Genomic DNA, 72,089 nt, shown 5'->3' with positions numbered 1-72,089 from the left:
CTTGAATCTGCACCCTTATTCCAAGAACTTATTTAAAGAACTTGAAAATCTTTGCACAGAGATAATATTTTTATTTATTTATTTATTTATTTTTTCTGTACGTGGGTCTCTCACTGTTGTGGTCTCTCCCGTTGCTGAGCACAGGCTCCGGACGCGCAGGCTCAGCGGCCATGGCTCACGGGCCTAGCCGCTCCGAGGCATGTGGTATCTTCCCGGACCGGGGCACAAACCTGCCTCCCCTGCATCGGCAGGCGGACTCTCAACCACTGCGCCACCAGGGAAGCCCAGTAATATTTTAAACTGTGAATCATCAAGGTTTCCCCTTCATTTAGTGTTTCCACTAGAGAAACACGCAGTTTTTCCCAAACTTTTGGTGTTTGTAAAATTTCCCTAATAAATGCTGGAGAGGATGTGGAGAAAAGGGAACCCTCCTACACTGTTGGTGGAAATGTAAATTGGTACAGCCACTATGGAGACAGTATGGAGGTTCCTTAAAAAACTAAAAATAGAGCTACCGTATGATCCAGCAATTCTACTCCTGGGCATATGCCTGGAGAAAACTGTAATTCAAAAAGATAAATTCACCCCAATGTTCATAGCAGCACTATTTACAATAGTGAAGCCATGGAAGCAACCTAAGTAACCATCAACAGATGAATGGATAAAGAAGATGCGGCATGTATATATATATATATATACATATATATGTATATATACACACACACACACACATATACACACACACACTGTGGAATATTACTCAGCCATAGAAAAGAATGAAATAATGCCATTTGCAGCAACATGAATGGACATAGAGATTATCATATTAAGTGAATTAAGACAGAGAAAGACAAATGTAATACAATATTGCTTATTTGTAGAGTTTAAAAAAATTATACAAGTAAACTTATTTACAAAGCAGAAATAGATCCCCACAGACATAGAAAACAAACTTATGGTCACCAAAGGGGAAAGAGCAAGGAGGGATAAATTAGGATTTTGGGATTAACACATACACACTACTATATATAAATTAGGCAAACAACAAGGACCTACTGAATAGCACAGGGGACTATACCTAATATTTTATAAGGGAAAAGAACCTGAAAAAGAATATATATATATATATATATATATATATATATATACACACACACACACACACACACACACACACATATACATATATACATTTTGCTGTACACATGAAACTAACACAACATTGGAAATCAACTACACTTCAATTAAAAAAAGAAAGATAATCCTAAATATATCTGGGAGGGCTTCCCTAGTGGCACAGTGGTTGAGAGTCCGCCTGCCGATGCAGGGGACACGGGTTCGGGTCCCGGTCCGGGAAGATCCCACATGCCGTGGAGCGGCTGGGCCCGTGAGCCATGACCGCTGGGCCTGCGCGTCCAGAGCCTGTGCTCCGCAATGGGAGAGGCCACAACAGTGAGAGGTCCGTGTACCGCGAAAAACCCCAAAAAACAAAACTTGCCTCTAAATATCTCTGGGAAAATAATTTCACTACAAATGCTTGGACATTACTCCCATCAAAAGGCAGAGATTATTCTCTCCCCCCTTGAAACTGGGTGGATTTGGGAGTGCTTTCACTAACACAGGATGGCATGCACGTTCTGTGACTTCTGAGTCAGGATCACAAAATGAATGCTGCTCTGTCTTGCACACTGGAAAACTGACCCTTTAAATCTAAGCCGCTATGTACGATGCCCAAATAGGTTTCCAGGCTGTGAAGAGTCGAAGCCACATGGAGAACCCCTGTTGATACTCCTCGCTGAGCACAGCATTTGGGTTGTCTCTGCCCCACATCACACATGTGAGTGAAGAAGCCTCTAGATTATTCCAGCCCCCAATAGTTTGAATCACTCTCCAGCCATTTATGTTTTGCCATTTGAGGCCCCAGACATTATGAAGCAAAGAAAAGTCTTCATTACTATGCCACAGAATCCATGAGCATAACAAAATAGTTGTTCTTTAATGCTAATAATTCTGGGATGGTTTGTTACACAGCAGTAGACAATGGTAACACATCTCATACTTCAGTGTTACATGTGGCCAAGGTGTCATGAGGATGAGCAAGATATTTTATACATGAGAGACCCCTCTGCAAATGGCCTAGGAAGATAAAGAGAAAAACTTTAATCTAATATGGAATATAGGGAAAATTGCTCATTTTTCTCAGGCCATGGAAGATCTTCCTAAGATGCAACTTTTTCTCATTGTGGTTTTTAGGATGCTTATACCCTCTAGATTTTTAATTCACATCTTAAAAATTCAGGCTTCCTATTTACCCTACTTCTTTAATAAAAGAATATGAAATTTTTCCTGCCTCATTTAAGTTAAGTTAGCCCAACAGAAACCCAAGGCCACCCACTTATTTCTGACACACAGCTGGTGGATGGAGCAATGTTTACATTGGCCACTACATCAATAAGTCAGGTAATGGCTGGTGTAGTTCAGATGGAGAAAGGGGTCGGCAGGAAGAAGATGGTAAGGGAAAATTTCCCCTTACTCTCTAAACCTGACCACTGTACCCCCCATACCCCAACTCCCTAAGGGAGATCTGGGTCATGGAGAGACAGACCCTGGAAAAAGAACTGCAGTGCTCAGGGAACACTGTCCAGACTTTGCAAAGGCATTCCAAACAGAAAGGCTGGTCTGAGGTGTCTCAGAGTCTGCACCTCTCTGTATTTGCCGGCTGTCAGCTTTAATCTGGTGTGGGGCTGACATGCACAAATAGGAGCCTGGAGAGAGATTTCCAACCAAACACATACCTAAAGATTCTAGCTTTGAGCATTCAACTGTACTGAACAGACTTAGTTCCCATCTTTTCCTCCAAATATCTGTAAAATAAGAAAGTGCCTGTCAGATAGCAAAGCTCAAATTTCTGTGGTCATGGCTACCACACGTTATATTACTCTTGATTGAGATTTCCTCATAACTACCACACTTTTATATGTCTCTTGATTGAAATTTCCTCACATCTTCTCATCTCCTTAGATCTTTAATCACCCACTTAATATCTCAGCTGCAACAGATCACCCACATTGATTTATACATGTCGAGTACCTTCTCCTTTTCACTATATCTACACTATGGATTTCTGCCCATTCTATCTGAGGTGGCCCATAGTTACAGGTGGAAATGTTAGGAGTAGAGACACTTCTTTGAAGCTTTGTGAAAAATTATCTGCAATGAGAGTTATGTGAACAATCCTTTAAGAGTCCTGAAACCAAAAATAACCAAAACATTATAAGCGAAGAATTTGAATAGACATTTCTTTAAAGAAAATATGCAAATGGCCAAAAAACACAACTGAACATCACGAATCACTAGGGAAAGGCAAATCAAAACTGTAATGAGATACCACTTCACACCTATTACAGAAAATAACAAGTGTTGGTAAGGATGTGAAGAAATTGGAACTCTTGTACACTGATGGTAAAAATGTGAAATGGTATAGCCACTATGGAAAACAGTGTGGTGATTCCTGAAGGAACTAAAAATAGAATTACTATATGGTGCTTCACTATCACTTCTACATATATACTCAAAATAATTGAAAGCAGAATCCTGAGCAGATATTTGTATACCCATGTCCATAGCAGCATTATTCACAATAGCCAAAAGATGGCAGCAATGCAAGTGTCCATTGATGGATGAATGGATAAGCAAAATGTACTATTTACATACAATGGAATATTATCCAGTCTTAAGAAGGATGGAACATTTGAAACATGCTCTAATATGGATGAACCTTAAGGACATTATGCTAAGTGAAATAAACCAGTTACAAAAAGACAAATGCTGTTGACTCCACTTATATGAGGCATCTAGAGTATTCAAACTCATAGAGACAGAAAGGAAAATGGTGGTTTCTAGGGACCGGGGAAGGGGGAAATGGGAAGTTATTGTTTAATGGGCCTAGAGTTTCAATTTTGTGGGAAGAAAAGAATTCTGGAAGTGAATGTTGATGATGATTACACAAGAATGTGAATGTACTTAATGTTACTGAACTATGCAATTCAAAATGGTTAATAACATTTACGTTAAGTGTGTTTCACCACAATTTTAAAAATCCATTTTAAAAAATACAGTGGGAATGGCATGAGCAAAAATATCAAATTAGGAATAAACACAGTATGTTATGGGAACAATAAAAAGACCAACTTCTCAAAAACTGTAGATGTGCTGAGAAAAGAGGGAGTAGAGTAATTAGGTAAAGAGAAGCCAAGGCAAAAGAGGATAGATCTCATATAGAAAGGTGTGGGATCAGATACTGGTAGCTGTTGAGGAAAATGTGAAGAAGACAGAATTCTCATACATCGCTGGTGGGGGTGTAAAATGGTGCAGCCCCTTTGGAAAACAGTTTGAAAGTTCCTCAAAGAGTTAAACGTGGAGTTATCATTTGACCTATCAATTCCACTCTTATATATATACCCAAGAGAAATGAAAACATGGGCCACAGAAAAACTTATACACAAATGTCCACACCATTGTTATTCATAATAGCCAAAAGGTGGAAACAACCTAAAGGTCCACCAATTAGATGAGTGGATAAAATGTGGTATATACATGCAATGGAATGTTATTTAGCCATAAAAAGGAGTGAAGTACTGATACATGCTACATGAATGAACTCTGAAAACATTTTGGTAAGTGGAAGAAGCTAGTCACAAAAGCTCATATACTTTATGATCTCATTTATATGAAATGTCCAGAATAGGAAATCCCTAGAGACGGAAATTAAATTAATGGTTGCTTAGGGCTGAGGAGGATGGGGGCTAGGGGGTGAAAGCCAAAGGGTACAGTGCTTTTTGGGTTGTAAATGTTCTATATTTGCTTTGAATTTGATTCCAAATTGATTATTGTGATGATTGCACAATTCTGTGAATATACTAAAACACAGTGAATTGTATGTGTTAAGTGGGTAAATTGCATGGTATGTGAATTATCTATCAATAAAGATGTTACAGAAATAATAAAGAAAAAAAAAGAGGGCCAAGGGCTAAGGTAGATGGAAGGGCAAGCAGAGGAAGAAAGCTAGGTCACAGCTCTCCTCCTGCTACTCCCTGCTTTCTGTAGGCACAAAGAGGACTGATTGGTTATCCCCAAAATACATGCAGCCTCCATACAGACCTTTACCAGTTCAGACAGCAGTTTTCTTCTCTTCCCCTCCTCACCTCTGACATGCTATTGTCTACAAACTATCCCATTACCAAGCTTTATTCTCAGCAAGCAAAGTATGTACAAAAATCCAGTTTTCACCAGAGGCACTCATTTCTTTGAATACTACTCCTATCTTAAAATTTCTGCTGTCTAGTATGAGAAATCATATAGCATGTCTTCAGTAGCCTGCCTTCTCCCTTCATATGAAGAGGCTTCTAGCAAAGAGTAGCCTATCATGGAGTGTGAAGCTCAGACCCCTGGGTCCAGAACAGCTCTTTTTGTGCTCCAGCTTTCCTGTTCATGACATCCTCAGGTCCTGTTGCTCCTCCAGTACACATATCAGGGCACAGGTGAGGTCATTTATTATCAGAGTGTGTTTGCTCATACCACTGTCACTTCTATAGAGAATCTCAGAGCCCTGAAGCCAAAAAGAACATATGGAAACAGGAGCATTGTTAGTACTGGAGTGTCACTGCTTGTAGGCTTTTTCAACAAACGGAGAGCTAAGAATATATGTATGTACTCATGTACACCCATACATGAGTGTACATGATTTTGTGCCAGGCTATATTTGGTTCTTTCTCAATACAGTAAGGTGAAAACACTACAAGGAAGCATGAGTTTTGTGGGAGAGTAAGTGGGAAAACTTGGGGAGTCAGTTCTCTCCATGAGAAAGTTGAGGGTATGCATACCATGAGGGTATTCAGGCTCCACAACATCTTTCCAAGGGTTCAGCCCCTTGAATCAGTCAAGGGTTTAGTCTGTTTTCAGTTTTGTCCTTAGAAGGTAAATATACACAGTTTGTGGACTTAAGACCACAGTTCACCAGAAATCAGTTTTAACATCTTATGAAATAGGTGTCCCAATAATATGTATGTACTGGCATCTACCTCTGAGTCCTACACCAAAAGTATTTCTGGGAGACAGAGGGTCAACCCATGGAGGTCACCACAAGCATATCTTAGAATGGACCAAATTGCCTGAATTCTGTTCCTTACATATTTGAGGGTTCATGTAATGTATTCATTTCACTAAGCTATTGGCCCACTCTTTGCCAGATTCCAATCTGCTTTTAATTTCACATCTATAAACATAGATGATCAAGTCCAATGTTTCCTATCACTTTTTCCAGAAACCAAGTATCCCAACCCAAATCACTGTGGCTGAGATTTAGATACCAGCACAAGATAAATAAAGATGGATTTAAATAAGCCTGTGTATGTATAAAGAAAAATATAATAATTGAAAATCTGAGACTCAGGGAAGTTTTGTCCCTGTCAAAGAAAGAAGTTATGATACAAAATTTCCACTCCTGGGTATATATCCAAAGAAAATAAAAACACTTATTAGAAAACATACATGCACCCTGATGTTCATAGCAGTGCTATTTATAATAGCCAAAATATGGTACCAATCTAAGTATTCATCAACAGATGAATAGATAAGGAATATGTGACATATACATGCATTGGAACATTACTCACACATAAAAAAGAAAGAAATTATGCATTTGTGAAAACGTGGATGGACCTGCAGGGAATTATGCTTAGTGAAATAAGTCAGACAGAGAAAGACAAGTACTGTATGTTTTCACTTATATGTAGAATCTGAAAACTAAAACAAATAACCGAATATAATAAACAGAAACAGACTCACAGATACAGAAAACAAACTAATTGTTACCAGTGGGGAGAGGAATGGGGGGTGGGGCAAGATAGGGGAAGGGGATTAAGAGGTATAAACTACTAGGTATAAAATAAATAAGATACAAGAATGTAATGTACAGCACAGGGAATATAACTGATATTTTATAATAACTATATATGTAGTATAATCTATAACAATATCAAATCAGTCTGTTGTACATGTGAAACTAATATAATATTGTAAGTCAACAATACTTCAATTAAATAAGGAAGAAAATAAATAAATAGGTTATGAATAACCAAGAGGGAAGTTAAGAATGAATCCCACGGTTCTGGACTAGAGTTGTAGATATCAGCAGTAACTCATGTTAATAAATCATTTTAATATATCTATATATTCAAAAAGATTTAGAAAAATAAATATAGAAATGTGGGTGTACATGAGTACATACATATATTCTTAGCTCTCTGTTTACTGAAAAAGCTTACAAGCAGTGACACTCCAGTATTAACAAGCACAACTAATTTTGAAATACAATTCTCCAACAAGAACAATGAAAACAAAGCAGAGTTTCTTGAAAAAACGTTTGATTTTAGGGTTAAGACAGAAAAAATACAAGATGAGTCTGTAGCAAGTACTTTAAAAAATTACGGTATTATATACTTGAAAGTTGCTAAGAAAGTATATTCCAAATATTCTCAGCACAAAAAAGAAACATTAAGTAAGTGATTTGAGGCAGGTTGTAGTTAATGCTATTGTGATATCCATTTTGCAATATATAAGTGTATCAGATCAACATATTGTACAATTTAAACTTACACAACATTATATGTCAATTATATTTCAATAAATCTAGAAAAAAATCAATACACCCATATTGGTATAAATAAATAAATAGTTTATAGAATAATTTGAAATAATAAATACAAAATGAATAAAGAAAGTGGACCATCATCTTACAGCATCACAATAATAATTACTTCAAACAAGATCCACTGATGAGTGCTAAAATTAGTTTGTGTAACATTAAGAAGAAACAAAATATTTGCAAGACTCAAAGTATCTTTCCCAAAACATTTTTAATTATTGTGGTGGTTTTAACATAAATCTATTAACTTCCTTGATAATTCACTCCTCCTATTGGTTATGGGATAGACTCAGAGAATTGCTTCCAATGCATAAAAGATGGAAAAGAAAAATCAGTAACTTTGTAGGGAAAAAAATCTGGCAGCCAGCATCTTAACCAAGTGATCAAGTTCAACATCATCAGTAAAAATGTTGTGGCCATGACGTACTCCTGATATGATGCAATGAGAAGGGTGTTTCACCTCTGTGTTACTCTTCCTAAACATCCACATCCCATACTCCTGGCATATAAACAACTTGAAGGTTGTCACCCCTATTTTTAACAAGAAAAGGTGGACAAACTGAAAATTACTTACCTTGGATGATCCACAGAGAACTGAGGCCACAGAGCAAGTCTTCACTCTAAACTATGGAGAGACAGACACAGTCAGAGACATATGTCAACCAAGGTCTTCTTACCAGGAGTAGAAGGTGATGGAATCATAAATTAGTAGAAATGTTTAATGATGATTTGATGAATTGATAAAGGCTGAGTGTGGACTAAGGTGAGGGTGGGAGCCTCCTGGGTGCCACAGTCTTAGGAAGGCCTCGTACTTTCATGGACTTTCCCTCCAAGAACCCTCCCAGTTTCTCATGGTTAGCCTGGACCCTGGTGGCCCTGGCAGGAGAAAAAAAGAGTAGCCATTGTAAAAATATATCCAGTGTCTTCTCTCCATATATATATATATATATATATATATATATATATACACATGTATATATATATATCCCTTTTGGGAGGTAAATTCTGCCAGAGGACAATTTGGAAACCTTGCCCCAGGTAGTTGGAAGAGATTTTTCCCCAACGCTGCAGCCACTAGCTTTTCTGTCTTACCTATGGTGGGAAAACTCAGAGTAAACTGAAGACAGGGATTTAAGGTAAAGTGTTTGGAATGCTGTAGGAACTTAAAGGAATAGGAAGCCAGCAGGGGGGAAAAGAGTGGGAGTGTCTCACTCTCACAACTGAAAGAGGGACAAAAATATTTGTAAAGATCACAGCCTCAAGACACAGGCAAATTAAAAGATTGAGATTAACTTGGAATATTGTATAATGCTCCATACCCTTCAGACCTATCATCACATCAAAATGGTTTCAGTATAATAGAATAGATTAGAGCTGAAACCACAGCAAGACACAAACTATTTCTAAGTTGCAGCTCATAAAGAATCCCCAAAGCTAAGAGGAGAGGGGGAAAAATGCCACTAAGAAAATTTGAAGCCTCTGGTACGTATAGACACCACAAATAACAAAGACAACCCAACTCCTAGCCAGATTAACATAAATCCTCACACTAAAGTTCTGTTTACCTCAGTTCCTATTGGCAGGTGTAATGTGTCAAGCTTTCAAAAAGAACAACACAATTCCATGAAAAACAGCAAGAAAAAACAGACTAGAGAGACAAAACAATCTTTGGAAGACTCAGATATGACACTGATGTTGGAATTATCAGAGAGGGAATATAAAATAATATGTTACAGGATGAATGAAGAAAACTAGAAAACATGCAAGAACAGGTTGTTAAGACAGAGAGATGAAAGCTCAAATCATAGTCAAATGAAATATGAGAAATTAGAAAAACACGGAGGAACAGAATGAAGAGTGTATTAAGTTAGTCAATTGACTTGATATGGTTGAGGGAAAAATCAGAGGACTCAAGTTAGGTCAATAGAAACTTCTGAAATGGAAAGAGGAAAAAGTGAAATAAAAAAGAAGAGAACATTCAAGAACTGTGTGACAATATCATTGTTGGAAGAGCAGAAGAAAGAAAGAATGAGGCAGAGTAAAGATGTTGAGGTAATAATGACCAAGAATGTTCAAAATCACTGAGAAACACCAAACCAAGATAAACAGCAAAAGAAATGGAAGAACATAGAAAACCAAACAAGATAAAGAGCAAAAAAAAAAAAAAAGAAAAAAGAAAAGAACACTTATACGTTTCACAGTCAAGCTGCAGGAGACCAAAGACAAAGAGGTAACTCTAATGGAAACCTGAGAAAACAAAACTTTACTTATAGAAGAATAAAGATAAGAATTATAGTGTACTTGTCTTCAGAAACAATTCAAGCAAGAAATGAAGATCTTTGAAGTGTTAAAAGAAAAAAAACACTGGTCTATAATTCCATATGCAGCTGAATCATCCATCAAAAGTGAAGGAGAGGAAAAATATTCTGTAATCACAGACTAATGACCTCTGAAAAATTGCTCCTTCATAATAGCAATAAGAGCATGGTAAAAAGTATCAAAATGATCCTTTTCAGAACTCTGGAAATTAAACAAAGACTTGCAAAAATTGAAGGACCATTCATTTTTATAAATGATTAATTTCAGTAATAACAGTAATTTTGTGTCATTTTAATTTTCCCTATTCACATTCGCCCCTCCTGAATTCCACAGTAATTTTGAAATCTATCATCTCTGCAACCACTTTATCTGTGAAAACCAGTGTCCTAGCAGTCATTGGAGGGGGAAAAGTGGGTTTCAAACTTCCCCCCAAACTCTATTCCTAGGCAATTATCACTATTTTAGTGGACAGCTCCCTGAAAATACCCATCCATAAGGCTTGTCGTTACTGGATGTGACTAAGAGCTTGCTCAGTCAGAATACCCTATTCCCAGGATTTTTGTCAGAAACAGTAAGCAGCATTTGTTTAACATTGCAAGTAGCTGAGGTGGTAATGCCAGTTGAGGTAAATAAGAGAGTGGCAAAATCTTAAAAAGAAAACTGGGGAGGTGAGATATCCATAAGACACTTTTGAAAGGTCTGACATATTCTTAGTGATCTAGAAATACATGTACATGTGATGGCTGTATGCAGGCTCAGAAAAGACTTTAAAATCCTTACTCTCTCACCTGTGGATATAACCTCTCTTACCTGAGGCTCTGCACAGGCAGGAATTGAAGGGCTAAGGTGGAGTTGTAAATAGTTGAAGAATTAAACTGTGCCCCAACCCTACATAAAGCTCCTTGGCAAAGGCTGAGAAACTTACTGGTTCAAGTCATTTAAGAAAATTTCTGTCCAGTCATTAACTGGACACTTAGTTAAATGAAAGAGAACACAATAGCCACAATGACAAATAATGCATACTTTATGGAGTTAGTTCAGGAAAGTCACTAAATTTAAAAAACAGCAGCAATGGCAACCTGTATTAACAACAATAAACACTGAAAAGGTTTTCCAGAGTTGTCACAGGTTATTTAAAATGTCTAGTTTCAACAACCAAAATTATGATACACACAAATATAAAGGAAAATATGCCCTGTGCATGGAACAAAAAAGCAGTCAATAAAGACTGTCTCTCCCACAGGAAGCTTAGACCTTGGACTTAAAGGATAAAGGTATAAAATCAGCAATTACAGCTATTTCAAAGAATCAAAGGAAACCATGTTGAAATAATTAAAGTGTAAGAAAGATATCTCATCAACTAGAAAATTCCAATAAAAAGTATTGTTTTAAAAGTGGAAATCATGGAGTTTCAAAATAATAACTGAAATAAAGAAGTCACTTGAGAGGTCAACAGCCTATTTAAATAGGCAGAAAAAACAATCAACAAACTTGAATAAAGGACTACTGAGATCATCATATTGTGCAACAGAAAGAAAAAAAGAATAGAGAAAATTGAACAGAGACTTAGACATCTTTGGGACACTATCAAGTGTACAAACATATGCATAACAAGATTCCTAGAATGAGAGGAGGTAAAGTGGCAGAAAGAATATTTAGAAAAATAATAGCTAAAATCTTCCCAAATATAATAAATATCATTACACATTCAAGAGTCAGATAAAATCCAAATAGGGTAAACATAGAGATTCACACCAAGATATAGCATAATCAAATTATCAAAAGCTATAGATAGAGAGTGTTTAAAGCTAGGGAAAAGTGACGTGGATATGGATATGGATACAAGGGATCCTTTAATTATTAAGAGTTGATTTATAGTCAGAAATCATGAGTCCAGAGGGCAGTGGATTTCAAAATGCTGAAAGAAAAAAAATGTCAAATGAGAATTTTATACCCACAAAGTTACCCTTCAAAAGTGAGGAAGAAATTGACACTCTCAGATAAACAAAAACAGAGGAAATTTGTCATTAATAGTCATGATGTACAAGAAATACTAAAGTGAGTTCTTTGGGGAGGAATGATAAGAAACTGAACGGTAACTTGAATTCACACAAAGAAATAAAGAGTACAAGTTAAGATAATTACATAGGTAAATATAAAAGAGAATGTATTATATTTTGTGTGTAACTCTTCCCTTCTTGTAATTCATTAAGATATAATTCATATAATGATAATAGCACAAAGGAAGGGGAAGGAATGGTAACATTGGAGTAAATTTTTTTAACTTATAGTAATGAAATTAAGTTAGTATTAATGTGAATTAGACTGCTTCAAGTTAAGATGTTAATTGTGATAACCAGGACAACCAATGAGAAAATAATTCCAAAAATATAGCTAAAGAAACAACAAAGGGATTAAAAGAGTACACTAGAAAATACACAAGAAGGCAGTGGTGGTTAAGTGTGGAACAAAAATGAGTTAAGACATATCAGAGGTCAGAGTCAAAATGACAGAGTAGGAACATGTGGACTTCGAATCTTCTCACTGGTGCAGCAGGGGGGAATTGGAGCAGTTCTTGTGGAGCCCCTACTGGGTGCTACTGGGGGACCTTGGACACCTAAGGGGACAGGAGAAGTTCCTGTGCAACTGGGTGGGGCATGGTAAGGAAGGGGGGGAAGAGGGGTGGAAACAGGATGAGACTGGCACCCCTGGTGGGGGCTGGAGGAGAGGAGATTTTCTCGCACTCAGGGTGGCTCACCCACAGCAGGGGGATCAGTGGAAACAGATGGGGACCTTCGGGGGTTTGGGAGCCAGAGGGGAGCAGAGACTGATTTGTGGGGGTTGGGACAGAGTGGGGCCTGTGTGCATGGTACCTGCCATGGCCTTGCGCACCCTGGCCTGGGTTGCATGTCTCCTGGTGTCGAGGAGGGCTAGGTGCTGGAGAGTGGGGTTTGGAGGGTGGATCCTGGGAGGGGATGGCTGATGGGGGTAAGGAGGCAGCCTGAGGTGAAAGGAGGAAGGGCTCTGTAGCAGGGAAGGCTGGCAGGGGAGGCCTGGGCTACCAGGAAAGCAGGAAACTATTGTTGAGTGGCATGCAAAGGGTGGGGCCACCATTGTGGCACCCTTCCCCGCCTGCTGGACTGGCCTCCTTGGGCAGTGGTGGGGGCACACACATGAGCAGGCTTGCCCATCCCTCAAACCATGGCAAGCCTGCTAGGGGGGCAGGCCTGAGCTCCACCTCACCAGGGCCTCCTCAGCCCTCGTGGGTCCCTTGCCTGGGCCCTGCCCCCACCAAAGCTTCTGGGGGCCACATGGATCCCAGGCCTGAGACCCGCCCCTGTCAAGGTCTCCTCTGGTCCTGGTGAACCAAAGTACCATCACCCCTAAAGCCTCCACAGGCCGACTGGGCCCTGGTGGGCTGAGCACCACCCCCCTCCAAAGCCTCCTCCAGCTGCACTGGCCCCTGCAGACACACCCATATAAGCCTGGGTCCCAGCTAGCCTGCATGGGCAAGTGTGCTCTGGGCCAGCTTCAGGAGCAGATGCTGGTGAAATGAATACATGCAGATATGGAGCTGACACATCGGGTCCAGAGACCTGCCTAGAGGTCTCGGAGGCCTCCTCCAAGAGGTAGGAGTCAGATGTAGCTCACCATGGGGCAAGGACACTGATAGCAGAAGCACCAGGGATTTTTTTCAATTTTTTTTCCTGTTGTGCTTTGTTTTGTGGTTGTTGTTTCATTTTCATTTTTATTTTTTCTAATATATTTTGTATTTTTCTAATTTTATTTTATTCTTTGTTATCGTTCTTCCATTGTTTGTTGTCTGTTTTTTGGTTTAGTTTTTAGTTTTTTTGGTTTTCTTTTTTGCCACACTGTGTGGCTTGCAGGGTCTTGGTTCCCAGGCTGCGGATAGGGCCTGAGCCCCTGAGGTGGGAACACTGAGTCTAAACGGCTGGACTAACAGAGAACTTCAAGCCTCAGGGCATATTAATCAGTGTGAGCTCTCCTGGAGGTCCTCATCTTGTCACCAAGACCTGGATCCACCCAACTGCCTGCAAACTACAGTACTGGACACCTCAGGTCAAACAAGAAAGACAGGAACACAGCCCAAACCATCAGCAAAAATGAAATGACAGAGGGATATGTTACAGACAAAATAGCAAGGTAAAAACCTACAAGACCAACTAAATGAAGAGGAAACAGGCAATCTACCCAAAAAAGAATTCAGAGTAATGATAGTAAGGATGATCCAAATCTTGGAAATAGAATGGAGTCACGGACTGAGAAAATACAAGAAATGTTTAATAAGGACCTAGAAGAACTAAAGAACAAACAAACAGTGATGAACAACACAAAAACTGAAATGAAAAATACACTAGAAGGAATCAATAGCGGAATAAATGAGACAGAACAATGGATAAGTGAGCTGGAAGATAGAATGTGGAGCAGAATAAAGAAAAAAGAATGAAAAGAAATGAGGACAGTCTCAGAGACCTCTGGATAACATTAAATGCACCAACAATTGAGTTATAGGAGTCCCAAAAGAAAAAGAGAAAGAGAAGGGGTCTAAGAAAATATTTGAAGAGATTATAGTCAAAAACTTCAATAGCATGGGAAAAAAAAAATAGCCACTCAAGTCCAGGAAGCACAGAGAGTCCCATACAAGATAAACCCAAAGAGAAATATGCCGAGACACATATTAATCAAACTAACAAAAATTAAATTCAAAAAATTTTAAATATTAAAAGCAGCAAGGGAAATGCAACAAATAATATACAAGGGATTCCCCATAAGGATATCAGCTGATTTTTCAGTAGAAACCCTGCAGACTAGAGGAGAGTGGCCAGATATATTTAAAGTGATGAAACGGAAAAACCTAAAATGAAGATCACTCTAACCAGCAAGAATATCATTCAGATTTGATGGAGATATCAAAAGGTTTACAGACAAGCAAAAGCTAAGAGAATTCAGCACCACCAAAATAGCTTTACAACAAATGCTAAAGGAACTTCTTTAGGTGGAAAACACAAGAGAAGAAAAGACCTACAAAAACAAACCCAAAACAATTAAGAAAATGGTAATAGGAACATACATATCAATAATTGCCTTAAATGTGAATGGATTAAATGCTCCAACCAAAAGACACAGGCTTGCTGAATGGATACAAAACCAAGACCCATATATATGCTGTCTCCAATAGACCCACTACAGACCTAGGGACACATACAGGCTGAACGTGAGGGGATGGAAAAAGATATTCCATGCAAATGGAAGTCAAAAGAAAGCTGGACTCATAGCAATACTCATATCATATAAAATAGACTTTAAAATGAAGACTTTTACAAGAGACAAGGAAGGACACTACATAATGATCAAGGGATCAATCCAAGAAGAAGATACAACAATTATAAATATTTATGTACCTAACGTAAGAGCACCTCAATACATAAGGCAAGAAAAAGGGGAAATCGACAGTAAAACAATAATAATGGGGGACTTTAAAACTCCACTTACACCAATGGACTCATCATCCAGACAGAAAATTAATAAGCAAACACAAGCTTTAAATGACACATTAACCCAGATATACTTAGTTGATATTTATAGGACATTCCAACTGAAAGCAGCAGAATACACTTTCTTCTCAATGGCACAAAACACATTCTCCAGGATAGATCATATCTTGGGTCACAAATCAAGCCTTGGTAAATTTAAGAAAATTGAAATTGTACCAAGCATCTTTTCTGACCACAACACTATGAGATTATAAATCAATTAGAGGGAAAAAACTGTAAAAAACACAAGCACACAGAGGCTAAACAACATGCTACTAAATAACTAAGAGATCAATGAAGAAATCAGAGGAAATAAAAAAATACATAGGAACAAATGACAACAAAAACACAGCGATCAAAAACTTATGGGATACAGCAAAAGGAGTTCTAAGAGGGAAGTTTATAGCAACACAATCCTGTTTCAAGAAACAAGAAAAATCTCAAATAAACAACCTAACCTTACACCTAAAGCAACTAGAGAAAGAAGAACAAACAAAAAGTAAAGTTAGTAGAGGGAAAGAAATCATTAAATCAGAGAAGAAATAAATGAAATAGAAATGAAGAAAACAATAGCAAAGATCAATGAAACTAAAAGCTGATTCTTTGAGAAGATAAACAAAACTAGTAAACATTTATCCAGACTCATCAAGAAAAAAAGGAGAGGATTCAAATCAATAAAATTAGAAATGGAAAAGGAGAGATTACAATTGATACTGTGGAAATACAAAGTATCATAAGAAACTACTACAAGCAACTATATGCCAATAAAATGGACAACTTTGAAGAACTGGACAAACTCTTAGAAAGGTACAACCTTCCAAGACAGAGCCAGGAAGAAATAGAAAATATAAACAGACCAATCAGAAGTAATGAAATTGAAACTGTGATTAAAAATCTTCCAAAAAACAGAAGTCCAGGACCAGATGGCTTCACAGGCAAATTCTATCAAACATTTAGAGAAGAGCTAACACCTATCCTTCTCAAACTCTTCCGAAAAATTGCAGAGTGGGGAACACTCCCAAGCTCATTCTATGAGGCCAACATCACTCTGATACCAAAACCAGACAAAGATATCACACAAAAAAGAAAATTACAGACGAATATCACTGATGAACATAGATGCAAAAATTCTCAACAAAATGCTCGCAAAAAGAATCCAACAACACATTAAAAGGATCATACACCATGATAAAATGGGATTTATCCCACGGATGCAAGGACTTTTCAATATATGCAAATCAATCAATGTGATACACCATATGAACAAATTGAAGGAGAATAACCATATGATCATCTCAATAGATGCAGAAAAATCTTTTGACAAAATTCAACACCAATTTATGATAAAAACTCTCCAGAGAGTGGTCATAGAGGCAACCTACCTCAACATAATAAACACCATATACGAAAAGCCCACAGCAAACATCATTCTCAATGGTGAAAAAATGAAAGCATTTCCTCTAAGATCAGGAACAAGACAAGGATGTACCCTCTCACCATTATTATTCAACAGAGTTTTGGAAGCCTTAGCTATGGCAATCAGAGGAAAAGAAAGAAATAAGAGGAATCCAAATTAGAAAAGAGGAAGTAAAACTGTCACTGTTTGCAGATGACATGATACTATACATAGAAAATCCTAAATATGCCACCAGAAAATGATAAGAGCTAATCAATGACTTTGGTAAAGTTGCAGGATGCAAAATTAATGCACAGTAATCTCTTGCATTCCTATACACTAACAACAAATGATCAGAAAGAGAAATTAAGGAAAAAATTCCACTTACCACTCTAATGAAAAGAATAAAATGTCTAGAAATAACCCTACCTAAGGAGGCAAAAAGCTATATGCAGAAGACTGTAAGATACTGATGAAAGAAATCAAATATGACACAAACAAATGGAGAGATGTACCATGTTATTGGATTGTAAGAATCAACATTGTGAAAATGATTATACTACCCAAAGCAATCTACAGATTCAGTGCAATATCTATCAAATTAACAATGACATTTTTCACAGAATTAGGCCAAAAAAGTTCTACAATTTGTATGGGAACACAAAAGACTCCAAATATCCAAAGCAATCCTGAGAAAGAAAAATGGAGCTGGAAGCATCAGGCTACCTGACTTCAGACTATACTACAAAGCTACAGTAATCAAGACAATATGTGACTGGCACAAAATCAGAAGTATAGATCCGTGGAGTAGGATAAGAAGCCCAGAGTTAAACACATGCACCTATGGTCAATTAATCTATGACAAAGGAGGCAAGAATATACAATGGAGAAAAGACAGTCTCATCAATTAGTGGTGCTGGGGAAACTGGACAGCTATATGTAAAAGAATGAAATTAGAACACTCCCTAACACCATACACAAAAATAAACTCAAAATGGATTAAAGACCTAAATGTAAAGCTGGACACTATAAAACTCTTAGAGGAAAACATTGGAAAAACACTCTTTGACATAAATCACAGCAAGATCTTTTTGATGCACCTCCTAGAATAACGAAAATAAAAACAAAAATAAACAAATGAGACCTAATTAAACTGAAAAGTTTTGCACAGCAAAGGAAACCATAAACAAGATGAAAAGACAACACTCAGAATGGAAGAAAATCTTTTCAAATGAAGCAACTGACAAGGGGTTAACCTCCTAAATATACAAGCAGCTCATGCAGCTCAACATCAGAAAAACAAACAACTCAATCGGAAAATGGGCAGAAGACCTAAATAGACTTTTCTCCAGAGAAGACATAGAGATGGCCAACTGACACATGAAAAGATGCTCAACATCACTAATTATTAGAGAAATGCAAATCAAAACTACAATTAGGTACCACCTCACACCATTCAGAATGGCCTTCATCAAACAATCTACAAACAATAAATGCTTGAGAGGGTGTGGAGAAAAGGGAACCCTTTTACATTGTTGGTGGAAATGTAAATTGATACAGCCACTATGGAGAACAGTATGGAATTTCGTTAAAAAACTAAAAATACAACTACTATATAATACAGTAATCCCACCCTTAGGCATGTACCTGGAGAAAACCATAATTCCAAAAAATACATGCACCGCAATGTTCATTGTAGCACTATTTACAGTAGCCAGGGCAACCTACATGTCCATCAACAGATAAATGGATAAAGAAGATGTGGTACCTATATACAATAGAATATTACTCAGTCATGAAAAGGAATGAAATTGTGCCATTTGCAGAGATGTGGCTGGACCTATAGACTGTCATACAGAGTGAGGTAAGTCACAAAGAGAAAATAAATATTGTATATTAATGCATATATGTGGAATTTAGAAAAATGATACAGATGAACTTATTTGCAAATCAGATATACAGACACAGAGGTAGAGAACAAACGTATGGGCACCAAGGGGGGTGGTGGAATGGATTGGGAGATTAGGATTGAGGTATATGTACACTACTATATAGGAAGTTAATGGCTGGTGAGTGCCTACTGTATAGCACAGGGGAATAAAAAGAAGGTACAATCTGTTTGCAAGACATATATTAAGTTAATCTTAAAAATGCATTCCAATATACATTAGGTGCAGTCAAATACTGCTTGATTCCAGTTATATGAGGTACCTAGAATAGTCAAATTCATAGAGTCAGAAAGTACATTGGTAGATGCCAGGGTCTGGGGTGTGGGAAGGGTGGAGAGGGGGAATGGGTAATTAGTGTTTGAAGGGGACAGAGTTTCAGTTTGGGAAGGTGAAAAATTCGGGAGATGGTGAGAGCTGCACAACAATGTGAATATATTTAGTGTCACTGAATTGTACAGTTAAATATGGTTAAAATAGTATGTTTTATATCATATGACTTACCACAATAAAAAAAATTTTTAAAGACATATCAAAAACAAATAGTAAAATGGAAGACATAAATCCATCAGTAACAGTAATTACATTAAAAGTAAATGGATCAAAAATCATATCAAAAGGCATACATTTTCAAAATTGATGAGAAGTATTATCTAAATACGTTTCTAGAAGGGAAACACTTTAGAAACAAAGATATCAATAGATTAAAAGTAAAATGATGAAAAATATATACTAAAAAAACATTATCCAAAGGAGAACTGAGGAGCTATCAGACAAAAATAGATTTTAAGAAAAAAACTGCTACTAAAAAGACTTTTTATAATGAAATGGCCAATCTATCAAGAAGACATAATTTTAAACTTATATACATCTAACGATAGAACTCAAACCACACAGAGCAAAACTGACATAATTTATGGGACAAATAGACAATAAAACAGTAATAGTTGGAGACTTTAATGTCCCACTTTTAATAATGGATAGAACAACTAGGAAGAAGATCAACAAGGAAATAGAAGACTTGAACAACACAATAATTCAAATAATCTAACAGACATCTATAGATCATTCCACCTAATAACAGGAGAATGCAGATCCTGCTCAAACACACATGGAACTTTGTTCAGGATAGACCATATTTTAGGCTATAATACATGTCTCAGTAAATGTATAAGAACTGAAATCAAGCATAGGATATAATCTGACCATAATGGAATAAAATTAGAAATCAGCTACACATAAAAATTTATAAATGTGTGGCAGTTAAACCACACACGCCTAGATAATCAATGGGTCAAGGAAGAAATAAAAAGAAAATCTAAACTTATTGTGGTAATTATTTTGTAATATATGGTATAAAATCATTGTGTTGCACAACTTAAGCTTACACAATGTTATATGTCAATTATATTTCAGTAAAACTGGAAGAAGTTTTAAATTTTCAGAAATAGACAATAATTTGAGATGAATGAAAACAAAAATCACAGCATACCAAGTTTTAAGAGATATAGTTAAAATGGTACTTAGAGGAAAATTAATATATGTAAACATCCATATTAAAACAGAAAATATTTCAACTTAAAAATCCTAAACTTATACTTAAAGAAACTAGAGAAAAGATAAATTATACCCACATTAACCAAAGGAAGGGAGTATTAAAGATTAGAGTGGAAATAAATGAAATAGAAAAACAGTAGAGAAAATCAACACAGCTAAGAGATGGTTCTTTGAAATAGTAACTAAATTGATAAAATATGAGAGAGAGAGAGAGAGAGAAGAAAGAAGACAGAAAGAAGACAGAAAAGAGACTCAATTTATGAAAATCAAATTACTGAAAGAGGGCATTATTACCAACCTTCCATGAATAGATCAGGATTATCAGTGAGTACTAAAAATACTATGAAGAATATGCTAACAAAATAGATGACATGGATGAAATGGGTAAATACCTACAAAGGAAAAAACTGGTAAGAAAATAAAAAGAAAACCTTAATAGATCTACACAAGTAGCAAAAATAAGTTAGTAATTTAAAAAAATATATCATTAAAAATCTAATCTATGAAGGCTTCACTCTTAATTTATACCAAATGTTTAAGTAAGTAATATAAATCTTTCATAAACTCCTCCAAACATACAGAAGATAAGAAAATATTTACCAACTCATTCTACAAGGCCAGTTTACCCTAATACCACAGCTAGACATTACAAGAAAATAAAATTACTGACCAATATTCTTCATGAATCTAGATACAAAAATCATCAACAAAATATTAGCAAGCCAAATACAGCAACATATACAAAGTTAAATACCATGACCAACTGAGATTAATCTCAGGAATTCAAGTTTGGTTCAAAACACAAAAACAACATAATACGCTATAGCAGTAGAATAAAGGACAAAAACAAAATCATCTCAAAAACATGCACAAAAAGCATTTGACAAAACCCAACATTCATTTATGATAAAACACTAAATAAATTAAGCATAGAAGGGAACTTTCTGAATCTAATAAAGGGCATCCATGAAAAAACAAAATGACCTAATATGTAATTGTGAAAGCTCAGTACTTTGCCCAAGATGAGAAACAAGACAAGAATGGCCACTCTTGTCACTTCTCTTCAACATTGGAGGTTGTAACCAGCTCAATTAGTCAGAAAAACAAATGTAAGACAACCTGATTGGAAAGAAGTCAAACTATCTCTATTTGCAAATGACATGGTTTTGTGTATAAAAATCCTAAGCAATCTACTAAAATACTATTAGAACTAAAACATGAGTTCAGCAAGTTGCAGTGTACAAGGTCAATATAAAAAATCAATTGTATTTCTATACACTAGCAATGGACAAAATGACAATGAAACCAAGAAAACTTTTCCATTTAAAATAACATCAAAAAGGATAAAATATTTAGGCATGACCTTAACAAAATAAGTGTGAGACATGTACATGGAAAACTACAAAATATTGTTGAAAGAAAATAAAGAAGACATAAATAAATGGAAAAAAAAACCCAGGTTCATTGATCAGAAGGCCTAATATTGTTAAGGTAACTATACTTTCCAAATGGAGCAACAGATTCAATGCACTCTGTGTCGAAATTCCAATTGCCTCTTTTTTTTCGTAATTGACAATCTGATACTAAAATTAATTGAAAATGCAAGGAATCCAGGATAATCAAAATAACCTTAAAAAGGAACAAAATTTGGAGTACTCAACTTACCCTTCTTGAGTTCAAAACTCACATACAGCTATGATAATCAAGACATTGTGGCACTGGCATAAGGCTAAACATATAGATCCATGGAATAGAATTTAGTTACCAAATATGAATCCTTACATTTTGGCCAGTTGATTTTACAGGTTTGCCAAGACAACTCAACGTGGATTTTTTCTAACAAATGTTGCTAGGACAAGTGAATATCCACACGCAAGTTGGACTCCAACCTCTCACCATATACCAATTGACTCAGAGTGGAACATAGACTTAAATATAAAAGCTAAAACTTTAGAATAAAACATAGGAGTACATCTTCATGACCTTCAGTTAAACAATGGTTTCTAGCTTATGATAACAAAAGGACAAGTGACAGAAAAAATAAATTGAACTTCATCAGCATTTAAAACTTTTGTGATCCAAAGCATACTGTCAAGAAAGTGAATAGACAACCCAAAGAATGGGATAAAATATTTGTAAATTATAAAGCTGATAAGAGCGTCTTATCCAGAATATATAAAGGACTCTTACAACTCAAAAATTAAAAAATCAAATATTCCAATTAAAAATAGTTAAATAATTTGAATAGATATTTCTCTAAAGAAGATATATACATATAGTAAGCACATAAAAAGATGCTCAAAACCTTTGACCATTAGGGAAATGCAAACTTATGCACAGTGAGGTAAACTTCACAAATCTTAAAGGCATTCAGCTAAAGGAAAGAAGTTTGAAAAGACCATATATTGTGTGATTCCATTTATATGACACTTTGGAAAAGGGGAAACTACAGAGATAGTAACCAGATTAGTGTTTACCAGGGGCTTGAGAAAGAGGATGGTTAAATAGGAGAAGTGAAAATGTGTGTGGGGTGTATGTATATTTCTGAAATATATCTCTGTACTGTCTTCACAACTGTTTTGTAAATCTAAAACTGTTCTAAATTTTAAAAGTTTATTTTTGAAAAGTCATTTCTGAGCTTAATATAAAGAACATTAGCAATATTGTAATATTCCCTGCATGCATATCCCCAACTTCATCCTCTTCCCTACCCACTGAAGGTGTTATTTAGTATTATTTTGAAGTCTCTATTCATCATTCCTTTATTTCTCCTTATTATTTTTCTCTCTACATTTCTATTGCCAAATAACATACTGTGCAGCTTTGCTCATCTTCAAACTTAGATAAATATGTGTATAAATTAATCCATATCACTAGCATAATCAGAAAACATGGGACAAATCCACATTTTGGAACATTCTACAAAATATTTGACGAGTACTTTTCAAAAGGGTAAAGTTCATGAAAAATAAGGGAAGACTGAGAAAGTGTTGCAGATTGGGAGAATACCTGATGTGGCGGGTAGACCCTAAGATGGTACCTGATGACCCCCACCTCTTGGTATACAATTTTGTATTCTAATCCCTGCTCATGTGTGTGGACAGGAACTGTGACTTGCCCACATGGCAAGGAACTGAATGCAACCTCTAGACAATGGCCAGTAAGGAACGGAGGCCCTTGGTCCAACAGACTGTAGGTAATTGAATTCTAACAATCATGTAAGTTTGGAAGGGAATTCTTCCTTGGCTGAGCCTTCTGTTGAAACTTTACCCTTGGACATTATCTACATCTGGATTCTTCACCCACACAAACTTTGAGACACTATGTGTGTAATTTTAAGATGCTAAATTATGTGGTAATTTATTATTAGCAAAAAAAAGTTATGTGATACATATGGCAAATAAATATAATGTTGTGTCCTGGAATATTGGAAAAGGAAAATGACCTTAGTTGGCAAACCTACTGATAAAATATCAAGAAAGTCCAGACTTCCTTTAATAGTTTTATACCACTGTTAATTTCTCAGTTTTTATAAATAAACTATGGTGATATAAGATGTTAATATTACAGCAACCTGAAGGGTATATGAAACTCTCTGTACTATCTATGCTACTTTCTGCAAATCTAAAATTGTTTCAAAACATTTTTGAAAAAGTATTATTCTTATACAAAAAAAACTCTCAAAAACATAAACAAAAACACTTGGACTCAGAGGGTAAAAGGACCTGTAGAGAGAAAAGAGCAAAGCAGTTTCCCTAATCTATCCTCCATTCCAAACACAGATGCACTTGCTTCAGGAAGAGCCTCTCAAGCTCCAGGGACTCTCCACCTCTTTCTTTTTTTTTTTTCTTCATACTTCCCATTACTCTGTCACCAGTTTTTGTCTCAGCAAACACTTCTTTAAAAATAGGTATCTGTGCCTCACATATCCCATTTTCCTTTTTTCCCACAATTTTTATTTTTTTCATGGAAAGCCATTTTATTTTAAATATAGCACTGTATATGTCAATCTCAAACTCCCAATATCCCTCCCCCCAACAATACCCCCTGGTAACCATAAGTTTGTTTTCTAAGTCTGTGAGTCTGTTTCTGTTTTGTAAATAAGTTCATTTGTATCATTTTTTAAGATTCCACATATAAGTGGTATCATGTGATATTTGTCTTCCTCTGCCTGACTTACTCCACTTTGTATGACATTCTCTAGATCCATCCAAATCTCTACAAATGGCACAATTTTGCTGCTTTTTATGGCTGAGTAATATGCCATTGTATATATGTACCACATCTTCTTTATCCATTCATCTCTCAATGGAAATTTATGTTTATTCCATGTCTTAGCTATTGTAAACGGTACTGCAATGAATATTGAGGTGCATGTATCCTTTTGAACCATGTTTTTCTCCAGATATATGCCCAGGAGTGGGATTGCTGGATAATAGGGTAGGTCTACGTCTTTTGGCAGTGTATCTGCAGGATACCACTAAATCTTTTTTGAAAGACATGGCTTCTGGATATTAGAAGCCAAGATTGATACATGCAAGTGATAGGGAACATTAATCACATTTCTGCATTCAGGAGATTTTGTTTTGTTTGTTTTGTTGTTTGTTTGTTTTGGTACAGGGTTTCCTTCTTCAAACTTTCAAAAGATTTTCAAGCCCTTGAGGGAATCTGCGACTAAATTCTTCCCATTCGACAGACTCCATCACCAATTCACTGGGTCCATTTATTCTCTTGACACTCACATTGTGGAATTATATAACCCATTGCCAAGCCTGAAAGCCACAGAATAGATATGGTCATAGCAGCAGGTGAGCTGGGTGTAAAAATTTTTTATGTGTTTTAGGCCAGTCCCTGATTATACATACTTGGATGTGAACCTTTATGTACCAAATTTTTGGCAGATGAAGACAAGTGAATTATTCAGGATGTGTTTTACATGGGTGGAGAAAGCCTGGCAGAAAAAAGGAAAGAACAAGCACAATACAATATATCTCAACTCTCCATGCTGTGTCTAAGGGATGGACACAGTTGAATGATGACTGCATCTGTGCTGGTTAAACAAATATCCTCCCAGAGAGAGGACCACATGCTCCTCCCTCGCACAGCTCCCTATTCACAGCCACAGCAGTCCTGCCAGCTGGCACCAGGGAATTTTCTAGGAGCTCTGTCTACAAAGCCATAGAACTACATATTATATTCCCATGGATATCTGCAGAAGCAAAGCTCTTGCTTTTATGTTCCATAATCACAGGGTATATTCTCCATATCACATTCATGCCTTCAATGAGAAAACTAAATCCTGGGGCCTGGAGACCTAGAGTAAGAGATACAGCTGATCTGGACCATATTTCTCACTTCTGGGATCAGGATAGCATTTATTTAGGTGCTAATATTTTGGGCATTTGTTATTCAAGAAACCTTCTCACTCCTCCAAGATCAAAGTTCACACCTTAAGAACGGACAGTCTCATTTAAATTCCACATCTTAAAACATAGAGGTTTATTCTATTCATTTCATTTTATCTGGAGTTCTTATAACAGCTAAATGTCTTGTCAAATCTCCCCTTCCTCTTCATTTCAATGCACACATTATAATATATTATGATGTGTACTATGAATGTCATCCATCACTAAGCTCTTTACCAAACAAAACCAAAAACCACAATGAAAACAAAAACAAAAGCCAGAGTGGCAGGCCTTAAACAAGTCACCATTAGGTCTGGATAAGGAGTGACCTAAACTCAAAAGTGGCAAATAAAATAACAAACCAAAGGGCCCTGAGTGCTTAGAGTTAAGAGAAGACAGTAGATAGACACAATATGACATAATGTCACAGGCACAGAGGACACAGTGCTAAGCTCTGAGTCCTCAAACACTGCTCTCTGATAGCATGGACGATATGATTTCCCACAACCTTCTAAACCACCTGTACCTAGATTTCACAGAAGCTGGCCTGGCCACCAGAATTCTCAGAAAGATGTTCTTGCAAACAACCCTATGTCTTAGACTACACCATGAGACAAGTACCTATCACCCTGTCTTCGTACTCGAGCCTGAATAGAGGATGGAGTCCAGCGGATGCATGACTCGTATATTTGAGATCAAAATTGGCTGTTCACTTAATTCAGCCTTCTTGGAGCTTGAAACTCTAGGTACAATTTCAGCCAACATCCTAAATTATGAATTATATGAGTTTCTTATTCCCTTAATACATTCATCAGGGAACACCAAATCTTGTTCCAATTTTAAAAGTGGAATAGGCCAGAGTAGCAAGTAGGCAGAGGAAAACAATTTATGTAGATCATAACACATCTGCTATGCACTGAAAAATTGTAAAGTGATTGTATTATCATCATCCATCTGATTAGAAGAAAGAAAGGGGAAGGAAAAAAGATAGATATACAATTGTTATAGACTGAAATATTGAATTTAAAATGACACAGAGGACATTGTTCATATTTCTACGATTAGGGCAGAAATTTGCAAGATACAGCTTCTTTCTAAGTCTTTAGAAAGCTACTGTTCCAATGCAAACTTTCCACTAACTCAGCCATGTCTATCTTTCTTCTCAGTGGATTTCTTGAGGTAATAAAATTACCTCTACATATATAATCTAGGAATTCCAGTCGCTCCCTATAACCTCTAATATCTCCAATGGTCAAATAGAAGGCAAATGGAGTTGGTAAACTTATGTTAAACTACATTTAAGTATGTTTCCTCAATAATGGAACAGAATACAAGATGGGCCACTATGATTTTACACTAAGAAGTGGGCAGTCACAGAGAAAAATAGTGAATTCACTGATGCTAGAGTGTACATTTCCACATCTTTCAAATAGAGGTTCATCTTAGAATTGATAGTGTATAAGCACTATTATTCAGAAGGCAATAACAAGAGGTTCTTGTGTTTACATGCATGAACTGATCAAAAAATCTTCTGTTGACACCTTCTGGTAATATCGGTATCAAAACTTGTATGGGGGGTGTCAGTAAGTTGGAAGATAATCTCACAGAGAGAAGTATAGAGCTCTCTCAAGAAATGTGACATTCCTAAAGCTCCTGATTAGCACAGATGATGATAATGTGGGGAAAATTATGGTCAAGATAAGTTGAAAAGCTATTCAGAGGAGTTTGACTCTGAATGGGAAAAATGTTAGGAATAACTTTATCAGTACATGTTGCTTATATTTTCCATCTCGTGATCATAATTGTGATAGAAGACAAATATACACATTTATACACATTTTAAAGTGTTTTTAATAAACTCTTTCAATAAATAAGATAAAATTCTAAGTGGCAAGAAATAACTGTGCTGTAGTTTTCAGTGATTTTATTCCTTCCTTGTGATGTACACAATAACGATGAATCCTTCAGTTGATATAGTTTTGCAATTACTTAGAAAAAGCTGTCAATATTAGCCCATACTGACTTAGTGGCTACTATAGATCTGATATTAGCCACACACTTTATATATCATGAGTTTGTTCAATCTTTCCATCTCAAAAAGGTAGACACTAATATCATTCCAAAGTTTCATTTCTGAATCTGAGCTATATTACTACCAGAAATGAATGGAAGAATCTTGAGCACGACTCATTCTGTCTCGAGTTTTTCATCAACTATGCTAGAAGATCTTTTCTCTTTTATGGTAAATATTGATACTTTCTGAGTCTAGTTTCTCAGTCTCCCCCAATGTCATGAAATTATTTTCCTAAAGTAGGTTCTAGATACTCTATTAAATTGTTTTCATTTTCCTAATGTACGTTCTAGATACTGTATTAAATTGTTTTCATTTTTTTTATTTTACTTTTAAAAAATTTTATTGGAGTATAGTTGATTTACAATGTTGTGTTAGTTTCAGGTGTTACAGCAAAGTGAATCTGTTATGCATATATCCACTCTTTATTAGATTCTTTTCCCATATAGGCCATTACAGAGTATTGAGTAGACGTCCTTGTGCTATACAGAATGTCCTTATTAGTTTAAATTGTTTTTATATTTTAGGTCTATATTGTACATGGAATTCATTTTGTGTGAAATATAAGGTTAAAGATCAGAATTTATTTCCCTTTGTGGCTATTCAATCTATTAGAAAGTTTACTGAAAAATCCATTTTCCCACATCAATCTTTCTTATAAATGATTTGCTGTTATATGCATGTGTTCATTTTTGATCTCTCTTTTCTTTTATTCATTGATTTATTTTTCTATCTTTGTGCAAATACCACATTGAGAAAGTCAGACCATATTCTGATTCTTTTCTACTCCCCTTCGTGGAGGAGGCCCAGCTCAGCTACGGCACCAAGGATTTCCTCCTAGAGTGAGAAATCCACAGCCCCTCCTGTTATTTCTCCTGCTGCCTACTGCTGAGCCCTGTTCTCAGCAATGAAATCTGTACAGACAGACTCAAAAATCAGTTTTCATCAGAGGCACCAATCTAAAAATTCCTGGTGTGTATTTGAAAGTTCTGGTTTGTATCAGACTAAATCATACAGTGTTGCTTTAGCAGTCTGTCCCCTTCCCCATTACTAGAAAAGGTTTCTAGGAAACCACAATCCAGAGCTAGAAATTACATTGGCAGGGAATATGACTCATGTCTCTGAAATTTGAATTATTCTTTATAAGCTGCAACCAGTATAATCGTGGGCCATATGGAAGACCCCTTATACTCCCAGACCCTTAATTCACCCCTTATCAAGAATTATTCCTCATTTCCTGGTAAACTGAAGGACTTCACCACCAGATATTTTTATGAGGGTCCCAAATTCCAATGCTGTGACCTACACATAGAGGGAGAATCTAGGGTCTGAGTACACACGCATTTACGTTGGGCCTTTTTTGATATAATTCCACAGAGGAAGGATAGAAAACAGCCCCCAAGACCCATGAGATTACTGAAGGGGGAAGGGATCAGCAAGGGCAAGAGAACTAGAGGTTCTGCCTCCTAGACACAGCCATCCAATCTTCTCCTTACACAGTGGAAGTTTGTGCACAAGTGCACAGCTCCCTACATTGTGCTTATGCTACATAAATACTTATGTACCTATAGAAGTACTTATGCTCCACGAAGCTCCCTCTAAGTTCTAAAATCAGAAGTGGGCCCCAAGTGCCACCTCCTAGTTTGCATTCAGCACCTCCATCCCAGGAAGAGAATCTACACAGTTAAGAGCCCAGATACCTCATGCTCTAAGAAAACTCAATTTCACGTGGCTGGGACAAGGTGTGGTCACATCTCATGCCTATCCAAGTGCTTTAATCCTGAGCTTTGCCACAGGATCTCTGGGAACTAGAGATGTGGAGGGAAGGCACCAATTCTGTCTCTAAGCAGAGTGGACTGCCAAAGTCACTGTCAGTGTCACCTCATTTTCATAAGGGCATGGGTACCACCAAGCTTTTATTTAGAATGTGTTGTTTCCCTCCACATCACAACCATGGACCCTTATATTACACCCCACACCCCAAATCATCACAAATATGTATTTCATTAAATCTAAGAGGTCATTGACTTCAAATGCACCATTATTTGATGCAACGTTAAGAAAAAACACATAGCCAATTAAATAAAGACTCAATTCCAAGATGCTAAGGATTCAAAGATGTTAAAATGTGAAAATGTGCATATTAAAAATAATAAGTATTTCTGAATAAGGCCAGAGTTTGGTGAAGTGGGAAAACAAAATTAGAAAGATGTTTAAGTGAGTAACACTGATAAGAGAGCTAACATTACTGATTAGAAACCAGATGAGATGAATGAATTAATACACAGAAATAAAATGGCAAATCATCTCCCTGAGACCCTAGTCTTCTCTCTGGCCCTGGAAATCCCTTGGTTCACCAGAAGTGTGTGTAGGCATCAGGAACACTCTTCCCAGCCAGCAGTAAGACAGGGTCAGAAGTGAGCTGTGAGGAGCTTTTCAGTTCTGGACCAGAAACTACAAATCACATAATGGAGGAGGGGCAAGGGGCTGTGTGTCCACAGATCAGAGCATCACTGGACTGCATGCCATTGAAGGGGGGGTTCATATGGCCCTTTCTCCCAAGCTCCCAAGTTACAAGCTTCCTCCTTTCCTTTGAGAAATGTTGTGGGTGTAGGTGCCATGGAGAGTCACAGGAGGCCCCATGAACATCAAGCAGACACCAGAAAGAGCCTTCTCATCAGAAAGGACTGCAGACTTTTCTCCACATTCTCCTATGCCCCTTCCGCTTGCCTTATACCAGCTCTTTTTCCCCATGGGAAATTATATCAACAAGATTATGAATCTGTAACAGATTTCCCTGGTAGAGGCCATTCCACAGCGTATTCAACCTAGGTCCCCACAGCAGCCTCCTAGACAGAGAGGGATTATGAACATCAGAGCCTGAACATGAAGAGCTGGGCTGGCAGGAGAAATTCTGAGCTGTGCCTCAGGTTTCCTCAGGCACAGTTGTTCTCTTCAGAAATCCTCTGGTCTCCCCTCTGTCCTTGGAAGTCTTTAGCACACACCTATGGCTGATGCTTCTCTTTCACTTATAAATTCATGAGTTATTAGAGAATTTTCTTTAACTTTAACGCACTGAGGCAACTCTGGAGCCCTTTCCTAATAGCTCCAAGTTACAATGTGGAAGGGTCATAGATGGCAGAAAAGGGAAATTTCCAAGAAGTTATCCTGATGATTGTTACCACAATAAAAGGTCAAAACACAGATCTTGAGAAACTGTGGACTCGGAAAAAAGGAGGGGCAGGTAGGGGGAGAAAATTAAACATACCACATTCAACATCCATTACTCTTTTCTGCAGGGAGCCAAGGCCAGGGAGCAGGCATCAAGAAGGTGTCACAAAGAGCCAAGAAAAAAGCCTCCATATGGTCTGTCCCAGCTTAGAGAAGTTCAAGAGTGTTACAGAGACACAGTTTGCACTGAGACACCTGCACACCAGCCATACCAAAGGTCTCAATTAAAAACAATCCTGGCTCTGGTTTTGAACATTATTCTCCATATGAGGCTCAACATCCACACCATCTTGTCCATACCCCACAACTAAAATGTACTTCAAGGAAAAAGAAGCCTGGAATCAGGAATTAAGATAGATGGGAAACCAGGTCATATTTGAAGTCAAAAGAGCTCCAGAACAGAAAAACTATCCACACAACCTTCTGGAAACTTCCTTATACTCAAAGACATTTGTTCCCCTACAACCTTATTTCAATACACATGTATCCAAATTTAGTTTTTCACTCATTATACACTATCAATGTGGATCCTCCAGGCCTTCCCCAGACAATATCTGACAAGAACATGTGAGCAAGCAGGGGACCACTGATCTGAGGGTAGAGTCCTAGCCAGCCCTACTTGTTTTCTCTCCCTGGTGATGGTAAAGAAACAGAAGTAGTGAACTTAGGGAGGAGAGGAAGGCAAGGTGGCGCATTCTCTACCTTTCTGCTCCTCAAGTCAGACCCAGAGAGTACAAACGGGAAACACAGAAGCAAAGTGGGTTCTCAGTTAAGACTGCAACAAAACCTTGGCCAGCACAGAAGACTACCAGCTGTCTCTTTCACCTCTCAACTGCCTGCCACTGGCTCAGGAAATGAGTCTATAGAATTATAAAGCTACAGAATTAGTCTATAAATGAATCAACTTAGAATACCAATTTCAAAGGATCTAAATACTCTGGGATCAAATTACAAATATGTCTCAGCACCACCTACCACCTCACAGATGAAGCTTCTAGGGGTCCGAGACCCAGAATTAGAACTGCACAAAGCACGGGCACCAGGTAGCAGCCACAAAGAGAGATGTGCCAGTGAGGTCCTATTCTTTCTCATTCAGTGCTTAGGAAATGTGTTGGCTACACCAGACTCTTAATTAAACCTCTTTACTTTTTAAGCTATGTCTATCATCTATATTGATTGAGAGAGATGAATGGTCAAATAGGGAGAAAATAGCAAAGTGAAAAAAAGAATCTCGCTTCTCTCCATTTTCCTAAACTTCCCACATACGCTATGAGCACAAGCACAGTCACCATGGAAACCAGCATGGGGAAAGATGCAGCTTTGCACTGAAAACAGAGAGCAGAAAGACCCCTTGCCCTCACTGAGTAAGAGGACATCATGACTGAGCCTTAGAGAGCTGTATTTTTCATTTGCTTCTCTCTCAAGTTTGGATCCATCCACAGCCCATCTCATGCACTGGACAATGCATCCAAACCAGCTGGTGAGCCTTGGGAAACAGATTTCTGAGCCCCACCTCCATATTTTCTAGTTCAGTAGGTCTGGGTTACAGTAACCTGTTTTAACTCCAGGCTTAACTACTGGTCAAATCCTATTCTCCTTTTCTCTCTAGTTTCTAACTAGTTCTTCAGTGCCCACACTGGGGATGTCATATCTCCAAGGGATCTAGAAAGACTTTCTGAATCATAGTCACAATGGAAGAGGTAGGAGTTGGAGGAAGGGGTTTGGAGGAAGGGATGATGGGTGGTAAAGCCACACTGAAATTTGACCAAGGAGGGACTCTGTACAGAAGGGCAAAATAGCACAGAATGAGATCAGGGGACTGTACTTAAAGGAGGAGGAGGTTCTCTGAGCAGTGTGCCAATATAAGGTCACAAACCACCCAAGTTTCACTGTGCACCAAGCTCCAAACAGGGTGAACAGATGCCATGGGGATTCTAGAGGAAGGAGAGCCCAATTACCCATATCTCCCTAATCCACTTGTTGCCAGAGTATGGCAATATTGGCCTAGACAACACAATTCTCAGAAGACAGCCATTTAAAGCATGCACACATGCATTAGACCAACATCTGAAGCCAGATTTCAAGGTCACATTCCCACCCTGTGGCAAGAAAAGGACTCTGGGGATTAGAAGCCTGAAAGGAGGAATGTAGCTGACCAGGCACACAGCTCATATTTCTGTATCCGGGACTGTTAGTTCTCCCTATTCAGGCTTCATGAAGCCCCCTTCCACCCTGGGCAGTCCCATATGAAACTCCTCGCACAGGTTCACCCAAAATATTAAATAGGAATAATTCAAATAACTCCACATTTCTTCTTTATTCAGTATTTGCAATGTGTACCCCATAGCTCATTCTAAACTGTAACACCCCAGAATTGGGTATAGCCAGCACTTTTAGCACTGAGTGAGAGTATTGCTGAAGTGACAGGTCATGAAATAACTATGCGCAATCTGGGGAGCCCAAAGGAATATTCTGCAGGGAGATGCAGATAATACAGTTCTGTGGATGGAAACAAGGGGATAAGAAATGGATCTGACAAATTCCTAGAGTCATAAACCTACCAAGACTGAATCATGAATAGAAAATCTGAACAGACCAATAATAAATAAAGTAATTCAATCAGTAACCAAAACCTCCCAACAAGGAAAAGTTCAGACCAGATGACTTCATGGGTGAATTCTACCAAACATTTAGAGAATTAACACCAATCCTTCCCAAACTCTTCCAAAAAACTGAAGTGGAAGAGCTACTCCCAAACTCATTTCATGAGGCCAGCATTATCTTGATATCAAAGTCAGATAAGAGCACTACAAGGAAAGAAAATTACAGGCTAATGTTCCTGAAGAATGTAGCTACAAAAATTCTCAACAAAATACAGTTGACCCTTGAGCAATGCATGGGTCAGGGCACCAACTCCTAACACAATTGAAAATCCACATATAACTTTGCAGTCGGCCTTCCATATCTGTGGTTCTGCATACATGGATTCAACCAACTGTAGATCGTGTAGTACTATTGCAGTATTTATTGAAAAAAACATGTATAAGTGGACTCACACAGTTCAAAATCATGTTATTCAAGGGTCAACTGTACTAGCAAACTGAATTCAAAAGCACATTAAAATTTTACTATGGTCAAGTGGGATTTATCCCTGACACACAAGGATGGCTCAACATATGCAAATCAATAAATGTGATACACCACATTAATAGAGTAAAATATTAAAATTATATGATCATCTCAATAAATTCAGAAAAAAGCATTGGACAAAACTCAAATCCTTTCATGATACAAGCTCTCAAAAAATTTAGTATAGAGTAAAACTACCTCAACTTAATAAGGCTGTATATGACAAACCCACAGCTAACATCATGTTCAGTGGTGACAGGTTGAAAGCTTTTCCTCTAAGATAAGGACAAACACAAAGATGCCCACTCTCACCATTCCTATTCAGCATAGTACTGTAAGCCCTAGCCAGAGCGATTAGGTAAGAAAAAGAAATAAAAGCAATTCAAATCAGAAAGGAAGAAGTAAAATGGTCTCTCTTTGAAGATCACATGTTTTTGTGTATAGAAAACCCTAAAGACTCCATCCAAAAACTGTTAGAACTAAAATTTTTACACTTAGTAAAGTTTCAGGATAAAAAATCAACATTCAAAAATCAGTTGTGTTTGTATACACTAACAATGACCTATCTGGAAAAGAAGTAAGGAAAAAAATTCCATTTATAATAGCATCAAAAACAATACAATACTCAGGAATAAATTTAATCAAAGAGGTGAAAGATCTATACATTGACAATTTTAGAACATTGATAAGAGACACCAACAAAGAAACACATATATGGAAAGATATTCTGTGCCCCTGGATCAAAAAATTTAATATTGTCAAAATGTCCATACTACCCAAAACCATGGATAGATTCAGTCCAATCCTTAACAAAATTCCAATGGCATTTTTCACAGATATAGGAAAAAATATCCTAAAATCAGTATGGAAACACAAAAGATCTTAAATAACCAAATCAATCTTGAGAAAAAAACAAAGCCAGGGACACCATAGTTCCTGATTTTAAACTATATTACAAAGTTATAGTAATCAAAACAGTACAGTACTGGCATAAAAACAGCCACATAGGCCAATGGAACCCAGAAATAAATTCACACATATCAGGTCAACTAATGTTTGATGCGGGAGCCAATAATACGCTATGCTCAAAGAATAGTCCCTTCAATAATGAAAATGGTCCTGGGAAAACTGGATATTCACATGCAAAATAATGAAAATGAACCCCCAGCTTACACCACTCACAAAAATTACCTTGAAATAGATTAAAGACTTAACATGTAAAACCTGAAACTGCAAAACTCCTAGAAGAATACATTGAGAAAAACTCCATGACATCAGTCTTGGCAGTATTATGGATATGCCACCTAAAGCACATGCAACAAAAGCAAAAATCAAGTGGGACTATATCAAACTAAAAAGAGTCTGCACAGCAAAAAAAAGAAAAATCAACAACAACAAATCGTACAAAATAGGGAAAATACTTGCAACCAATCTACCTGAGAAGGGGTTAATATGCCAAATATGGGAGCTCTCTGACAGTCCAGTGGTTAGGACTCAGCGCTTCGGCGCTTTCACTGTCATGGCCCATGTTCAATCCCTGGTTGGGGAACTAGATCCTCCAAGCTGTGCAGTGCAGCCAGAAAAAAAGGAGGGATTGATATGCAAAATATATGAGACTCATACAAATCAATAGCAAAAACACCCACGAACAAACAAATAATCCAATTTAAAAATGGGCAGATGATCTAAGTTAACATTTTTCTAAAGAAGACATACATATGGGGCTTCCCTGGTGGCGCAGTGGTTGAGAGTCCGCCTACCGATGCAGGGGACACGGGTTCATGCCCCAGTCCGGGAAGATCCCACATGCCGCGGAGTGGCTGGGCCTGTGAGCCATGGCTGCTGAGCCTGCGCGTCCAGGGCCTGTGCTCCGCAACGTGAGAGGCCACAACAGTGAGAGGCCCGCGTACCGCAAAAAAAAAAAAAAAAAAAGAAGACATACATATGACCACCAGGTATATGAAAAGGTGCTCAACATCACTAATCATTAGGTAAATGCAGATCAAAACCACAATGAGATACCACCATACACCTATTAGAAAGGCTAGTATAAAAATTTAAAAAAGACAAGAGATAAGTGATTATGAGAATGTGGAGAAAACAGAACTTCTAGTACACGGAATGTAAATTGGTAGAGCCATCATAGAAATCAGTATGGAGGTTCCTCTAAAAATTAAAAATAGGACTAGGATATGATCTAACAATCCCACCCCTGGGTATATAGCTAAAGGAAATGAAATCAGTATCTTGAACATATATCTTCACTCCCATGTTCACTGCAGCATTAGTCATGATAGCAATGACAAGGGAAAAAAACTTGTGTCCACCAAAAAATGAATGAACAAAAAAATAAGGAGATCCTGCCATTTGCAACAATATGGATGACACTTGAGAGGATTATGTTAAGTGAAATGACTCAGAGAGAAAAATATAAATACAGTATTAGCTCACTTATACTTGGAATCTAAGAAAGCAAAACTCATAGAAACAGAGAGTAGGTTGGTGGTTGCTATGGGTTGAGTAGTTTGGGGAAATGGGGAGATGTTGGTTAAAGGGTACAAACATCCATTTATAAGATGAACAAGTTCTGGGAATGGTAACTACAGTTAACATTACTGCTCCATATACTTGAAAGTTGCTAAGAGAGTCAACCTTAAGTGTTCTTACCACACACAAAAATATTGTAATTATGTGTGGTGATGGAAGTGTTAACTAAACATATTGTTGTAATCATTTCACAATCTATATGTGTATCAAATAATCACATGGTACATCTTAAACTTACACAATGTTTTATGTCAATTATATCTCAATAAAGCTGGAAAAAATGCATCTCAGTGAGAACATTGCTCATATTTCTCAGATCTGGGAAGAAGTTCCTAAGATTCAGCTTCCTCTATTTGCATAACTAGAAAACCAGCACATCCCTCAATGCTCAATTCATTCAAGTTCTTTAGCTACTGGCTCTTAGGGTAGCACCCACGTCTAAAAACAGGGACCCCCCTCTAGAAACCTCAGAAATCTATCTTATGTCTCAGCAAAGAGTTTGTGGAGACCCCCAAATGGTGGACAAACCAGCATGGAGTTATTTACAGGAATAGGCAGACAGAAGAATGGCAAAAAGCTTCTATTTCCTGCTGTCTCACACCTGCAAATCCCCCATGTTTTCCTTGCACCGGGAAGGGCTACAGACCTGAGGAAGACTCTGTAAGCTCTTCATATGCCACAAGACTCTTAGAAAATTCCTGTCCAAATATGAGTTGCTTCCCAGGACACCCTATGTACCTTTCTCCACCCTCTTGCCCAAACCCCTTGAGGATGCTTTATTGTCAGCACTTAAAAACATGTGTATTCTCAGGGGCCCTTCCCATGTTAAAGAAAACGTCAATGATCTTGGTGAAGCCCACACCCCCCAGCACAGACTTGTCTGCTCTACCCTTTCCAAAGGGTTTGTTGTTATGACCTGTTCTTAGGGACCAAATTTGCATTTATGAATCTCAAAATGTTTCCGCCCAGGGGTCTCAGTGATAAATACCTGAACGTGCTTGGTTGGACAAGGCTGTGTCACCTCACAGCATGTCCTCAGTAGCATAGCATGATGCTCCCAACCCCCTGCCTGGAAAACATTTCCAAGATTTAGCAGCCTGCCCTGGGTAATGAGGCTGACAGCAAATCTGTTCTCATAAATTCCCTAACGACGCTTCACCGCCCCCACCATGGGCTCACGACAGCCACCTAGTTAATCACCCGCCTTCATACAGCCGCATTCAGTAGGCAGAGACGCAGCAGGTATGGGGACAAGGCATCAGCGAGCAAAGTGCGTAAATCTGAGCAGAGTCACGTTTTAGTCCCGACTCCATGGCAACAGAAAGTAGAAAACAGGCAATCAAGGATAATAAGCCCCGTGGGCGGGCGAACCTGTGAGAAAGAGTTAAGCCCCCATCCTTCCTTTCCTCCTTTCTCCGCCCCCATCCCTCTCTGGAATATAAACAAGCCTTAAGCCCCAGTAGAGAGGGCTCCATGACGACTGCCCTCCCTACATCCTGCCTTCCCCTACCAGGGCTAGATACACCACCTTTCTGCAAAACGCCTCCATTTCAAACAATCTGGTGACAATATGGCCACTTCACAACACCCTATCCTGACCATAAGGGGCTTCTGAGGGTCAGCGACCTGGACAATGAGAATGTACCAAGACGATGAGAATGCACAAGAGCAGAAGCTGGGCAGCTGAAAACAGAACAATGTTGTTCTTTCTTTATGCTATTTCCCCACTTTTCCCCCCAATTATATATTTTGAAAAAATGTTAAACCCACAGGAAACTGAAAGGATAGTAAAGTAATCCTCTGTAATAACCTCACCTAACTTCATTAATTGTTAACAGCTTGGCACATTAATAGTCTACCTGTCTGTCTATCCATCTATCTATCTATCCATCTATTTATCTATGTGTTTATGTATCTATGGGTTTGTGTATCTATCTACCTATCTGACATATAGACACATAATTATGATATCACATCTAAAAAAATTAAAATCAATTCAATAATATTTAATATGTAGTCCGTGTTTAAACTCTCTCAGTGTCCCCGAAATATCTTTTACAGCATTTTTTTTTTTTTTGCGGTACATGGGCCTCTCACTGCTGTGGCCTCTCCCGTTGTGGAGCACAGGCCCCGGACGCGCAGGCTCAGTGGCCATGGCTCACGGACCCAGCCGCTCTGCAGCATGTGGGATCCTCCCGGACCGCGGCACGAACCCACGTCCCCTGCATCGGCAGGCAGACTCTCAACCACTGTGCCACCAGGGAAGGCCTTCAGCATTTAAAAATAAAAAAAATTTGGCTTCAGAATGCAAGCAAAGTGCATGCACTGTATTTGGTTGTTCTGTCTCTTTTAAGTTAGCATGATCTCCTCCCTTCCACTAAAGCACACACATTCATGACTTTTCATTTATTTTTTAATGACATTGTTTTTCAAGAGTCCAGGGCAGTTGTCTTGTAGAGTGATCTACATTATGGATTTGTTTGATTTTTTTCCCTCAATATTAAATTTGGGTTGGGTTGCCACACCATCGGGGACACTGGATTTGATTACTGCACATTGTACGGGAACATTTTTCCCCCTTGGGCTGGATAAGTTATCTGTGGGGTAATGCTTTGAGACTACATGACTACGCTGACACTTAAGAGCCTTTCACATGATGATTGTAGCCTTGATAAATTATCCTGCCTGACTCAGTTATTACATTGGGGATTAGCAAATGCTTATTTTCTACTTCTACCACTCCTTCTGTAGTTATTAGCAAAAGAAAGAAGAGCTCCTCCCTAATAACTCTTTTTGTCTATCTATCTGTCCATCTATCCAACTATCTATCATTTACCTATCTCTTTCTCCATTACTCTAAATATTTACTGAGGTAAAATCTAAAAGCTGCATATATTTAAAATGTATAATTTGGTGAGTATTCACATGTGTATACACTCATAAAACCATCACCATAATCAAGATAACATTTTACCACCCTCCAAAATGTCTGTGACCCTTTGTAATCTCACCTTCCTCACTCTAACCTCTTCAATAGGCAACCACTGATATGCTTTCTTTCTTGTAGATTAGATTTCACTTTTTGGAGTTTTGTATACAAAATAATTCTCTTTAAAATGTGCTCATTTTTGTCTGTCTTTTTAACTTAGCATAATGACTTTGAGATTCTTCTATAATGTATATATCAACAAATTATTCCTTTTGGTCCTTTTTATTGCTGTATAGTATTCCATTGTCTCCTAAATTTTTTAAATTCAAAATGATCTTAGATTCATGGAACAATTGTAAAGATAGTATGAACAACTTCTGTATATACTTTAGCCAGCTTCCCCTAATGTTAACATTGTATATATCATAAACCATTTATCAAAACTAAGGTATTAGATCCTTTGCCCATTATTTAATCTTTTTTTTTGCTATTGTATTGAGTTCTTTATATGTTTTCAGTATTACCCCTTATCAAACATATGGTTTGCAAATATTTTCTCCCACTCCATAGGTTGTTTATTTATTTTGTTAATTGTTTCCTCAAAGAAACATACAGGGGCCAACAGGTATATGCTCAACATTACTAATCATCAGATAAACGCAGATCCAAACCAAAATGACATATCACCCCACACCTGTTAGAATGACTATTATCAAAAAGACAAGAAACAACAAGTGTTTTTGAGAACATGGATAACTGCACTGTTGGTGGGGATATAAATTTGTACAGCCATTATGGAACTCAGTATGGACATTAAAAATTAAAAAAATGGAACTACTCTATGATCCAACAATCCCACTTCTGGATGTATATGCAAACAAAATGAAATCAGTATCTGGAAGAGGTATCTGCACTCCCATCTTCATTGCAGTGTTAGTCACAATAGCCAAGATATGGTAATCATTTAGACACTTAGATTGATTATCTTAGACACCCAGCTTGATTGACAGATACACTGATTGACACAGACACTTAGATTTGTTCATCCATGTTGTCACAAATGCCAGGATTTTCTTCTGTTTTAAGGCTGAATAGTATTCCATAGTGTGTGTATGTGGTTGTGTATACAATGGAATACTACTATTCAGCCTTAAAAAAGAAGGACATCTGCTGTATGTGACAACACGGAGAAACCTAGAAGACATTAAGCTAAGTGGAATAAGCCAGAGACAAAAAGACACATGCTGTTTGATCTCACTTACATGTAGAATCTTAAAAAGTCAAACTCATAAATGCAAGGAGTAGAATGGTTATTGCCAGGGACTGGGGCATGGGGGAAATGGGAAATATTGATCAAAGAGTATAAAGTTTCAGTTAAGCAGGATAAGTTCTTCAGATGTAATGAACAGCATGGCAACTATGGTTAATAATACTGAATTGTACACTTGAAATTTACTGAGAGTATACCTTAAGTGTCATCAACACACACAGAACATTAGTAACTGTGTGAGGAGATGGATATGCTAATTAGCTTGATTGTGGTCATCATTTCACAATGGATATTATATTAAAACATCACATTGTACATCTTAAAATATATACTTTTTACTTGTCAATTATAGCTCAATAAAGCTGGGAAAGACTCAAGACATTTGCATTGGTACAGAATATTAACTAAACTAGTCTTAATCCAGATGAGACAAGTTTTTGCTTTAATGACATTTTTCCTGTTCCAGTATTCTGTTCCTGTATACCATGTTGTGTTTGTCCATAATGTCTCCTCCAACCAGTGAGTGTCTCTCAGTTTTTCTTTGTTTTTCATGACCTTGGCACTTTTGAAGAGTACAGTATGTGTCAGGTATTTTGTAGACTGTCCTTCAGTTTGAGTCTATCTGATGTTTTCTTATTATTAAGCTATGGTTGCAGGTTTTGGAGGTAAATACCACAGAAGTGAAGTTCCTTTTGCATCAAATCACATCTGGGGATACATGATTTCAACATGACCTATTTCTGGTGACATTAACCTTAATAACTTGGTAAAGGTGGTATCCGTTATTTTTCTCCACTGTAAAGTTACTATTTTTCACTTTCCATAATCCTCAGAAGCAAGTTACTAAGCCCACACTCAGGGGAGGGGAATTAAGCTATACCTCCTGGAGGAGTGAATATCTACATCTATACTTTGGAATTCTTTTGTAAAGAACTCCTCTACTGTTTGTTTGTGCAATCATTTATTTTAAAGTATAGGTAAGGACTCATAGGTATTTATTTTATTATTTTCCAAAACTATTCTTATTTTGTTGTTCAAATTGTTCCAGCTTTGTTTAGCTATTGGGAGCTTTTTCAGTCTATTTCTGTGTCCTTGTGTCATGCCCCATGTTGGGCTTTGTTTTTCATTTCGTTATTGTCTGGCATTGTGAGATGTTTTAGGTTCACACTATATTTTTGATGTCCCGGGCTTAGAGTCACCCAAAGACCTGGTTCTTTTACTGGAGAGTAGTATCTAGAAACTAACATCAGGGCATTCTATGCACTCATTGCTACTAGGGTGTTGCTGCTTCTAGGTCCTATTAGTGGTCAGAAAGAAAATACAATGTATGCCTATGCTTCACTCAGTTTTATACTAGAAAATGTTAGTCCCACCAAGCTCTTAGCTTTCCTTCAGGAAACTCCATTCATTTGGTTATTCCATATCTTAAGCTATAGACTAACAGAGATTTCCCTTCACACCATAACCAGAGATAGCAATATTATACCTTAAAATGAATTCCTCATGGTTACATACAGGCAGATTAAGAAGGGGAATTGTGTAACTTACACGCAGCCAAATGTGAGAGCCTGTGTTGTGAAAAAAATACAACATGGCTGATGCAAGAGGGATGAATGGTCAGGCAGGTCCCCCAGCTTCTCCAGCCCACCCCCCAAAAAATCTTCTCCATATATGCTGTGAAAACAGCATGGCTATAATTAAGACCCATCACACAGGGCATGGAGTACAGTGTGGGTGTTCCGGTAAAATCCTGGCTTGTCATGTTTTTCTCTCACCTCATAATCCCAGAGGAGATCATGATTACCCCCTGTGATTCTCAGGAACAAAATATGAAAAACTGGGGATGCGAATCCCAAATGTCTCTAAACAGAAAATATTTGGAATATTTGGGCCTTTCCACATACATGGCACACAGTGTGTCCTCACTATTTCATTTATGCTTTTTAGTTCCCAAGTTTCATGCAACTTGAAGGCCAAGAGGGAGGGATGCTGATAGCATAGGAGACAGGGTACTTTCTGGGATTTATCAGGCAATGATATTTTCTTTGCTCAGTCATCCTGATGTACAAATCTAACACCTTTAATATGCACCTCTGAAACTACAGTTGCTATCCATTCCAGAGCTCATATTCTAAAATATCATGGAGTCTGTACACTTTGAACTTACATCTGGGATATGCAGAACCCCACACAAAGTCCTAGACCAAGAAGCTGTATGTCACTAGGAAAGCAGGTACAAGACAGTTATTATGGATAGGTGGACCAACCTCAGCAAGCATATGCACAATGGGAAAAAAAATCCAGAAACCATGAGCTTTGGGTATGCATGGGGGGGGTGCTAACTGATGTGGGGAAGAAAATAGCAAGACAAACAACCTTACTCACCGCCCCTCCCATACTCTGATCTGTGAGAAAGGCACAGGTTTAATGAAGAAGCTGGAGGGACAGAAAAGAACCTGCTGGTGGAAGATGTTGTCATCTAGCAGAAAGGACTGCTTCTCCCACCACGTGCCCTTACCTTGTTGGAAATCTCCACCTCTATTCTCTGAGAGGCCCAACCTGCTTAACTTTACAATGGGCAGCACCACATCTCCCCAGACACCAGCTCACACACAACCACTTCTGTCAGCATGGCTTCTCCCCACTTCAGTCCAAACAGGCCAGACTGAACCTGGGGTGAGGGGAGCAGCTGGCAAGGGCACAGCTCATGGTTCTGAGATCAGGAAGGCCATTCCTTAGGTGCTGCTGTTTGGGCCATTTGGCCACCAGGAACCCTTCTGGCTCTCTTAGCTCTTACCTCAACCCTGGTCAACTTTCACAGGATTTTCCATTCCTTGTCTTAAATAGATCATGGGCAGCTGTTCTTGTCATTTTATCCTCCATGTTGCTTAACCCCTTGCCAAGCCTCATTCTCCTTGTTGCTTTAGACACTCTGAGGAATAGCAGAGCAAGCTGGGTGAGAACAGAGCCAGCCTCAAACCCTGATTCTGACTCTTATTACCTGTGTGACTCTGTGTAAATCATTTAACCTTTCTGTGCTGTTATCTCAGTGTAAAGTGGGAAAGTAATAATAGCACTGATGCCATAGTGTTCTAATGATGTTTAAATGAATTAATTGTACAAAGTCCTGAGAACAGTACCATGCACCTCAGAACTGTTATGGAAGTGTTGGGCACCTACTAAAACCTGTCGTTGCTCACCAGTCTCTCTGAAATCCCAGTGCTACCCAGTACAGGACAGGGAGGAGGTCTGATACTGCAGATTAATGTGTTCAGGCCAAGGAGGGGCTAATCACAAAACCAGAAGATACCATCCAAAAGAAACAGAATATTTCCCCAGGGTTGTGCAAATACATATTTTGAAGACCCTGCCTCTCCTGTAAGTTCTCACAAATAATCATGTGAAACTGCAGGCCGACACCTAAGTGATAAATTGTCAGGGCTCTGTTTATAATTTCTTCAAGCAACAACCCCAAATTTGGTTCCAAATCTTAGCTCTCAAGAACACCTTTAGTTGCAAAGAGCATGATAAGAAAGAGGAAGAGATGAAGATAAAGATTTTTGTGAATGAAGCTGACAGGGGACACTTTCAGCCCCCTATTCATGATTCCATAATGCCTTCACCTACAAAACTCCTATATGGCCATGAGTACACCTGAGGTCACAAATATAGTAAAGACTGCTGTGCTGACCCATAAACATTGTTCCATTTCCAGTAAGACCTCTCATGTCCCAGAGCATTGCCTATCCCAACCTCTACACTGCTACTTGTTATTGTCTGACACTCACCTTTGTCCTTAACTAACTAACTAAACAAAAAGAACAAAACTGTAAGTATATTTTCAATTACATTTCTTATATTGAAATGTTAAATATTTTAGTCTCACTATGTTAATATTTTGGTCCCTTTGGTCAAAGGTACTATCTTTTGTGCCTCACAGTAACTTTCACACACACACACGCACACATGCACACACACACATTACTTTTAAGGGAAAAATCTTAACAAATAAGTTGCCTTTATTCATGATTGTTTTGACTGTATAACCAAACATAGGTGTGGTAAAATCATGAGATTTCTCAATTTTATTCCAGGGCAGTAGAGAGTATAAACTTATCCAGCAAAGCAGGATAAACAAAAAAAGAATATTTCCACGTGTTGTAATGGTCCAAACAACAAGTTAAGGATTGAAGAATTAAATTGTAAACACCATTTGAGGCCTGAATATTTAGTTTTTTAGTCCTCCCTTTCTTTTTCCCATTTAATTATGGAAAATTTCAAACCACAATGTTGAAAGAATTATGTACCCACCACCTAGATTCTACAATTAATATTTATTATATTTGTTCTAGCAAATATCTCTCCGTATATCCATTCCTACATTCAACCCATCTTATTTTTAGGCACTTCAAGGTAAATTGCAGAAGTCAGTACATATCACCCTTATACATATTAATAAGATGACAATATTTACTTTCTAAGATACAACCTAAATATAGTGAAATGCACAACTCCTAAGTGATGAGTTTTGACAAATGGGTGAACAAAAGGACCTCAAAACCCTATCAAGGCTTCCCTGGTGGCATGGTGTTTAAGAATCCACCTGCCAATGTAGGGGACACGGGTTCAATCCCTGGGCCAGGAAGATCCCACGTGCTGTGGAGCAATTCTTCCCAGTCAATTCAAAGCAACAAATCATCTGATTTTTCGGAACAACATGATTTTGCCTGTTCTTGAAAATCATATAAATGTAATCAAACTGCATGCACTATGTTATGATAGATTACTGTTCATCAGCATAATGTTTTTGAGGTTTTCCCACATTGTTGCATATATCAGTGATTCATTCCTTTTTGTTGCTGAGTAGTATTTCATTGTATACCAAAGTTTGGGCATTGTGGCTGTTTCCAGGTGTTTGCTGTCATGCATAAAAGGCATGAAGATTCACAGACCTAAAGTCAGAAAGGGGTGTGGGGTTTTGTCACCAAAGTTCCTAATTATGACATCTCTAATTTTGTTGATTTTGACAAGATGGGTGGTGGGAAAACCCTGTGTAATTTGGACATAGAGAGACAGGTTATCTGAAAAGTGGATTATATGTGGAAGTGAAGTGTTAAGGATACATTTTCTCAGATTTTGCTCCTGATAACAAAGCTGGTGACACCCCCCAAGGAAATGGAATATATGTCAGGTTCCTGTTTAAGAAATATTTGCTGACTGCAAAATCATGACGTTATTCTCATGTTTTATTTTGTAAAGGTTTTTATACTTCACCACTCATGTGTAGATCTGAAAGCCTTCAATAGTTGATCATTTTGTATGGTATAAGGTAGGGACCAAGATGCAACTCTCTCTCTCTCTCTTTCTCTGCATATCTGTCTATCTGTCTGTCTATCTATCTATCTACCTATTTTCTCCATACTGATCTAGGAAAATTTTTGAAAAGACTATTTCCTACTGCTTTACAGTATAATTGTGTCATAGCTCTGGTGGCCATATATAGGTGGACCTGTGTCTGTATTCTCTATTTTGTGCCATTGATCTGTTAATTTGGTACCATTAATGCACTGTACTTTGTGTTGTATCCAGCCTTGTATCTGGTAGTGTAATTCCTCCAACTTTGTGTTTTTTCTTCAAATTCCTTTTTCTTTTCTTTGGTCTTCATATTTCTATATAAATTTTGGAAGAAGCTTGTCACTTTCTGAAACAAATGCTAGAATTTTTATTAGGTTTGCACTGAAAGTACAGACAGTTCAAGGTGAACTGGCATATTTACAATATTGAGTCTTCCAATGTATGACTATAGCATTGTCTTCCATTTTTTATGTTTATAATTTGCATATAAGAATCCTAAGTATTTGGTTTTTATGCTATTGTAAATTTTCAGCTATTCTAAGTGAATTATTATTTCTAGTTTCTGGTTACATTTACCCTAGGTGAGTGTGTGTTTGTGTCTTGTTAATCCTGGTAGGAAGAGTTTCTTCTTAGATTTTTGGCTAGTTTGTTTTCCAACCTCACATTCCAGTGAATTCCCCCAAAAAATCATGATGCTGATTTAATCAGGCTCTTTTGGACTTTAAGTGCAGGAGTTATATAAGCTCAATGCAATCTTTGTATTTTCATTTGAGTAATTAGTCCATTTATATTTTATAAACTACTGTTATATTTAGGTTTCACTTGGTTTATATTTCTTGTCCCCTCTCTTGAATATTTAATTTAAAAACAATAAAATAGTTTAGTCATTCATTTTTAATCTCTAGAATTATTATTTATGTATTATTTTATTATCATTATTGACCATCTAATGGGTTACAGTATGCTCTTTTAGCTTAATAAATACTAACGTGAATTGCTAATTTTGTCACCTTGCCGGTGATGATAGAAACATGGAATACTTTAGTTTTCTCTCCTTTGCATTATCAGTGACTTGCATTTTATTTCTACTTATATTTTGAACCCTATAAGATCTTAATATCATTGTTTTCACACCAATATCCACTTATATTTAACGACCTATTTAGCCTGTCTTTTGTCCTTCTTACCTTCCTCTATTTCTAATGTTTCTCTTAGGGATTATTCTACCAGAAGAAGTTCTTTTGATTGTTCTTTTAGGGCAGGTATGTTGGCAAAATTTATCTGAAAACATATTAATTTTCCCTTAATTTTAAAGGGTATTTTCATGGAATATAGAATTCTTGGTCAGCAGTTATTTCCTTTTTACTTATGAGAAGATATTCCATTGTTTTCTGGCTTCAGTTATTTCTGTTTGGAAATCTGTTTTATTGTTACTTCTTTAGACATAATGTATCTGTTTTTCTCTGGCTTCTTTCAAAATTTTCCTCATTAAATTGGTATTCACTGCTTTTACTAAGTGTGCCATAAGCACGGTTTTCTTTGTATTTATCCTGTTTGATTTTCACTGGAATTTTTAAATTTGTTGATTGATATTTTCATTAATTTTGGAAAATTCTCAGGCATTACCTCTTCAAATATTACTTTGGCCCCCATTTCTCTCTTTTCTACTTTGTAGATTCTGATTACAAATGAGTTAGATATTTTTACTGTGTTCTTGATGTCTTAAATATAATTTTTCAATTATTTATTCTCTGTAACTATCTGTGTATATTTGCTATTGGTCCATCTTCCTATTTCTTATTCAATCACTCAAGCTGTTCTACTATATATGGAGTTCTTAATTTTAGCTATTGTACCTTTTTTTCTCTAATTTTATTTGAGTATTTTATGTATCCTTTACCTTTGAAAACTTCTCATATTTTCAACTCATTTTACATGTTCTCCATTTTCATAAACATATTAATGAAAATTAGAACTGAAAATATCAACTTACCATGTTCTGCAACACCTGTGGAAAATTTTTTCACCAGTTTAAAATATATGTCCATTTAAGGTGTCAATTATTTCAAAACTACAGCTATAAGTACATTTCACAAAGTACAGCCATAGTAAGATAGGCTCAAGGATGTATTATACAACACAGGGAATATAGAAACTATTTTGTAAAAACTGAACATGGAAGACAAGATCCAGCCTCATCCACCAGAACACAGGCACTAGTCCCCTCCACCAGGAAGCCTTACACAACCCACTTAACCAACTTTAGCCACTGGGGACAGACACCAAAAACAACAGGAACTACAAACCTGCAGCCTGTGAAAAGGAGACCCCAAACACAGTAAGATAAGCAAAATGAGAAGACAGAAAAACACACAGTGGATGAAGGAGCAAGGTAAAAACCCACCAGACCCAACAAATGAAGAGGAACTAGGCAGTTAACCTGAAAAAGAATTCAGGATAATGTTAGTAAAGATGATACAAAATCTTGGAAAACTGTACATGGAAAATAACCTTTAAAAATTGTATATCCATAAATAAATAAATAAACTACATCTATAATAATGTTTGACATAATATTATGGAATAATGACATAAGTAGCATTTTCCATATATATATATATTTCCAAAATACCAGAGAATGATGTTTGTGACAGATATGGCTAAGAAATAGACTATATTGTTTGAATGCATATCAAGAGTAATATGCTAGTGTAATTTTTTCAGTGTTCAGAAAAATCATTTTAAAAGGATACCAGAATGGGTTAATTCAAGATATTGTTTCTCCAAATTGGCAAGTTAAAATAAACTTTATGAGACTGTGATCTCAGCTAACACCTTCCTGGAGACAATCCCACTTGTTTTTCAGGAGACAGGCAAGGCTGTCTGTGGGCAGAAAGAATGTTCACAGTGCAAACAAAAAGCTGTGTGGACTCCAGACAGACTCAGGAGCTCTCCTTTGCCCCTTACCCCTACATGCCCTCCATGTACCTGTTTCAAAACTTTGTTCTCTCTATCCAAATATGAACAAATAGACCTGAACATTGCTTTGCATGAAGGACCACTTTTAAAAAGAAACCCTGACCCCAGTTTTACATGTTTTGGCTTGTAAAAGTGTGAATCACATAACATGTCCTCAGCAGCTGCCCCATCCTGAAGCCAGAAAAATGCTTCTAGGAATGAGTACATGGGATGAAGACACAGCTTGTATTGTGAGGTCTGTGCTCTTCATAAGGCATAAGCGTTTTCTTCATGAGAATTTGCTAATGTTTCCTTATTTTTCACAACTGTTAGCCTACTCTATATACAATTCCATATTTCATGAATTACTTAAATCACTGATTTTCAGAATATTTTTGTGAGAAACATAGGCACCTTCGTCAGAAATCAGTTTAATCCGTTTCAAAGCCTGGTGACTACAATGCATGTCGACAGGAAAACAGGTGGTAAACGTTGAGCCATATTTTGCTCTATCTCCATAGCAACAGTATAGAAAAAGGTCTATTAGGGTACATCAATTCCAGAAAGGAGGGAAAGGCAATGAGATGCTCCTTCTTTTTTTCCATGCATCCCCAGTCTCATTCCTCCCCTTTTCCTTTAGAAAAATAAAATAAAATAAAGAAGTGGGGAATACAGGTGCAAAGAAATCTATTTATTACACCAATAATATCATGTAGGTTCTGTGGAGATATATCATGAACAGGCACTTCCTCCTTGTCTCCCTCTCCCATGGCAGCAGACTGTATTATTGGTACCACTTAGACGCCCACTTTCCTATCAGAATATTTTGTTGCCCCATCCAATGTGTAGGCATGTGACTTGCTCTTGGAATGTGAGCAGAAGTGAGGGCTGTCACACCCAAGCATCAGCCTGAGAGCCATCATGGGCTCCTGTGATTGCTTTTGTTCCTCTTGCCATCAGAAAGGCAAGTCCTTCATCCTGGGTCCCAGAATAAAGACATGCAGGGAACTGCACTATTCATGTGAACCAGAAAATAATGTTTGTCAGGGAAGAAAGCGGGGTGGGGAGGAGGGATAAATTAGGAGATTGGGATTGACATATACACACTACCATATATAAAATAGATAACTAATAAGGGCCTACTGTATAGCACAGGGAACTCTTCTCAATAGTCTGTAATGACCTATATGGAAAAAGAATGTAAAAAAGAGTGGATAAAACTCTTAGAGGAAAACATAGGCAGAATGCTCTATGACATAAATCACAGCAAGGTCCTTTTGGACCCACCTCCTAGAGAAATGGAAATAAAAACAAAAGTAAACAAATGGGACCTAATGAAACTTCAAAGCTTTTGCAAAACAAAGGAAACCATAAACAAGATGAAAAGACAACCCTCAGAATGGGAAAAAATATTTGTAAATGAAGCAACTAACAAAGAATTAATCTCCAAAATTTACATGCAGCTCATGCAGCACAATAACAAAAAAGACGCAGCCCAATCCAAAAATGGGCAGAAGACGTAAGTAGACATTTCTCCAAAGAAGATATACAGATTGCCAACGAACACATGAAAGAATGCTCAACATCATTAATCATTAGAGAAATGCCAATCAAAACTACAATGAGATATCATCTCACACAGGTCAGAGTGGCCATCATAAAAAAATCTAGAAACAATAAAGGCTGGAGAGGGTGTGGAGAAAGGGAACACTCTTGCACTGTTGGTGGGAATGTAAATTGATACAGCCACTATGGAGAACAGTATGGAAGTTCTTTAAAAAACTATAAATAGAACTACCATACAACCCAGCAATCCCACTACTGGGCATATACCCTGAGAAAACCATAATTCAAAAAGAGTCATGTACCAAAATGTTCATTGCAGCTCTATTTACAATAGCCAGGACATGGAAGCAACCTAATTGTCCATCAACAGATGAATGGATAAAGAAGATGTGGCACATATGTACAATGGAATATTACTCAGCCATAAAAAGAAATGAAATTGAGTTATTTGTACTGAGGTGGATGGACATAGAGTCTGTCATACAGAGTGAAGTCAGAAAGAGAAAAACAAATACCATATGCTAACACACATATATGGAATCTAAGAAAAAAAAAAGGTCATGAAGTACCTAGGGGTAAGATGGGAAAAAAGCCACAGACCTACTAGAACAGGGACTTGAGGATATGGAGAGGGGGAAGGGTAAGTTTTGACAAAGTGAGAGAGTGGCATGGACATATATACACTACCAAACGTAAAATAGATAGCTAGTGCGAAGCAGCCACATAGCACAGGGAGATCAGCTAGGTGGTTTGTGACCACCTAGAGGGGTGGAATAAGGAGGGTGGGAGGGAGGGAGATGCAAGAGGGAAGAGATATCGGAACATATGTATATGTATAACTGATTCACTTTGTTATAAAGTAGAAACTAACACACCAGTGTAAAGCAATTATACTCCAATAAAGATGTTAAAAAAAAGAGTGGATATATGTATATGTATAACTGATTCACTTTGCTGTACAGCAGAAACTAACACAACATTGTAAATCAACTATATTCCAATAAAAATTTTAAAAATAAAAAAAATTAATAAAATATTTGTAATTATGAATACCAGAGATGTTTAGCTCATTTCTCACCATAACAATACTTAGTGAAAACTAAATGAACAAATGAATCCACCAGTTATGAGGTGCCACCAGAACAAAAAACTAAAATATTTATAACAGTTCCTGAGAAGAGTTAGTATAAAGTGGTTATTGATGCCTAGAAAATACAGTGACCCATGTTTTTATTGAAAAAACATTTGTTAAAATTGGTGTGTGTGATAACTTGGGATAAGCATATGGGATTAGGCAATCAGATTGGGAACGTGAAGGTAACTGGCATGACTTGGCTGTTATCAGTTACTATAAAAGGTATTATAAGAAAAAGATATTTCAGAAAATAACCTGTTGATTTCTTAGCAAGGTTGAAAGATGGGATTGTTTATCTCTCCAAACAATGAAAGTTGAAGTTAGAAAAAAAATCAAAACTCAACATTGTAGTAAAGACCAAATCAAGGGCTTTTTTACAACCTCTGAATTGATTAAAGGGACATTCAGTCAACAATTTTAGTTGTTCAAAATGTCCCAGGGAACAAAAAATACTAAAAGTGTGACTCTTTCTCAGAAGCCCAATTGCCTCAACTTACATCAATTTACCTCAGATTACTCTAAGCTACAAGTGGAGCATGTCTTGGAAAGAATTGTAGGTGTGGCTATAGGCACATTGGAATCATACAAAATAAAAGCTAACTATGTTTTGAGAGAGTTGTACTGTCAAAGAGCCACCAGCCTATATTAAAACAGCCTGTGGATGTTTGAGACTTAAAATGACCTTTGGGTCCCCAATATTCTGTTCACCCCCAAAGAGGGAATATTCTTTAACACCCTATTCCAATGTGATCAAAGAGGGTGATGGAGAATTATGGACTCTCAGAGGGTAGGGCCAAGAACCACAGAGACTGGATACCTGCTCCAGGAGAACAGACACTGGGACTAGTGAAAGAAGATTGTCTATGGATTAGCCGGAGATGAGGGGACACCTAATGTCCATCAAGAAGGATTTCAGAATTCCTGCAATTTAAGCTGAGTGCATCCCAATTTACCCCTTTCTGAAGGAGAATATTTACTGAGATGACCCTGCACCAATATAGTTGATTGTGTGAGGAAGAGACAGATTATCTTTTTCTATCTCTGGATGATGAAGAATTAACACAGTGTAAAGTGCTATCCTGAGATTTGGGACTTTTTAAATCTGAGAGTATGATGAGATGTCACTTTGGAGATTTCACTTAGAAGAAGGAGTGAATTCTGCATACTTGAGGGAAGGAAGTAATTTTTGTAACAAGGGTTGGATTGTGGCAGATTCCATTGTAGTTCCCAATTGTTCCTTTCCCACCTCCCTGCAAAACAGGATATATTCTATGTGCCATAGACATTGGGTTTTGCCATTGTACTGCCTTTGGAATGTGAGCTGAAGTGGTGAATGCCATATCCAACCAGACACTTGAAGACCCATCCAAGGATGTAGGGTTTCTCTTCTTTCTGCTATAAGAATGTGATGTGTTAAATCAACTATACTTCAATAAAATTAAAAAAAAAAGAATGCGATGTGTTTTCTGCCTGGGTCTCAGAAGATACATACACAAAACTTGACCTCTGCTGGTGTATACATTAGCAAGAAATAAATGTTTTGATTGTAAGTCAGTGAAATTTCAGGAGTCTTTGATACTGTGGTATAACATAATGAAAGCTAATATAAATGTCATATACTTCATTTTTTCAGCTTTGTTTTCAGGAAAAAGTCTGAGAAAAGAGGTCCTTAGTATCTCATTTTGTCATACAGCTCAAGGGTCAGACATCCTGGCCTCTCTCTGTATTTTTTTAATCTCAGTGGAAAAAATGGGTGGTGAGAAATCCTGAGTGATTTTCCATATGAGAGGGGCAACACTGCATGGGGTATCTGAGCTTGAGAGGATTAGAAAGGCGTGTGTATGTTGTAGTCTGGCAGAGTATGGGGTCTGAGACAGGGGAGAAGGTACACAGAGAGGACAGCAACCACCGTGGGAGACTAGTTACATCCTGTAGACGCATTAAGTACATGTGCATTTTAAAGATAATGGAAACCAAGGTTTTGCTATGAGAGAACGGACTTTCACACAGCTAAACCCTGTACTGGACACTGTCCTTGGTTATTTTCCTTACTTCATTAGGGTCTCAGCACCCTGACCATCACAACTCCCTTCAAAGTCTTCTTACCTCCAGACCCAAATACCTGTCCACCTTCCCCTTCACAACCTTCCTCACTCTCTTCAACATTTTGAGGAGAAGATTAAGGCACTCAAGATAACCCAACTGTGCCCACGGTTAGTGAGTGGGTTCTGTAAAATCTCTGCCTCACTTCAGCTCTCCAAACACTCTTCCAGATACCTGCTACCAATCTCTCCCTCAGGAATTAAAGCATATCTATTTTAACTAATATAAGACTGGATACCGGGTTATACAAGAGACTTACAATTAAACATCATGATTTTTATTAGCTAACACTTGATAGCCTGTATCTCTCAGGGTATAGATTTAAAATGAGAGCTGTGTGCAAAAGAATTTCAGATAATTTATATAGTTGTTCTACCCTCAAGGAGAGGACGTATAACTCCCTATCCCTTATGTGGGCTGCCCAAAGTGACTTCTTTCCAAAGATTATAGTATCCAAGGAGGTTGAAAGAGTAACAGAGTGGAGAAGCTTGACAAACACTACCTAGGCCAGGTGATCAAGGTCAACGTCAATAATGATAAATCACATGTGCCCTTAATATGATGTAGTGGAAATGGCAGATTCTGTCTGTGGTCTTCTTCCCCAAACCAATAAACTCCACCTAATCATGAGGAAAAGAGCAGTTAAATTCCAGTAGAGGGACTTTCTGCAAAATACCTGATCAGTACTACTCAAAACTGTCAAGGTCACCAAAAGTTGAGAAAATATCAGTCAAGAGGAGCCAAAGATACATGATGACTAACTGTTGTGTAGTGTCCTGGATGGTATCCTGGAACAAGAAAAGGACAACAGGTAAAAACTAAGGTAATATCTTCAAGATGATGTCTTACATGTACTGGCTTCTCTGTAAAATGAATTTACCTTTTCATTATTATTTATTGAGTGAGTCAATATTTCATTTGTATGGATTTTATCCAGCAACTAGGGGAGAAAAACGGAAAATCTAATAAAAAGATAAAGCTGATGTACAATAAAAAAATAACTAAGGTAACATCAATAAACTTTAGTCATCAGTAATGTACCAGTATTGGTGCATTAGCTGTGACAAACTAATTCAATATGTTAGCAATAGGTGAAAGTGGGGGTGCAGTATATGGGAAATCTCAGTACTATCTTTGCAACTTTTCTCTTCTAAAACAAACTAATAGTCACTTTACCTCTTTTCCCCTTCAATGAATCAAAGCAGGCACAGTACAGCAAAGAGGCGTGCTCCTGGGAAACGCTACGACATGAAAAGGCACCTCTTTTTACCTCACCCCAGTGTAAGGGAGCAAATGCAGGAAAAAGGCTCTATAGTGCAACAGAAAAGTGGCCAAGCATAAGGGAGACCCCTCCCAGACCAGGGCAAAACCCACTTGTCTTGTCTCTTCAAAACTCATTTGTTTCCACATACAAGTTCTCAGTCAAAGGTTTTCAGAATCATAACTCCACATAGTTTTACCTGAAAATAATGTTTTTATAAAAGGACACCAATTTAAAAGTGTCTCAGGGGAGCTTCAAGATGGCGGAAGAGTAAGACACGGAGATCACCTTCCTCTCAACAAATACATAAGAAATACATCTACATGTGGAACAACTCCTACAGAACACCTACTGAATGCTGGCAGAAGACCTCAGACCTCCCAAAAGGCAAGAAACTCCCCACATACCAGGGTAGTGAAAAAAAAAAGAAAAAACAGAGACAAAAGAATAGGGATGGGACCTGCACCAGTGGGAGGGAGCTGTGAAGGAGGAAAGGTTTCCACAAACTAGGAAGCCCCTTCGTGGGTGGAGAGTGCAGGTGGCGGAGCGGGGGGGAACATCAGAGCCACAGAGGACAGCACAGCAACACGGGTGCAGAGAGCAAAGCGGAGAGATACCCGCACAGAGGATCGATGCCGACTAGCACTCACCAGCCTGAGAAGCTTGTCTGCTCACTCGCCAGGGCAGGTGGGGGCTGGGAGCTGAGGCTCGGGCTTCGGAGGTCAGATGCCAGGGATAGGACTGGCGTTGGCTATGTGAACACAGCCTGAAGGGGGCTAGTGTGCCACGGCTAGCTGGGAGGGAGTCCGGGAGAAAGTCTGGAGCTGCCGAAGAGGCAAGAGACTTTTTCTTGCCTGTTTCCTGGTAAGCGAGGAGAGGAGACTGACAGCGCCACTTAAAGGAGCTCCAGAGATGGGCGCAGGCCACGGCTATCAGCGTGGACCCCAGAGAAGGGCATGGGACACTAAGGCTGCTGCTGCAGCCACCAAGAAGCCTGTGTGCAAGCACGGGTCACTATCCACGCCTCCCCTCCCAGGATCCTGTGCAGCCCGTCACTGCCAGGGTCCCGTGATGCAGGGACAACTTCCCCGGAAGAACACATGGTGCACCTCAGACTGGTGCAACGCCATGACGGCCTCTGCCACCACAGGCTCGCCCCGCATCCGTACCCCTCCCTCCTCCCGGCCTGGGTGAGCCAGAGCCCCAGAATCAGCTGCTCCTTTAGCCCCAACCTGTGTGAGCGAAGAATAGACGCCCTCAGGTGACCTGCACGCAGAGGCGGGGCCAAATCCAAAGCTGAACCCTGGGAGCTGTGTGAACAAAGAAGAGAAAAGGAAATTTCTCCCAGCAGCCTCAGGAGCAGAGGATTAAATCTCCACAATCAACTTTATGTACCCTGCATCTGCAGAATACCTGAATAGGCAACAAATCATCCCATATTGAGGAGGTGAACTTTGGAAGCAAAGATATATATTTTTTCCCCTTTTTCTCTCTTTGTGAGTGTGTATATCTTAGCTTCTGTGTGTGATTTTGTCTGTATAGCTTTGCTTTTATCATTTGTCATAGGGTTCTGTCTGGTAATTTTTTGTTTTTCTTTTTAACTTAAAAATTGTTTTTTCTTAATAATTATTTTTTAGTTAAATAACTTTATTTTTTAAATCTTCTTTCTTTCTTTCTAATTTTTCTCCCTTTTATTTTGAGCCATGTGGATGAAAGGTTCTTGGTGCTCCAGCCAGGTGTCAGGGCTGTGCCTCTGATGTGGGAGAGCCAAGTTCAGGACACTGGTCCACAAGAGACCTCTCAGGTCCACATAATATAAAACGGCAAATTCTCCCAGATATCTCCATCTCAACTCCAAGACCCAGCTCCACTCAATGTCCAGCAAGCTACAGTACTGGACACCCTATGGTAAACAACTAGCAAGACAGGAACACAACCCTATCCATTAGCAGAGAGGCTGCCTAAAATCATAATAAGGACACAGCCACACCAAAACACACCACCAGACGTGGACCTGCCCACCACAAATGCAAGATACAGCCTCATCCACCAGAACACAGGCACTAGTCCCCTCCACCAGGAAGCCTACACAACCCACTGAACCAACCTTAGCCACTAGGGAAAGACACCAAAAACAATGGGAACTACGAACCTGCAGCCTGCGAAGAGGAGACCCCAAACACAGGAAGTTAAGCAAAAAGAGAAGACAGAAACATACAGCAGATGAAGGAGCAAGACCAAAACCCACTGGATCTAACAAATGAGAAAATAGGCAATCTACCTGAAAAAAAATTCAGAATAATTGTTGTAAAGATGATCTAAAATCTTGGAAAAGGAATGGAGAAAATACAAGAAACACTTAACAACGAACTAGAAGAACTAAAGAGCAAACAAGCAGTGATGAACAAAACAATAAATGAAATTAAAAATTCTCTAGAAGGGATCAATAGCAGAATAACTGAGGCAGAAGAATGGATAACTGACCTGAAAGTTAAAATGGAAATAAAAACTGCAGAGCCGAATAAAGAAAAAAGAATGAAAAGAATTGAGGACAGTCTCAGAGACCTCTGAAACAACATTAAATGCACCAACATTCGAATTATAGGGGTCCCAGAAGAAGAAGAAGAGAAAAAGAAAGAGACTGAGAAAATATTTGAAGAGACTATAGTTGAACACTTCCTTAATATGGGAAAGGAAATAGTTAATCAAGTCCAGGAAGCACAGAGAGTCCCATACAGGATAAATCCAAGGAGAAACACGCCAAGACACATATTAATCAAACTATCAAAAATTAAATACAAAGAACAAATATTAAAAGCAGCAAGGGGAAAACAACAAATAATACACAAGGGAATCCCCATAAGGTTAACAGCTGATCTTTCAGCAGAAACTCTGCAAGCCAGAAGGGAGTGGCAGGACATATTTAAAGTGATGAAAGGGAAAATCCTACAACCAAGATTACTCTACCTAGAAAGGAACTCATTCAGATTTGATGGAGAAATTAACATTTTTACAGACAAGCAAAAACTAGGAGAATTCAGCACAACTGAACCAGCTTTACAACAAATGCTAAAGGAACTTCTCTAGGCAAGAAACACAAGAGAAGGAAAATACGTACAATAACAAACACAAAACAATTAAGAAAATGGTAATAGGAACGTACATATGGATAATTACCTTAAATGTAAATAGATTGAATGCTCCAACCAAAAGACATAGACTGGCTGAATGGAAATAGAAACAAGACAAATATATATGCTGTCCACAAGAGACCCACTTCAGACCTAGGGACACATACAGACTGAAAGGAAGGGGATGGAAAAAGATATTCCATGCAATGGAAATCAAAAAAAAAACCTGGAGTAGCAATTCTTATATCAGACAAAATAAACTTTAAAATAAAGACTATTGCAAGTGACAAAGAAGGACACTACATAATGATGAAGGGATTGATCCAAGAAGAAGATATAACAATTGTAAATATTTATGCACCAAACATAGGAGCACCTCAGTACATAACGCAAATACTAACAGCCATAAAAGGGGAAATTGACAGTAACACAATCATAGTAGGGGACTTTAACACCCCACTTTCACCAATGGACAGATAATCCAAAATGAAAATAAATAAGGAAACACAGCTTTAAATGATACAGTAAACAAGATGGGCATAATTGATATTTATAGGACATTCCATCCAAAAACAACAGAATACATATTCTTCTCAAGTGCTTCATGCAATATTCTCCAGGATAGATCATACCTTGGGTCACAAATCAAGCCTTTGTAAATTTAAGAAAATTAAAATCCTATCAAGTATCTTTTCTGACCACAACGTTATGAGACTAGACATCAATTACAGGATAAAAGCAGTAAAAAATACAAACACATGGAGACTAAACAATACACTACTTAATAACCAAGAGATCACTGAAGAAATCAAAGAAGAAATCAAAAAATACGTAGAAAAAAATGATAATGGAGACATGGCGACCCAAAACCTATGGGATGCAGCAAAAGCAGTTCTAAGAAGGAAGTTTATAGCAATACAATCATACCTTAAGAAACAAGAAACATCTCAAATAAACAACCTATTCTTACACCTGAAGCAATTAGAGAAAGAAGAACAAAAAACCACCAAAGTTAGCAGAAGGGAAGAAATCATAAAGGTCAGATCAGAAATAAATGAAAAAGAAATGAAGGAAACAATAGCAAAGATCAATAAAACTAAAACCTGGTACTTTGAGAAGTTAAACAAAATTGATAAACCATTAACCAGACTCATCAAGAAAAAAAGGGAGAAGACTCAAGACAATAAACTAGAAATGAAAAAGGAGAAGTAACAACTGACACTGCAGAAATACAAAGGATCATGAGAGATTACTACAAGCAACTCTATGCCAATAAAATGGACAACCTGGAAGAAATGGACAAATTCTTAGAAATGCACAACCTTCCGAGACTGAACCAGGAAGAAATAGATAATATGAACAGACCAATAACAAGTGCTCATATTAAAACTGTGTTTAAAAATCTTCCCACAGGGCTTCCATGGTGGCACAGTGGTTGGGAGTCCGCCTGCCGATGCAGGGGACGTGCGTTCATGCCCCGGTCCGGGGGATCCCGCGTGCTGCAGAGCAGCTGGGCCCATGAACCATGGCATCTGGGCATGCACGTCCGGAACCTATGCTCCGCAATGGGAGAGGCCACGGCAGTGAGAGGCCCGCATACAGAAAAAAAAAAAAAATCTTCCCACAAGCAAAAGCCCAGGACCAGACGGCTTTACAGGCGAATTCTATCAAACATTTAGAGAAGAGCTAACACCTATCCTTCTCAAACTCTTCCAAAACATAGCAGAGGGATGAACACTCCCAAACTCATTCTATGAGGCCACCATCATGCTGATACCAAAACCAGACAAAGATGTCACAAAGAAAGAAAACTACAGGCCAATATCACTGATGAACATCGATGCAAAAATCCTCAACAAAGTGCTAGCAAAAAGAATCCAACAGCACATTTAAAGGATCATACCCCATGATCAAGTGGGGTTTATCCCAGGAATGCACGGATTCTTCAATAAATGCAGATCAATCAATGTGATACACCATATGAACCAATTGAAGGAGAATAACCATATGATCATCTCAATAGATGCAGAGAAAGCTTTTGACAAAATTCAACACCGATTTACGATAAAAACCCTCCAGAAAGTAGGAATAGAGGGAACTTTCCTCAACATAATAAAGGCCATATATGAGAAATCCACAGCCAACATCATCCTTAATGGTGAAAAACTGAAATCATTTCTACTAAGATCAGGAACAGGACAAGGTTGCCCACTCTCACCACTATTATTCAACAGAGTTTTGGAAGTTTTAGCCACAGCAATCAGAGAAGAAAATGAAATAAAAGGAATCCAAATTGGAAAAGAAGAAGTAAATCTGTCACTGTTTGCAGAAGACATGATACTATACATAGAGAGTCCTAAAGATCCTACCAGAAAACTACTAGAGCTAATCAATGAATTTGGTAAAGTTGCAGGATACAAGTTAATGCACAGAAATCTGTAACATTCCTATACACTATTGATGAAAATTCTGAAAGTGAAATTAAGAAAACACTTCCATTTACCACTGCAACAAAAAGAATAAAATATCTGGGAATAAACCTACTTAAGGAGATGAAATACCTGTATGCAGAAAATTATAAGACATTGATGAAAGAAATTAAAGATGATACAAACAGATGGAGAGTTATACCATATTCTTGGATTGGAAGAATCAACATTGTGAAAATGACTCTACTACCCAAAGCAATCTACAGATTCAATGCAATCCCTGTCAAACTACCACTGGCATTTTTCACAGACCTACAACAAAAGATTTCACAATTTTTATGGAAACACAAAAGACCCTGAATAGCCAAATCAATCTTGAGAACAAAAAACGGAGCTGGAGGAATCAGGCTCCTGGACTTCAGGTTCTACTACAAAGCTACAGTAATCAAGACAGTATGGTACTGGCACTAAAACAGAAATATAGATCAGTGGAACAGGATAGAAAGCACAGTGATAAACCCACACACATACGGCCACCTTATGTTTCATAAAGGAGAAAAGAATATACAGTGCAGAAAAGACAGCCTCTTCAATAATTGGTACTGGGAAAACTGGACAGGTACATGTAAAAGTATGAAATTAGAACACGCCCTAACACCATACACAAAAATAAACTCAAAGTGGATTAAAGACCTAAATGGAAGGCCAGACACTATAAAACTCTTAGAGGAAAACATAGGCAGAACACGCTATGACATAAATCACAGCAAGATCCTTTTTGACCCACCTCCTAGAGAAATGGAAATAAAAACAAAAAAAAAAACAAATGGGACCTCATGAAACTTAAAAACTTTTGCACAGCAAAGGATACGATAAATAAGACAAAAAGACAACCCTCAGAATGGGAGAAAATATTTGCAAATGAAGCAACTGCAAAGGATTAATCTCTAAAATTTACAAGCAGATAATGTAGCTCAATATCAGAAAACAAACAACCCAATCTCAAGATGGGCTGAAGACCTGAATAGACATTTCTCCAAAAAAAATATACAGATTGCCAACAAACACATGAAAGAATGCTCAACATCATTAATCATTAGAGAAATGCAAGCCAAAACTACAATGAGATGTCATCTCACACCGGTCAGTATGACCATCACCAAAAAATCTACAAACAATAAATGTTGGAGAGGATTTGTAGAAAAGGGAACTCTCTTGCACTTTTGGTGGGAATGTAAGTTGATACAGCCACTATGGAGAACAGTGTGGAGGTTCCCGAGAAAACTACAAATAGAACTACCATACGACCCAGCAATCCCACTACTGGGCATATACCCTGAGAAAACCATAATTCAAAAAGAGTCATGTACCAAAATGTTCATTGCAGCTCTATTTACAATAGCCAGGACATGGAAGCAACCTAATTGCCCATCAACAGATGAATGGATAAAGAAGACGTGGCACATATATACAATGGAATATTACTCAGCCATAAAAAGAAACGAAATTGAGTTATTTGTAGTGAGGTGGATGGACCTAGACTCTGTCATACAGAGTGAAGTAAGTTAGAAAGAGAAAAACAAATACCATATGCTAACACATATATATGGAATCTAAGGGGAAAAAAATGGTCATGAAGAACCAAGGGGCAAGACGAGAATAATGACACAGACCTAATAGAGAATGGACTTGAGGATATGGGGAGGGGGAAGGGTAGGCTGTGACAGGGTGAGAGAGTGACATGGACCCTTGCCATACACCCATACACAGGGTGAGAGAGTGGCATACACTACCAAGTGTAGAATAGATAGCTGGTGGGAAGCAGCCGCATAGCACAGGGAGATCAGCTCGGTGTTTGTGACCACCTGGAAGGGTGGGATAGGGAGAGTGGGAGGGAGGGAGATGCAAGAGGGAAGAGATATGGGGATGTATGTATATGTATAGCTGATTCACTTTGTTTTAAGGCAGAAACTAACACACGATTGTAAAGCAATTATAGTCCAATAAAGATGTTAAAAAATAAAAATAAATAAAAATTTAAAAATAAATGGAGAGATGGTTAAAAAAAATGTGTCTCTGTTGCAGCCTGACTTACACAGCTAGTTTTCAGCACTGTAACCCCTCCTCTCTGCCAGGTAGTGATTTTGGAACCGGCAGTAGGAACAGAGAGTTGGATCATAACCCTGCCTCATAGGTTGATAGCTGTACTTCCTTAGCCCAGGCTGCAGAATGACTTCCTGATGCCACCAAAAACACGCATTTACCCTGTCAGGGACGCCTGTGAAGACCAGGTATTGTCAATAACAATTTACAACATTGTGAATACAATTTCAGACACATTGCCTTGGGCTAGGATGGGTCACACACCCGTCTCCTCAACCCCTCTTCTGTGTCTCTGCTTAGAGAAAATGTCTGGACAGCAGCAGGCTAGGATGCAGAGAAGGACCATGGGGGAGCAGAGCACACATATTTCAGGTGGGCTTTATATTTCCATTCAGTCCTCCTGAAATTTTAGTCACATGGACCTACAACCAATCTTTATGAAAGTGTAGCTGTCTCACCACTGAACATCTTTTTTCATAGATTGTCAAGGTGAATAATCTTATCCTATGCCTATGCAGTAGCCCAAGACAAACTTGGACACCTGCAGTCATGTTCCACGTGGAAATGGAAATGTGAGGGATGACTGAGGGAATTAGTCTGAAGTCACATTTGTAACACTTAGGACCTGTCTGTAAGGACTAGTTTTTAAAAAAAGTCCCATTGGTCCACTGGTAAATATGAGCTCAAAACAGGAGGGGTCAGCCCTATATTCATAGCAGCATTATTTACAATAGCCAAGACATGGAAGGAACCTAAATGTCCATCGACAGATGAATGGATAAAGAAGATATGGTACATATATACAATGGAATATTACTCAGCCATAAAAAGAATGAAATAATGCCATTTACAGCAACATGGATGGACCTAGAGATTATCATACTAAGTGAAGTAAGTCAGATAGAGAAAGACAAATACCATATGATATCATTTATATATGGAATCTAAAATATGACATAAATAAACTTATCTATGAAACAAACAGACTCACAGACATAGGGAACAGACTTGTGGTTGCGAGCGGGAGAGTGGGTGGGGAGGGATGGATTGGGAGTTTGGGATTAGCAGATGCAAACTATTATATAGGGAATGGATAAACAACAAGGTCTACTGTATAGCACAGGGAACTATATTCGATATCCTGTGATAAACCATAATGGAAAAGAATATGAAAAATAATGTGTACATACATATATATGTATAACTGAATCACTTTACTGTACAGCAGAAATTAACACAGCACTAAATAACTATACATCAATATATATTTTTTAAAGGAGGGGTTAGGCAGAGAAAGGAGACAAGGAAACAGGCATTGTCTCTCTCATTTTTGCCCCCAGGAGTCACAGGGAGAGACCTCATGTACCCACACCAAACCCTCCTCTCTCCTTGCATCACTCCCAAACCCTCAAGCAACCCTCTGGACTTTTATCTCAGAAACACAGTTGGGCCCCTGACAGTTCTGGTGCCAACCTTTGTTAATAACCTGCTTAATCCAGTTAAAATATTGTAGCACATTAGATAACTCATATCTACTCTCTCCATCTTAAGTCTCTGTCCTGTACACAGAGAAACCATCTGGGACCCAGCCATGTTCAATGAAAAATGTGCCGGACATGCGTACCCTTCCCATTTTGGGGATTAAAGCCGCTCTTCTTCAGTTATGCTCCTCAAATGTATTACTTGTCCACTTAACAAACACAACAAACACCCATCACATTTCACTCCATGTCATTATCACATATTACCTGGGTTTGCTCAGTCACTTGATTGCTCCTTGTGTGAGGTGTTCCCATGTTTCATCCACAGGACAGGGCAGAAGGTGGACAGACTGGGGATATATACAGGGAGCCTTGCTTGGTCTACATCTACAGTGACAGTTTACCAGGAGCAAGAACCAAGCAAAAGAAGGCAGTGCTAGAAAGCCTCTATCTGCTCTTTAACAATAGCCATCATTTTTCTACTTCTCCTCCAACCCTACTCTCCACACCTTCCATTAGGCCTGTGTGCAGAGTTAAGAGGAGGATACAGTACCAAGAAAGCCCTCCAGCACATGAAGTCATCATGCTTCCGAAGGTCACCTCCCAGTACAGAGCTGCCACATCCCACAGCAGAGCATGACTCTCATTCCTAAGACAAGCTCAAAGCAAACACTCAATGAGTTCATAAATGGTATCCTGAGTGCCACATTTAAAAAGGGGTATCAGAGGATGAAAGTGAGGAATGCGGTCAACAGTGAGCAAGAAGAGCTTAGATTTCTGACCATGTTTTTTTTTTCTTTCTGTTTTTCTGTTTAATCAATTTTCCCTCCTACCTCAACAGATCTTAAGTTGCCATTTATTAAATTTCAGTAACTACCATTCATTCTTAGTTAGGTTAACAAAACAGCAGGACTTAAAAATGTTTATTCTATCCCCAAATTAGAGCACCCGCAGCTCATACCAAACTATACTATCCCAGGGTTACACTTTTTTTTTTTCTGGCAGGAGAAGACTTTGTGGGAAGTAACACTTATGATCATCCCTTTGGTGCCACCATGAAACTAACACCCATGAAATCAGAGACAGAGAGCAGGTAGGGCTTGGCAAGAAACTGGCTCCACCATGTTCAATGAATGTGAAGAGATGGGGGAAGAGAAAAACCCTCAGTGCAGAAAGATTAGAGGACAGACTTCCACCAAGACTCCTAGACCAAAGGGTCTACTGTTTGCCTTTCCTCCACATACTAATACACATCTTCATTTTCACAGAGCTGGGCTTGCAACCTCACGAACCCCAATCTAAAAAGTTAATTTTTATTAATTTTATATATTTATATAAATATATATTTATCCAGTAAATACACAGATATTAATCCAGTATATATTTATCCAGTAAATACACAGATATTAAATATACACCTTAATGAAGTTACAACCATAGTATAACCATCACCTAGACCAAGATATAAAGCATTTCCCATGGCCCTGGAAGGTCCCTCTGTGTCTAGCCAGTGTCCTTCTCAAGCCAAGCATTATTCTAACCTCTGACATTATAGGTTTGCTTTTAATGTTTTTGAGCTTTCCATGAATGGAATCATGCAATATGTAGTCCTTTTCATTCAACATTTTTGTTCATGAGATTAGTCCTGTTATTACAGGTCTCTATGGTTTTATATTAATTTTTCATTGCTGTGCATTATTCCATTGTGTGACTATGCATGGTTTATTGCCCCATGGTACTGCTGTTGGATAGTAGGATTGTTTCCAGTTTTTGGCTAATATAAATGAAGTTGTTATCAATATTGTTGTAAATGTCTTTTGATGAACATAAGCAATCATTTCTCTTGAGTATGTAGTCAGGATGGAATTTGCCAGGTTATAGAGTATATGTATATTTAGTTTTACTAAATACTGCCAAACATTTTCTCAAAGGGGTTGAATCACTTTTTACTCCCACTAGTAGTATACGAGAGTTCAATTTCCTCCATAATTGGCATGGAGGACTTTACTCCTTCATTTATGCTCACTTGTCAGACAAAGTTTCTTGAATTAGAAGCAGAAATAAGACTTAAAGTAAACCCACATCTTTCCCTCCCAAAGAGAGTATCTCTGAAATACCCAACTCAGCCCTTGCTGGGGGAGAGGGATGCAACCATTATGAAACACACCCAGAGCCTTCTCCATAAGGTAGCCATTCTCCAGGGGAAAAGACTTCACTGGGACACAGTTCTGAAACCTTATCCCAGCTCGGGGCAGGGGACTATTCTCCCCATCAACCCCCTCCAGCCTTACTGTCCCACCTAAGGAAAAATCAAAACAAAACAAAAACCATGGTCAACACTGATTCAAGGAAATACATTCAGAATATGTAAGCAGTGAAGAGAGTAGGCATCAAGCCATAGGGTGGAAGGAAGCTTTCCTAAGAGAAGAAGAACATAAACACTTCATGAAGCCCACAGCCCTAAGACACAAGCAAACGGAAAGGCTGATATTTACTCAGAAGATTATGGAATCCCCCCACTTCCAGACCTTATGATCACACTAAAGCAGCCCCAGTATAAATAAATATATTACAGCTGAAACAGCTGCAAGGTACAGAACTCGTTCTAAATGGTAAAATATAGGGATTCCCAGAATTAAAAGAGGAGAGAAAAACAAGGTCACTAAAGGAGGTTTTAAGCCTCTGATACCTATAGCTACAACAAACAATACAGGCTTTTGGCATGGTGGAGGAAAGAATCAGTGAACTCGAAGATAAGTCAATGGAAACTTTCTGACTGAAATGCAAAGAGAAAAAAAAGAATGAACAACAATAACAAAATAATGGAACATACAAGAACTGTATGACAATATTAAAAGGAATAACATACTCATAACTGGAATACCAGAATGATAAAAATGAGAGAATAGAGAAACTAAATATTTGAAGTAAAATATATTACCTATAAAAGAACAAGGATAAGAACTACAGTGGAAAACCACAAGTATGGTTCCTTGAAAACCTCTAACTAGGGCAGTTAGAAGATACAAATAAACAATATTAGAGGACTTCTCTGGCAGTGCTGTGGTTAAGAATCCGCCTGCCAATCCACCTGCAGGGGACATGGGTTCGAGTCCTGATCTGGGAAGATCCCACATGCCACAACAAAGCACTTGAGCCACAACTAATGAACCCACATGCCACAACTACTGAATCCCATGTGCCTAGAGCCTGTGCTCTGCAACAAGAGAAGCCATCACAATGAGAAGCCTGTGCACCACAACAAAGAGTAGCCCCCACTTGCCACAACTAGAGAAAGCTCATGTGCAGCAATGAAGACCCAACACAACCAAAAATAAAATTAATTAATTAATTTTTTAAAAAGCAATGTCAGAAATGAAAGAGAGAAAGTCACTTCTGACCCTATGGACATTAAAAAGTTAATAAGGACATACTATGGAGAATTCTATACATGCAGATTTGATAACTTAGGTGAAATGGATGAATTACTTGAAAGAGACAACTACCAAAACTCAGTCAAGGAGAAATAGATAACCTGAGTAGTCCTATGTCTATATTAAATCTTCCCCAAAATAGAAGCAGTGGGAGCATTTCCCAGCTCATTTTATGAGGCCAGCATTTCACTAATACCAAAACCAGGCAAATGCATTGCAAAAAAGAAAACTAAAGGCCAATATCTCTCATGAACATAGATGCAAATATCCTTAACAAAATGTTATCCAACAATACGTATATATGATTATATAGCGAGACCAGGGGAGAATAATTTCAGGAAGGCAAGACAGGTTCAACATGTGTAAATCAATCAATGTTATTGATCATATTAACAGACTATTCAATCTGTATCAGAAAAAAATGTGATCATATTAATAGAAGCATTAAAAGTATTTGACAAAATTCAATACCTATCATAATAAAAACTCTTAAAAATCTAGCAACAGAAGGGAATTTCCTAACCTAATAAAGCATATATTAAAAAAATCTACATCTAAAATCTAAATCATACATCATAATGGTGAGAGACTAAATGGTTTCCTTTTATGATCAGGTACAGGGCAAGAATGTCCTCTCATCACTCTTATTCAAAACTGTTCTGGACATCCTAGTAAGTGTAATAAGACAAAAATAAGTAAAAATAAGACATAAGTAAATAAAAATAAAAATTGGAAAGGAAGAAATAGAGAAGTCTTTATTCACAGATGACAAGATTATGTAGAAATTATCAAAGAATTTACAAGAATGCTTCTGGAACTAATAAACAAGCATACAAAGGTTGCAAGATACAATTGCTTTCCTATGAATAAAAAATTCACTATTAAAACTTCAAAATTAAAAAGAATACTATCTACAATTGTGCCCAAAAATGAAGTACTTAGGTATAAATAGGTATAGGATACCTATGACTAGAGTCATGAAAAAAATCAAGCAAACATTAAATAAATGGGGAGGTATCCACTATTCATGGTTTGGAAGGTTCAGTATTTCTAAAATGTTGGTTCTTCCCAACTTTCTTTATAGATTCAATGAAATACCAGTTAAAATCCCAGGAAACCACTTTGTGGGTACCAACCAACTTATTCTAAATGCCTATAAAAACATATAGAACCACCTAGAAGAGCCAACACAAAAGTGAAGAGGAAACCTGAATTTGAAGGACTCACACTACCAGATTAAAAGCTTAATACAGAGCTACAGAAATCAAGACATTGTAGTACTGGTAAAAAAAAAAAAAGACCTAGATAAGTGGAACAGAATAGAAAGCCCAGAAGGAGACCCACACAAACACAGTCCAATAATTTTTGAAAAAGGCAAGAAACAGTCCAATCGACAAAATATAGTCTTTTAATAAATGGTGCTGGAACAATTGGACATCCTAGACCTATGCCTTACACTTTACACAAAAATCAATTTAAAATGGATCATAGACCTATTGCAAAACTAAAAAGTCTAGAATAATACATAGGAGAAAATCCATGTGACAGTTTAGTGATGAGTTTTTAAATATACAACAACAAAGGCATGCTCAATGAAATAAAAATTGATAAATTGGACTTTTTCATAATTAAAAACTGCTTTGTTAAAGACACTATTAAAAGAATGACAAGTCAAGCCACATACTGATAGAAAATATGAAAAACACATGCCATATAAAGTACTTATATCCCAAATATGCAAAGATAACTTAAAATTCAACAAGAAGAAATCAACCCAATTTTTTAAAAGGCAAAGATTAAGAAGACACCTCATCAAAGAAGATATGCAGATGGAAAATTAGCATATGAACAAAATACTCAGCATCATTTGTCATTAGGAAAATGCAAATTGAAACATCAATGACATCCTATTACATAAATTAGAATGGCTAAATTCCAAAGAACTGGCAACACTTTGGTTGAAGATTCAGAGCAACAGAAACTCTCATTCATTTTGGCCAAGGAAGCAAAATGGCGCAAACACCGTGGAAGATAGTTTGGCATCTCAAAAAGCTAGTAATAATATTACATACAATCCATCATTACCATACGAAGCTAGCCATAATGTTAACATATAGTACAAAGCTAGCCATAGTATTACTATATAGTTGCCATACCTACATATTTATTCAATTGATTTCAATATGAAAACTCATATTCATACAAATCCTGCACATCTGTTTGCATAACCTTTTCTCAAAATCAGTAAAAATTGGAAGCAATTAAGATGGCCTTGGGTGAATGGATAAATGAACTGTGGTATATCCATATAGTGGAATACTATTCAGAAATTAAAAGAAATTAACCATCAAGCTCTGCAAAAACATGGAGAAAACTTAAATGCTGTCCAGTGAAAGAAGCCAGTCTGAAAAGGCTACATGCTGTATAATTTCATTTATATAACATTCTCTGTAGAGACAGTAAATAGATCAGTGGTGCCAGGGGTTCAGGAAGGTGGAGGATTGACTAGGTGAAGCAGTGGGGATTTTTAGGGCAGTGAAACTATTCTGCATAACACTGGAAGAGCAGATATATGGCATTTTGCATTTATCAAAACCCATAGAATGTACCACACAACCTTCCCAATACTTCACATTCATAGTCAAAAGCAGTAAGTGCCAGGAACACCCTGTTCCCTTGTTCATTTTTTTTTTTTTAGTGGTACACGGGCCTCTCACTGTTGTGGCCTCTCCTGTTGTGGGGCACAGGCTCTGGACATGCAGGCTCAGCGGCCATGGCTTACAGCACCAGCTGCTCTGCTGCATGTGGGATCTTCCCAGACCGGGGCACGAACCCGTTTCCCCTGCATCGGCAGGTGGACTCTCAACCACTGTGCCACCAGGGAAGCCCCCCATGTTCATTTTTGATTTGAGGAAGATTACTCCCCAAACATTTCACATTCATATGTCCATACTCTCAACCCCAAACCCCTCCATTGAGCTGCCACTGCCTTTATCTCTCAAATAAAAACTTGCACAGATTCTCCTTAAAGAGGCTCCATGTAAACAGTCAGATCTCTATAGGCTGAAAGAGCCACTGTGAATAACAGGGTTAAACTGAGGAGGGGGTCAACAGGAAGTAGTGCTCAAACTCCTCCTCACCCCCTCAAGCCTTTAATTACTTTTTATGTGAAACGTCAGTCATCCTTTTATTCCACAGCATAATTCCAGACGATCAGGGTATTTTTAACTTATTTTACATCTAAATATGAGGTACTCATAACTAATTCCAAACCCCAGCACACAAATTACGTGAATTGGACAGCACACGCAAGAGCTGCGCAATTCTGGTGAAGTGTTTACATCTGCAGAGATAAGTGAGAAATGGTTTATTAATAATCATGACGCCACTAAGATGGAGGGAGGAAAAGGAGGGAGAGCAGGGAGACAATGACACACACACAGCCTCCTCCGTACTTCCACACAAACCACCCCCAACAGGAGACCAGCGCCAGCGCAGGAGCAGATAACACCATGCAAAGCAGTGGAGCTGTGCACAAGCTTCCAGAAGACCCCTCCCTGAACCAAGACACCCAGGCTCCCTCCCCTCCCCCTCAGCTGTTGCAAACACAAGTGGTTCCTCAGAAGGTTTGTTTACAGAAACACAGATTTTTACTGATGGGCCTGAAATCAGCTTTTACTCAAGAGTCCCAATTTCAAATATTCAAGCTTTACTACATTGAAGAAGTTAGCAAAGGTGTTTTAAAAAATTGTCCCTTCCAACAGACTAATCACTTTTTTCATCAAAAGGACAGAAAAGAAAAACCTGCACAGATATGACACTGGGCTAACCCAAACTACACTTACTGTGACCTCTCCTTGGATAATCATGTAGAATTTCTACAGCATCCTCTACCAGTCCTGAGCTAGGCATGCTTCTGGGCATCAGAGAGGTAAAGTGAGGGAGAGGCATTCATTGAGCTCAATTTACATTTCTGATATTAGGGTCTTCTAAAATTATGGACTTTTTTTCCTCTTTCTTTTATTTATCTATTTATTTATCTATCTATCTATTTATTTATTTATTTATTGAGT

This window comes from Monodon monoceros, unplaced genomic scaffold (genome assembly GCF_005190385.1).
Source record: "Monodon monoceros isolate NGI ecotype Baffin Bay Population unplaced genomic scaffold, NGI_Narwhal_1 Super_Scaffold_21, whole genome shotgun sequence".
Lineage (NCBI taxonomy): Eukaryota > Metazoa > Chordata > Mammalia > Artiodactyla > Monodontidae > Monodon > Monodon monoceros.
The sequence above is the reverse complement of the archived record's forward strand: the minus strand, read 5'-3'. Positions refer to the sequence as shown.